Raw genomic sequence first — 70453 nt, 5'->3', positions numbered from 1 at the left:
AGGGCAGCAGCAGAACCCCATTCATTCAGGGGACATGCACGGCACTGTGGGGGGACCAGAGTGCGCATCCCCACAGGGTCCCTGGTTCACAGAGCAGCAGGAGGCTTTCCCTGGTGGGGGACTCCTGCAAGACCTCCACGGTCTCCTCTGAGACCCTGCCTGGCGATGCCCCTGCATCCCCCAGGGGCTGCTGGCAGCCTGGCTGTTAACTGCTGCTGGTGGACATGGGTGGCTCTGAAAGCTGAAGTCACCTTTGTGCCACCAGCAGCAACAGGGTCTAATGCAGGAAGTCAAAGCCCCTCTGGGTTCCTTCTCTGCATTTGACCATACCCAGTGGGGAGCAGGACCTGGTGCCTTGATGAATCAGATTTACCATTGCAGGTGATGTGGGCCTCTTCTCGGAGGTCATCACACGACTGTTGATGCCAGGGAGCAGAGGGACACTGCCAGAAGGAGCTGTTGCTCTTCCCACACTCCACATGATCCAGCCACGCAGTGCCAGAAAGCTTGGCATAGTTTGAGGTGATTTCCTGGTACCCTTCATTCCCACAGCCCAGTTCCTTGCACACCAGCGACACTGTCTCGGTAGTCATCGAGTTGGAGCAAACGCTGCCCCATGTCCCGTTGTAGAAAACCTGCAGGCGCCCGGAGCAGCCGTCGCTGTTCTCCAGCCTCAGGGCCATGAACCCTGGAAGCAGGAAAGGTTGCAAGGATGGTCTTGGACATTAGCCACTGACAGCCTTGTCTCTAACTGGCTCTACCCTCACCCCAGTCTCACTGTCCACTGCTCCCAGCCCCACTCTCAGCACAGACCTGAGCAGACAACTCCCACGTCCTCCTTGTGCCCGCAGTCGTGCTGCCCCCAGGCCTCAGCAGGGCAGTCCCAGAGAGCAGCTTCGACCCCGGAGCAGTTGACGCCATCCAGCCAGATCTGCCCGGAGCCCTCCCCGAACCGAGCGGAGCTGGCTGCCTCCACGGCACCTCCGCAGCCCAGCTGGCGGCAAACGATGGCGGCGTCGGCCAGGTCCCAGGCGTCGTCACAGACGGTGCCCCAGCGCCCCTGGTAGTAGATCTCCACTCTCCCGGCACAGCGCCCGGCCCCGTCTGCCAGCCGGACCCGCCGGCTCCCTGCAGCGGGGAGAAGCCCCAGCCGTCAGGGGCTGGCTGCCCACCTGGCCCCGCACCTTGGGGATGTGCAGCACCACTCACCACGGCACACGGCCCCCACGTCCTCCATGATTCCTGCTGACGGTGCGCTCTCGCACAGGGAGGTGTTGCAGAGGCTCAGGTCAGCCTCGTGCCCTGTGCACCGCACCCCGTGCAGCCCCACGGGGCCCAGACCTCGCTCGGCCCTCACAGGGGTGTAGGCTGCCTCTGCCTCTCCGCACTGCAGCTGCCGGCACACCACGCTGGCCTCCTGCATGTCCCACTGCTCATCCAGGACTCTGCCCCACGTCCCGTGCTGGAAGACCTCCACGCGCCCGTCGCACCGGCTCCCTCCGCCCACCAGCCGCAGGGACATGGGGCGAGCCGGGCCTGGTGAGAGGAGAAATTCAGCCAGGCGCTGCCATGGGGTCCCCAGCTCTGGGTGGCCGTGCCACGCACCAGGGGCAAATGGACTTTGCAGCGATGCCCAGCACTCACCTGAGCAAATGACAGCAGCAGCGTTCTCGTGGGAGCACAGCGAGGCCCCCAGGGCAGTCACCGGGCACTGCCCCAGGTGGGCTTCAGTCCCGTCACAGTGGAACGAGTCTCTCCAGACGGGGCCGGTTCCTCTCCCAAAATGCCCTCCTCCAGGAATGGACTCAGCAAAGCCACAGCCGAGGTGCCGACAGAGAACGTGGGCGTCCGAGAGGTCCCAGCGGGAGGCACAGAGGGTCCCCCACGTCCCCAGCACCTCGACCTCCACCCTGCCCGCACACGCTGTGCTGCCGTTCACCAGCCTGAACCCTGTGTACTCAAGGACAAAGGAGGGTGAGAGAGGCCACATTTGTGCTTTTGCTCCCACAGGAGCAGCAGGAGAGGCCAAAGGGACAATGTGCCTTTCTCCTCCTGCAGCACTCTTTTAGGGCTGCAGACCACCACCTCACCCCACCTGTCCCCCACACAGCATAGCCCAGTGCCCACCCTGCTCTCCTGTCCCCCACCACAGACCCCGTGGGCACCATCCCACCCCATGTCCTTACGTGTGCAGGTGACACGAGTGCCATTGCCGTGGGTGCAGGGCTGGTCCTTGGGGGCCCCCCAGGGGCAGAAGAGGATGGTGGATTCATTCCCCACACACTGCAGCTCTCTGTCCCAGACAGGACCGGCCCCTTCTCCCACGTGAGCTGCCCCATGCACTGACAGGGCTGTGCCACACTGCAGCTCCCTGCAGACCACCTCGGCAGCTTTGGCACCAAAGTGGGAGTCACAGACAGCTTTCCACTGGTCCCTGTCGTAGACCTCCACACTTCCTGAGCAGGGGCTGTCCCCTCCGACCAGCCGGACAAATCCTGGAGCAACCAAGCAGACCTGTGAGTTCCCAGAGCCCTCTGGCACTTCCATGCCCACCTCCCACCTCATCCCTAAGGTGGCCACATGCAGAGCCCCACGGCCAGCCCAGCAGCTCTCAGGGGGTGCCAATGGCACAAACAGGTAAGGGTCCCCCTGCTTGACACACAGAGCCATATTCTGGTGTCCACTTGTTGCTTCCTGACCTCACAGCCAGGTCCTTTACAACTGTCCTGGTCCCAGAGGTAGGGAACAAGTTCAGTCCTTACCTGAACATGTCACTCCAGCGTCCAGCTTGTGATTGCAGCCTGTTTGACCCCATTCTGCGTATGTGCAGTCAGACAGGGCAGACTCGGTGCCATGACATCCAGCAGCAACCATCCAAATGGGGCCAGATCCTGGCCCAAAGTGTGCATAGTGAGGAGCTTCAAGAGGAACCCCATAGCCCAGCTGCCTACAAACCACTGCAGCATCGGACATGTCCCAGTAGTAATGGCACACGGTCCCCCACTGGCCCTGGAGTTTCACCTCCACTCTCCCAGCACAGCGCCTGCCGCCATCCGCCAGCCTCACCTCCGCAGCCCCTTCAAACACCAACACAGGAAGGGTCAGGAGAGCTTCGAGCCCCACACTGCAGGTCTGCGAGTGCTCCCTGCCCAAGCAGACTCACAGTTCCCAGGGTGGGAGTCCTGTCCCTACAGGCTCTCCTAGGTGGTGGTGGGGGTCCGTCCTCTCCCTAGGGGCAGAGCTGGGCCAAGAGTGCACAGCTCTGTCCCTCCTGGGACATTCACTGCCCTACAGCCCTCAGCACCTCCTCCCATCCCACTTGCTCCCTGCCCCTGCCCATGCCCACCCACACACAACCCTCAGCCCTGCACAGGGCTCCAACTCCTCCCCATCCCAGTGTCCCACAAACAGCCCCATGCCCCTGAGCAGCTTCCATTGCCCATTGTCTGTCATAGGCACCTCCCAAACCCACCGTCCGAGTTGATCACTAGGGTACCAACAACCCACGTCCCTTCCCTGTCCCTGATGTCAGACTGGCCTCTGTGCTTGACCAGGACCCCTAAGAAGGACACCAATCTACCCGGTCTTGGTGCAGATGCCCCAGTCCTCTTCTGTTAATGGGGCACAACCTGCCCTCCTGGAGTCAGTGTTTCCCCAAATCCCAGGGGCAGGGAACAGCACACAACCCCTCTGGGGCACCCCAGACAGTGACTGTACCCTGGAGATAACTGAGGACCACTCACTGTCTGGGCATCCTCCAGATGCAGAGGCACAGTGCTGGGGAACAAGGGGTCACAAAAGGGTACCCAAGGACAAGGTGTCTAGAAATGAAGCAAGGCACGGGCTACCAAAAACATGGGAGCTGTGGAAATGGATTACTCTCTCCCACCCAGATAGGCACAGGTTAAAGCAGAGGGCTGAGAGACTGAGAACCTTCTACCCCTCATTTCTGTGGTGCCTGGAAAACATCGCCACTCCCAGAGGGATCCCAATGACCCCAGTGCTGCCCACTAACCCCAGGCTGTTGAAAAAAGCAGCTGACACTTACCTCTGCAAAGCTGCACCCAGAGGAGCAGCCACAGCACCCAAGGGGACAGGAGTCCCTCTGTCCCCATCCTGAGGCTCCTGCCCTCACAGCACGGCCCTGCTGCTGGAGCTCCTCGGACCCACAAGGCAGTAGGGGTGATGAGGGAGCAATATATCTGTGCAGATGCTGTCCCAGCTGCAGGAGGAGCCAATCGAAGCAGCAGGCACCTTTTTAGACGTTATCGGCACTTATCTCCCCTCCGACGCAGCCCAGCTCTCCAATGAACTTCTCCAGCGCTCTTCATGACCATATATGAGGGACGGCTCCGCTGCGGGTCTCACGTCACTGCGGTGGGAGATCATCGTGGGGTAGGGCTGGGTGTGGGGGCAGATGGGTCTGACACCCCTTGCAGCCCGCTGTGGGGACCGGGAGCACGGAGCATCTCCTGAGCTGTAGCGTCCAAGAGCCCAAGGTGCGATTGTCCGGCCGTCCCTGCGCCATGGGATCCACGGGGCTGGGCCTGCAGCGGGGCTGTGTCAGGCTGGGAAGGGCCCAGCCCCTGCCCCTGCTACAGCCCCCGCTGTGCTGGCAGCAGCAGCTGGGAAAGGCCCTTGGGCAGGGCCCGAGCCCCATGCCGGGAGCGCTGGCTGGCCCGTCCCTCCCCAGGGAGCCTCCTGTGGGGTCCTGGCAGCAGCCAGAGCTGGTCCAGGGCCTGCCCTGGCAGCAGAGCTGCAGCCCAGAGCCTCAGGCGTCTCCCTGGCTCTCAGCGTGTCACCCAGGGGCCGTTATTCCCCGCGGCGGGTCGGGAGCTGGAGCCTGCCTGCCACTGCAGGTGCACAAACCGCAGCCCACGTGACATGGCGCCCGGGCAGGAAGGCGGTGGTTTCCTCCTGGCCCCGTGCCCAGGCCTGGCCCTGCGGTGCCTCCCAGCCTCCTCGCAGCACCAAGCCTGGCAGAGTCCAGTAAATCTGTGGACAATGCTCTCAGACATATAGTTTATTTTTTAGATACACATAGTTTTATATTTATACATATATATTTTTAATAAAAATATATATTTATATAAATATAGAAAATATATATTTTTATATTATATTGTATTGTATTATATATTGTACATTATCTGTTATAATGTATATATTATATAAAAAATATATATTATATTACGTTATATTAAATATATTATATTGTATATATTACATATATTATATATTACATATTATTATATTATATTTCTGTATAATATATAAATGTACATACTTAATAAAAATATAAATTTTATAAAAATATATATTTTATAGTTTATATATATATTTATATCTTTTATAGTGTTTTAGATACATCTAGTTTATTTTTTAGTCTGGAAGCTGGAGTTAGATTCACTGATCTTCAGTTCTTTCCATTGCGGGATATTTCATTATTCTGTCCAACCCAGCTCCAGGTGATGCCATAGCATCCTCACCTGCCATGGGCCTGCTCCTGGCCTGTATTCAGACAGCAATGACCTCACCAACACCTACACAAGTTCTTGGCCTGCTCCAGGCCTGCCAGCTCCTCAGGCACCAGTGACCTCACAGGTACCTGGACAATCCATGGGCCTTGCCCTGACCTATCAGCTAATTGATCACCAATGAGCTCCCCACAGACCCACACAAGCCAGGTGCTTATTCCTGGCCTACTGGCTTCTCAGGCACCAGGGTCCTCACAGTGTCTAGCACAGGCCATGTTTGCTCTCAGCCAGTTAGTTACACAGGCACCACTGGCATCCAGATGGCATTCACAGGCCAGGGGCCTGCTCCTGGCCTATCAACTCCTCAGCTGACCATGACCTCATAAGCACATGTTGCCTAATGGAAGGTGTCCCTGCCTGTAGCAGGGGGGTGTGGACTAGACGGTCACTAGGGTTCTTACAACCCAAACCATTCTATCATTCTGTGATTCTCTGATATCCGTGCAGCTGATGCATACTCGCCATGGAGGTAGTCAGGCTCCAGTGACCTCCCAAGAACTTATACAGCCATGCACCTGCTCCTGGCCTATCAGCTACTCAGACAAGAGTGGCATCACAAGTCCATTCCCCAGGCATGGGTCTCCTTCCTGCCTGTCATCTTCTCAGGCACCAGTGACCTCACAAGCTCCTACGAGAGCTGTGGGCCTGCTGCTGGTCTGTCAGCTCCACAGGCACCACTGACCTGAGCACCACATAGACACCTCTTTGCTTTCTGCTCACCTATGAACAAGTGTGATGCAGCAGTAGACAGGTGCCTGGGATTTCTGTTGGATGGCAGGAGTAATAAAGCATGGGGTGCCATCACTGACATGCCATCATAAGCTCCCACAGACCCACACAAGCCATGTGCTTATTCCTGGCCTACAAGCTTCTCAGGCACCAGGGTCCTCACAGTGTCTAGCAAAGGCCATGTTTGCTCTTGGCCTGTCAGCTACTCAGGCACCACTGGCCGTCAGAGGAACATTCACCTGCCATGGGCCTGCTCCTGGCCTATCAGATATTCGTCTGACAGTGATCTCATAAGCACAGATGATCTATTGGAAGATGTCAGTATCCATGCCCTTGACAGGGGGTGGGTGCTCATGTTCAGCTGGCTGTTGACCAACATCCCCAGGTGCTTTTCTGCTGGGCAGCTTTCCAGCCACTCTTCCCCAAGCCTATGCTGCTGCATGGGGTTGTTATGATCCAAGTGCAGGAGCTGGCACTTAATCATTGTTGAATGTCATGTGGTTGGACTCAGTCCATCAATCTAGCCTTTCCAGATCCCTCTGCAAACCTTTGCTACCCACAAGAATATCAACTGTCCCATCTAACTTGTTATCATCTGCAAATGTACTGAGGGTGCACTTATTCCTCTCATTCAGATCATCCATCAGAATAGTAAACAAAACTGGACCCAGTACTGAGGCCTGGGGAGTGCCACTGGTGACCGTCCACCAACTGGACTGATCTCTCTTCACTCAGACTCTTTGAGCATGGCCTTCCAGACAGTTCTTCAAGCAGCAAACTGTACACTTGTCCAAGCCATGAGCGGCCAAATGGGTTGTCATACTGCAGGGCTGCTGCTGCTGAGTCCACATGGAGAAGATGTAGCTCCTTCTTTTATGCTTTTTCTAATGCCCTAAGCATGAATCTGGTGCTTGTGATGAGCTGGTGCTCAGCTCGTGTTCCAGTTACTTGCTAGCATGTATCATCGTCGTTGAGTTTGTACAGCATGGGCATTCTTGCATTCCCTTTTGTCTCTGTTTGCTTGAGTCTGCATTGTCAATGGTAGTTCAGGAAGACTAGAGGAGTGGCTGCTAGGAAAGCACAAGTTTGCATCTGTCATGGTGGGACTTTGGTCAGCATTCACAGTGCAGTGACTCAAGCTGTGACACAGCCAGGAGTTGCACAATTTGAGGGAATCCCAAAGGTAGTTCCTTCCTGAAGGGCGATGCCATCCTGAGTCCTGTCCTTGTCTGTGCAGCACCTGTCAAAGGGTTGAATATCCGTTTCTCCTCAGAAGAAAGGCCCCACTATGAGGGGCTGCCTAGAGCTGGGCTCCTCTCCACAGTTCTGACGCAGTCTTCTCCTGCAGGGGCTCTCCCTGGACTGCAGCCTCCTTCAGGCCACATCCACCTGCTCCCACATGGGGTCTTCCATCTGTTGAGGTGTGGAGATCTGCTCCAACATGGTGCGCCACAGGCTGCAGGGGAACTTCTTCTCCAGCACCTGGAACACCACCTCACCCTCTTTCTTCACTGACCTTGGTGTCTGCAGGGTTGTTTTCTCTCACATTTTCTCAGTCTTCTCTCCCAGCTATTCCTGCATGTCATTTTTACCCCTTTCTTTAAAATGCTCTCACAGATGTACAAACAGCATCACTCATTGGCTGAGGTTGGCCAGCAGCATGTCCCTTTTGGAGCCAGCTGGAAGTGGCTCTTCTCTAACAAGGGGCAGCTTCTGGACTCTCCTCACAGACACCAGCCCTGCAGCCCCCCCGCTACAAAACCCTTTCCATGTAAGCCCAATACAACCTGCCACCTTCAAAGTAAAAACAGAGCCCAGACAAGCAGCAGCAGACCCATGAGCAGGCAATGGCAAGGCACTGCTGCTGCTTTGGGGATGCTAGCAGATGCAAACCCTGGGAGAACTGCTCTGAGGTTTTTTGGCTATTCCCTCCATGGAAGAGATAAGACAAGGAGGGTTTTGATAGGGGGTGAGCTATTCCTCACTTTTGCTTAGTTGGGAAGTTAGAAATCAGCCCAGGTGTTTGCACCAAACACACACACACACACACACACCCCAGAGCACCAGGGACTGCACTACCATGCGCCACCTCTGCACACCCATGCATTTCCCTACAGGACAAAATGGGTGACACACACCTGGCCATTGCAGGACCAAGGGGCCACCACAGAGATACTGTAGCTTGTCTCAGGGCATGTGGTAATCCTGGTCTGGGCTGGAAAGTTCCCCAAAGTGCTCACTGCAGTATTTCCTGCCTGTGGAGTTCAAGTAATAGTCAAACAAGCTGTGTGGAGTGCCCTGACAACCATCTGCACAGCCATGGGCCTCCTGCTGCCTCCTGATATCGTGAGGCACATCTGACTTCAGCAAAGCACCCCCATCCATCACCTCCTTGAGTCCTGTGACCTGTCCAGATCCATGTCACCTCACCTGCCTCCTCCAAGACTAAGTGATTGCTGCAGAACCTCTCATGCCCTGCCCAGCTTCATGAGGCCAGACTGCTTCAGTTAGGTGACTAGATCGTAGGAATGCAGGATTTGAGGATTAGGTGATCAGGTTAGGGTTTAGGGATTAGATGTTGCCTTCCAGGGTTAGTGGTTGGGCAGAGTATTAGAAGGAGGCCTGTGTTTTCTGCTTTTTTGGGTTCTAGTCTGTGTCTAGTGTAGAGACTATTTTATTTGTTGGGATTTTCTTCAGGGCTCTGTTGAGGAATCATGTTAAGGCTGGAATTCAATGCTAGGGACAAACGGCTGAGGAATAGGGTGAGAAATGAGCTATGGTAAGGCCTTGTGGGTTTGGGACTTGGCTAACCCGTGCCAGATGAGGTTTGGGGTTAGGGATAAGAGTAGTGGATTCCTTGCAGAGAGAGGGATAGCATTTAGATGTAGGGGTAGGGCTTATGGCTACTGCTTAGAAATATTGCCAGGGCTTGACATGAATGTTTTCCTAGTAAGTGTTGCAGCAGCAGCAGCCTAACCTGAACCCCTCTCACCTCTTCCAAATCTTTCCTTTCAGTTAGCCAAGCCAATCTTCTCTCCCATAGATTTCCCACCATTATTCTTCCAGATTTCGCCTGGCCTCCCCAAATGTGTCACCGTGTTGGGGGCAGCTTTCTGATGGCCTTTATGACCTCAAAGGCTCTTCCTCCCTGCTGTTGGCCAGCCAGGTGCTGGGACAGAAGTGACCTCACAGCCAGCATCCACAGGGCTACAAGGAGCTGTTGTGCTCAGGAGGCCTCTTCCCAGCCCACCCAGGAGTAGTGGGTGCAGGGGATGCCTTGCACCATCCCTCAGGTACTCTGCCTGCCAACCAGCTCGTGCTTCAGAAGGCCTCCCACATGTCTGGACTCACATTTCCCTGGGAGTTCTTCAGCTCCTTCAGGGCATCCTGAAGGAAATGGCCACCTCAATACGCAAAAAAAAATATCAAGCCATGAGCATACATGTTAGGGAAGTGTTCAAAACTCTCTCTGGTGGGTGAGAAAGTCTTCATGTCTAGATTTGTTTCATTCAGGTGCATTCCCAGGGCACATTGCCATCAAAGGAAAGTGACCTTGAGTCACTGTCCCGCAGGATGCCCCTAGGGAATATCTTATGGAACTTCTGCTCACTGGTAGTCATCTCTCCACACCCACATCCTGTGCACTCTCATATGGACAAGGAAAACATGGACTCCTGATATAATAATTCGATATTCCCCAGAGGAGGAAAAATAAACCACTTGTGTGAGCTGTGGCAAAAGCCCAGTCTGGGAATGGTGTTTGCAAGGAGCTGCTCTGGGACCATTGCCCTGAGGCAGCATTTCCCAGAGTGTCCAGAGAACAATGGTCCAGCGCAGCCTCTGCTCTGCTGGTCCTCCCTTGTCTCTCCCAGGAGGCCAGCTCAGCCCAGCTCCTCAGCAGCTCTCCACACCTCCCTGTCCCCTCCCTAGCCCAGCCCAGCCCAGCAGAGCAGCCCAGGTTGGGCTGGCCCCAAAGCAGCAAATGGAGAAGTGGAGGTCAGTAGCAGTGTCTCTCCTTCTACCGTCTGCAAGAGATTTCCCTCCCCCAGGCAGCCTGCAGCCTCCCACACCAGCCCCACTCCCCAGCACAGCACACCAAAACACTGCTGGCCCTGGGGCTCCTCAGGCAGCACCACTGCACACACACAGCACCCTGCCCTGCTCCCAGCACACCCCATGTCCCACACAGCCTTGCCCCAGCCCACCACGTCTGGGCTGGCCTGAGCAGCCATTCCTGCAGCCCCTGCCCATGCTGCCCACAGCCCCAGAGCTGGCGGTGCTGCTCTGCAGAGCGAGGGGGTTGTGATGCGCGGGGACGTGGGGACACTCTGCAGGGCCGTGCTGGTCAGGCTGGGAAGGCAGAGGCAGCTGGTGGGGGGCACTGCCACTGACTGCCTCCCACACAAGTGGTTCTTTGGCCATGGAGGGTGCGCACAGATAGCCGGCCTTCTTCAGAGTCAGAGACTCATGGAATAGTCTGAACTGGAAGGGACCCACCAGGATCATCTAGTCCAACTCATTTCCAATATCAGGAGAGATTTTGGGGTGATTCACTCGATCCAGTCTATGAAATTTCACTGATTGAATAACTAATAATTTTCCCAACCCCTTTCCCATTGCCTCATGTTGCAGAGCTCTGCGTTGCCTGTGGAACAGAAACAATAATCATATTTCCTTCTGGATTACTGTATCATCAGTAAATGAAAGTAAAAAAAAGGAAAATGAAACAAAACAAAACAAATACATCTTGGTCTGTAGTGAGTTGCATTATCAGTGATATGCAGAAGAAGACAGGCATTTTATTGCTTCTGAAACACATCCAGACAACGCTTTCCACACTGCATCCTTGAGCTCCTGGTTCCTCATGCTGTAAATGAGGGGGTTCATTGCTGGGGGCACCACCAAGTACAGAACTGCCAGCAAAAGATTCAGGAATGAGGAGGACATGGATGGGGGCTTCAGGTAGGAAAATGTGCCAGTGCTGATGTACAAGAAGACCATGACCAGGTGAGGGAGGCATGTGGAAAAGGCTTTGTGCCAGCCCTGCACAGGGTATTGGCAGTGTGAAGCAGAGCACTGAGAACATCACTGGCCCAGGAAGCTGCTGCCATGTTGAAACAAGTTCTGCTATTCATTATTGTCCGATAGTGCAGGGGTTTGCAGATGGCAACGTAGCGGTCATAGGCCATGACGGTGAGAAGATAAAACTCTGCTGGGACAAATGCAACAAACATGAAGACTTGGGTAGCACAACCCAAGTATGGAATGGTCCTGATGTCCCACAGGGAATTGGCCATGGCTTTGGGGACAGTGGTGGTAATAGTACCGAGGTCAAGGAGGGCGAGGTTGAGGAGGAAGAAGTACATGGGGGTGTGGAGGCAGTGGTCGCAGGCTACGGCTGTGAGGATGAGGCCGTTGCCCAGGAGGGCAGCCAGGTAGATGGCCAGGAAGAGCCCAAAGTGCAGGAGCTGCAGCTTGCGTGTGTCTGCGAATGGCAGGAGGAGGAACTCGTTGGGGAAGCTCCTATTGGACATTTGCTGCCTAAGGGTATGGTTGCCTGTCCATTTAAACATTTAAAGAGGAACGTTAGATAGTGTTTTCTGAGCAAAACCTAAACCAAATTTCTCTGATACCTTCTCAGCAAGACACACAGTCTTTTCCCTGTGAAAAATACATGCTACTGCTTGGAAAATACGTTTATTTTTTCATATTTTTTTTCCCTAAGGATACGATAATCATCAGGTTAATCCTCTGTGGGCTTTGGAAGGGTCAGTACTGCCCTACAGTATATAGTAAAGAATATCAGGGACTGATCCATTATAATCCTCCTTACTGTCCTTCATGGCAGCAAAATAGAAGCAAAGACTCCTGAGAGTGCGTTTCATTCAGGTAGTGCAGGCGTTGGTGTTCCCCATCAAAAAATCTCCCTCAAAGATGCCCTGGGGGTGCTGTGGAGCTCTGAGCAGCCTGCACCAGGTAGCAGCCTCTGGGCACCACCAGGACCCTGCCCTGCTCTTACTGGGGGGCTCCTTCCACCCACAGCTTCTCCCTGCAGCACCCTGGGCAGCTCCCTGGGCAGGCTGAGTGCTGAGCCTGGCAGGAGACAGAGGCCCTATCCCGGCACACAGCCCCTGGGGCACAGCAGGGACCCTGCTCTGCACCACAGCCCTGGGCACCCCTGCCTGCACCCCAGCTGCACAGCCTGCAGCCAGCCTTGTGAGAAGGAACCCTCATGTCCTGTCCCTGTGACAGTTTAGTCATGTAATCCTTGCTCTGGAACTTGTTGTTCTTCTCTTATCTTAGGAACTCTTAAGTGTCCTCCTGAAAGATCCCATAGGCTGGGGGATTTGCCAGCAACTCTGGAGATGGCACCAGGAACAAGAGCTGTGCTGCCCTGCAGCCAGAGACTTACCCTGTTCAGGGCTGGGAAGATTTCTCCAACACTGAGCTCTCAGCAGCACCCCTCCACTCTGCCTTTAACATCTCCCTCCCTTCTCTCAGCCGCCCTTGTCCCCTGCAGGCAGTGCCCCCAGCCCTGCTGCGCTGTGCAGAGGAGCTGCTCGTGGGCAGAGCTGTCTCTCTGCAGCGCTGCCCGCTTGCCAGGAGCTCCCCTTGGGCCCAGGAGCCCGGCCCAGCTCTGCAGCACAGGGAGCTCTTGACAAGTCCCTGAGCCTCCAGGGGAATCGACTTTGAAACAGACTGAAGCAGTCACTGATTTTTCTTCTCTTAGCTGGGGATGGACACTTGCTTCCAGTGGTGTCTTTGCCCCTAATTCAAAAGAAGAGTTTGGCTTGAGAATCCTCTTTTCTTGTCCCATTGTGAGACCGGACACCCAGAAAGAGACAGGCAGGCTGCATCCCATCACTTCCAAGCACTTGTTGATACTCAGGGAGATGAAATTTTTCATAGAAACTGAAATCCCTCTGCCTACATAAGCTACACAACCAATTGCTGGCCTGCAGGATCACCATATAATAGAACGCTTTGGGTCTGGAGGGACCTTAAAGACCATGTAGTTCCAACCCCCCTGCCATGGACAAGGGCACCTGCCACTAGACGTGGCTGCTCAAGGTCCCATCCACCCTGGCCTTGAACACTACCAGGGGGGATGAGGCATCCACCACTTCTCTGAGCAACCTGTTCCAGTGACTCAATTTTTTTTTTTTCTTTTTTAAACTGTTGCCCCTTTTCCTACTGCTACACTCCCAGATAAAGAGTCTCTTCCCATCTCCTGTTTATCTCCCCCTGTTCTCTTAAGGAGGGGGAAGGAGAGTGGCTGTGTGTGTGTGTAATGTGTAATGCTGGTAAAAGGCATGTGCTATGAAGACAGCCTGTGGACTGCTGGGTAGTCTGCAGAAAAGAAAGCTGAAGGGCGACCTCGTTGCTCTCAATAACTTCCTTAGGAGGGGAAGTGGAGAGGGGGGTGCTGGTCTCTTCTCCCTGGTAACCAATGGCAGGACATGTGGGAAAGGCACAAAGCTGCATCAGGGGCTGTTCAGACTGGGCATTAGGAAAATATTCTGTACTGTGAGGGTGGTCAGACACCAAAACGGGCTTTCTAGAGACCTGGTTGATGTTCTGTGACTGTCAGTGTTCAAGAGGCATTTGGATCATAGAAACATAGAATTAAAGAACGTCTTGGTGAGGAAGAGACCTTAAAGATCATCCAGTTCCAAGCCCCCTGCCTTGGGCAGGGATGCCACCCACTAGATCAGGTTACCCAGTGCCTCAGCCAGCCTGGTCTCGAACACCTCCAGGCCTAGAGCATCCACAACCTCTCTGGACAGTCTGTTCCTGTGCCTCACCACCCTCTGAGTGAAGAATTTCCTCCTAACCTCTAATCTAAATCTCCTCACTTTTAGTTTAAAACCATTCCCCCTCTGTCATTATCAGACTGAGCAAAGAGCTGCTCTCCATCTTTTTTTTTTTTTTTTTATAAGCTCCCTTTAAGTACTGAAAGGCCACAATGAGGTCAACCCAGAGCCTTCTCTTCTGTAGGCTGTACAGCCCCAGCTCTCTCAGCCTTTCATCTTAGAAGAGATGCTGCAGCCTTCTGATCAATTTCATGGCTTTCTGGACCCACTAACAGATCAACATCCTTCTTGTGCTGGGGGCCCCAAACGTGGACACAGTATTTCAACTGGGGCCTCACAAGAGCAGAATAGAGGGAGACTGTCACCACCCTTGACCTGATGGCCAGTCCTCTTTTGATGCATTGTTGTTAGGCATTGGAATGGGCTGCCCAGGGGAGTGGTTGAGTCACCATCCCTGGAGGTCTTTAAAAGACATTTAGATGTAGAGCTTAGTGATATGGTTTAGTGGAGGACTTGTTAATGTTAGGTCATAGGATGGACTAGGTGATCTTGGAGGTCTCTTTCAACCTAAATGATTCTGAGATTCTGTGATAAAGAGTCTCTCCCCATCTTTCTACCATTTCTCTCCCCCTGTTCTGTTAATGTGGGGGAAGGAGAGAGTGTGTGGTGTTTGGCTACCTCCTGGGGGTAAGCCACAACATATCCAGGGACACAAACCTGACTGACAAGTGATAAAGGAGGCATTGGAGGGGGAGTGCTGGTAAAAGGGCATGTCCTATGAAGACAGCCTGTGGAATGTTGGGGAATCTGCAGAAACTTCCTTAGGAGGGGAAACTGGTCTCCTCTCCCTGGTAGCCCAGGATGCTGCTGGCCTTCTGGGCTGAAAGCGCACACTGTTGGCTCATGTCAAGCTTTTTGTCCACCAGAACCTCCAAGTCCTTCTCTGCAGGGCTGCTCTCAATGAATTCTTCACCCGGTCTGTACTCATGTTCAGGATTGCCCTGGCCCAGGTGCAGCAGAACCTCATTAGGTTCACATGGGCCCAAATCTCAGCTTTGTCCAGGTCCCTTTGGATGTCACCCCTTCCTTCTATTGTATCAACTGCAACACTTAGTTTGGTGTCACCTGCAAACTTGCTGAGGGTGTACTCGATCCCACTGTTTATGTCATTGATAAAGATATTCAACAGTACCAGTCTCAGCACAGACCTCTCCTGAGGTGCACCACTTTTCACTGGCCTCCACTGTGCTCAAGAAAGGGGATATGGTGGGTAATCACCACATAACAGCCAATTGTTTTACCTGCATGACCATGGGGAGGACATGAGAAAACAGGATGGGAAATCTACCTTGACCCTAGAGACACAGGTACAGGAGTTGCAAGGAAAAACAATTGCCAAAGGGGGGTCCTTATGAGAAAACTGCTGCTCCCGTTTCCAGCAGACAGTCCCTGAGACACAGTAACAAATCCTATGACCAGGGCTAGAAGGGCTCTGCTTCCAGCCAGATGGAGGGAAGGGACAATCATGCTTTTTGGACTGTGTGGAGTTGATGACCTGGAACATCAGACACACAGGTGTATAAGACTGTAGTGGGCACTGGTGCAAAGTGTAGTGTGGACATTAAACAGCTGTCTGCCTTGACCCGGTCTCTCATGGGACCCTTCTGTTGTGGGGTTGCTGAGGGCTGAAGAACAGCAGGTGCTGATGGCTACCCCAGTGGTGCACCTGAGGCAGTATCACACTAACTGAGACTCCCCGATTCCCATCCATGAGCTGGTTCATCAAGTGGAGAGCCAAGGGGTGAACAGCAAGACTCGCTCACCCTTTAATAGTCCCATTGGCCAGTGGACTATCGTGACCTGAAGGAAGTCATGCCACTGCTGAGTGCTGCAGTGCTGGACATGGTAGAACTTCAATATGAACTAGAGTCAAAGGCAGCCAAGCGGTATGCCACAACTAATATCACTGATGTGTTTTTCTCCATCCCTTTGGTAGCAGTGTGCAGACCACAGCTTGCTTTCCCTTGAAGGGCTGTCCAGTCCACCTGCAATTGACTGTTCCAGGGGTGGAAACACAGCCCTACCATTCGCCATGGACTGATCCAGACTGCACTGAGCAGGGGGAAGCTCCCGAATACCTGCACTATATTGATGACAACATAGTGTGGGGTGACTGAGCAGCAGAAGATTTTGAGAAAACAAAGAGAATAATCCACATCCTTCTGAAAACCAGTTTCGCCTTAAAACAAAATACAATCAAAGGACCTGTACAGGAGATCCCATTTATTATACCTTTAGCGTACTTTTCCAAAAGCTATGCAGGGAAGATGGGCTCCTATCTGTTTCTCAGCATCCTGGGTTTGACCTCTACAGCAGGACAGTTGACATTAGTAACCTTTGTTTTCATGGATCAGATCTCTTCCACTTCAATATTCAGGTTCTCTCGTTTCTTAGTACGTTTTCCTCTTAATCTATTTTTTGGCTGTAGAAGATCTCACCTGTGTTGGCAATAATGTGTACTTCAGTCAGTTTTCTCCTGCCCTTTTGTCTTTCTGCTCCTTTCAGCCTTGCTGCACCTATGTCATATACAGAGATGGTTTTGTGCCCAGCAGGCACACACTCTGGCAGCCTGAGAGAGCTGAAGCTGCTGCAGCTCCATGTCCTGGGTTCAACCTGAGCAAGGCAGAGTGTGTACTCCTGGGAGGCACACACACAAGCCTCTCCAGCTGAGCAGGACAGAGACCCGTTAGTGGAAAATGTAAAGTGGTTGTTTGTGTGCGTGCATGTTTGTGTGTGTGTGCAAGGTGGATCCCTCCAGCAGCTTGGCTCAGACACTCAGCCTCCCCAGGACATGTCCCTGGCTCCCATTCTCTCCACTTGAGGGCATCTGAACAGGCCCTCTGACACCCTGGTTCTAGTCCAGTTGCTGCACTCAGCCCCAGGTACACACACCATGTGTCCCTACAGCCCTTGGCAGCAACCCCCTTTGTATATTGTGATGCAGAGAGCTGCTGCCAGTGACTCATCTTCATGGGTTTCCTGCCTGGACACCAGGGTGGTGGTCCACCCAAGGCAGTCTTAGAAGGAGCTGGGACAAGATCTTGGTTCCGCAGGAGCCTGTGACTTGGGTTCCCACCTGCCATCGTGCTTTGTGCTCTTCTGGGCTCATGGAGATGGGCTGTTGTTGAGCTGGGGGCTCTCCTGTGCTGGGCCTGGGAGCAGCCAGGGCAGGGCATGAACTGAATTACTCATCCTGCCACCGCTTCCCTGGGCCTTCCTTTTGCGTGCAGATGCACTTCTTATCAAACAGCCTAACACAATCCAGAAGGATCATAAACCTCCAGAGGCATCTACTTGTGGAGGTCACATACATATGGAGGTGGTATTACATAAGATATGACAGCAGAGAACTTATATTGCTCTTCAGAAATGCATCACGATTAGGGGAAAAGCTGTGCTGTTGCACGGGCCATGGCTTCCTTCAGGGCCAGCATCACGGCCTTGTTTCTAAGACTGTAGATGAATGGGTTTAAGAATGGGTACAGGACAGTGTTCAGCAAAGCTACAATGCTGTTGGTCTCCAAAGAAACATGTCCTGAGGGATGTGCGTAGAGAGCAATGCAGCTTCCATAGGCAATGGCCAAGGTGGTGAGATGGGAAGAACATGTAGCAAAAGCTTTTTTCCTCCCAGAGGCCGCTGGCATTTGTAGAATACAGAAAAAGATGCTTGTGTAAGATGCCAGAGTTAAACACAAGGAAGACAGCACGATAAACAATAAGAAAACGGAGTCTGTTTTCCAAAGCAGGCTGTTGTCAGAGCAGGAAAGTTGGAATAAGGGGGTGTTGTCACAAAAAAAATGCTCAATCTTGTTCAAACCACAGAAAGTGAGCTTTGAGAGCAGCACCAGGCGGTAACTCAAGAACATGAAGCCCGTGACCCAAACAGCAGCAACCAGGTGGATGCAGAGCTGATGCTTCATGATGGCAGCATAGCGCAAAGGCTGGCAGATGGCAACGTAACGGTCAAAGGACATGACAACAAGGAGAGCAAACTCTGCAGCACCCAGGGCAAAATAGAAAGAGGACTGGGCAAAGCAGCCACCTACTGAGATTGTTCTCCTGCCAGAGCTCAGAATCACCAACAGTTTGGTGCTTGTGGAGGACGTAAACCAGATTTCCAGGAATGCCAGATTGCCAATGAAAAAGTACATGGGGGTTTGCAGGCGGTTATCCACACACACCAGGAAAATGATGGCTGCGTTCCCCATCACCGTTGTCAGGTACATGAGTAGGAGGAGCAGGCAGAGAAATAGCTGTAGCCTTTGATCAAGCCCTGAGAAGCCTGAGAGGATGAATTCAGAAATGACAGTTCCATTGCCTGTTCCCATGCCCAATTTCCATTTATCCTGCTGAGGCAGGAACATGGCAAAACCAAGTAAAATAATTTCATGGTCTGGACAGAAGGCTATCTCCTTCCTTCTCTCTTTCCTTGCTTGCAGGCTTCCTGTACAACACACACACAGATTCCTTTGGACATTCCTCACACCCTGGCTTTTCTGTTTCACATATCTGGTAGAGTCCTCAGAGAAGTTCTCGTCTTCTTTCCACCTTTGTCCATCAGCCACAAATGATTCTTGCTACAAAAACACAAGGCTGAGAATGGATTGTTACTCTATTGTACTCCATTCCTGGGAAATTCCACTCAGAACAATTGCAAACATCCATCTTACCAATGTTTCAAAAGGAAATCTCATCTCCTGTACAAATATTTTCTATTATGTAGATTCTAAACAATCAGTTCAAAAATATACATTGAAGGTTATTTTCTCTCCTCTTCAGTACTTGCCTTTTTGGACTAGCAACATCTGGGGATCCCTTGCTTAATTTCCAAATAAGAAAATTTCAAGTACATCTTTTGTAATGCCCTGATTACTTCTATGTCATCTTCCCTTGTTTCTTTAGGAAAGAGGGAAAATGGGGACCAAGTGTAGCTTGCATTTTTTAGTACTCTTAATTAAGGCCAAAATTCATTATGGTCCCACCAGGCCAGTGGAAATGGATCTGTCACACAATCTCATCTGACCTCTTTCTGTGCCAAAATGCAATTGTTTCCAAACAGTTGCTCTTCTCTCCTACTATCAAATGTCCTCACCTAAATGCCTTACTTTTCTGAGAGCTGGAAAAGTCTTGTCATCTTCAAAAGCTTAAGGACAGTCCTTGCTGTACAAAGAGGAAGCACCTAAAACCAAAGAAACAAACAAACAAAAACGCCAAATACTACTGTGCGGGTTTATATTTCAGTTGTCTAAAAGTCACATCCTTCAGGCTGAGCAATTTAACTTACTCCCATACTGTCAACGGTGAGAGACAGAAGAGCATCTGGAAGAGATCCCTCACCTTTATTTCTCATGGCAGCTCTAGGCTGGGATGACCCAGCCACGAGGGCTTTCTCTTGTCTCCATTGACTGTTGTGGGAGCCTCGGGAGAACAAGTTCTCACAGGCACCAGGAGTGAAGTAGATGAAACTCATTACTCAAGTCTCAAGTCTCTGATTATTTTTATTTTAGTAAATTATTCTCTTCTGTAAATCAAACTACTCCTCTAACAGGAAAATAAAGAAAACTAAAACAAAAAACACAGGAGAAATTTATTTAATAAAGATGGAAATTTTCCCCTTCACCTTTCCCTATGTGTTTAGACATAGAAAGGATCAGAGCAGATGACTACAAAAAGAGAACACCTCCAAATCTAAAGGTGGAGGAGGAGATGATGGGTTAGAAGCCGTGAAGTGGTTTCTCTGTGGGCTGTGTTGTCCCCTCAGAACATGTCCCAGGGCAGAATGGGTCCACTTAGGCAGTAAAATGGGAAGCTCAGAAACAGGGAGTACTCCATGTTTGCATGGACATTTCAGCCTGGGACTTGGGCTGCTCTTAGACCCCAAGTGCCCCGCCTTGCTCTTTGCCTCTAGACTGGCAAAGGGAAATCTCTGCACTGGCTTCATCTGGAAAATTTGTTGAGATTAACCCATTAGCTGTAATTGTTTTAGCAAAAGCTCAAGCCCAGTCACCAACAGCAATATGTTGTGGTTTAGCCCTGACAATCAGCTAAGCACTGAGGGGATCTGATCAAAGACCATTTCCCATGCAATGAGGTAAAATAAGAATGGGAGGCAGTGATAGGAAACAAGTCTGGTCAGTCACATCAATCACAGAATCACAAAAACAGAAAGATTTGGCGTTGAAAGGACCTTAAAGATCATCTATTTCCAATTGCCCTGCTATAGGCAGGGACAACTTCCACTAGACCAGGTTGCTCAAAGCCCCATCCAACCTGGCCTTGATGAATTCCAGGGGTAGGGCACCCACAGCTCCTCTGATCAATCAGTTCTAGTGCCTCACCACCCTCAGAGAAAATAATTTCTTCTGAATATCCAATCTAAATCTACCCTCTTTTAGTTTAAAAGCTACCTCTGCTCTGACTGGAAGTGCAGGCTGGGGAGACCCACTGGGCACAGCTGTTTGTGCTGCTGCTGCTAAGGACAAGAGATATGCATCCCGATCTGTCTCAGGAGCCTCACACTGAAATGTAGGTGCACGGGGTTCACATCCAAGCCTGATACATGAACTCCTTATCCTGGTGGTGATACTCAGGGATGAGGAGCACTCTTTTGTCAGCACTCTGGGAGGCAGTGCACAGCAGCTGTCCCAGTCCCTGTCTTTTCTACCTCCTACAGCCACTGTCAATGAGGGACAGTCACCTTAAAGGCCTATGTCATGCTCTTCTGATCCATGCAGAGGTTTCAGATAGCCAAAGGCACCAGAAATGTCCCCAGAAACCATTGTCCAGGCTATCCCATCCATTTTTATTCACAGACTCTCATCTGCATGGTACCTCTCCTCCAACTGGACTCCACCCATCCCAGATAATTGCATTGCCATAGAAGGTCTCGGTGGGCTGCATCAGCTCACTGCTTTGGAAACTTGTTTGTCCATGTTTCATCTGGGCCATTGTCCATGGTGGGGATGGAGAGAAGCTCCTTTCCTCTTCTTGCCTCCCACCTGGCTGCTTCATCTGGATGAAACTTCGGCTGATGAGCTGCAGGCCAGAGAAAAGTCTTGTGTCTCCAGAGAAAGATTCTCATCAGCCAAAGAGTTCATCCAGCAAAGATCTGCATGGGTTGTGTTTGTTGAAATTTGGGAAACAGAGTACTAAAATTGTGCTCTCCAGTGGGCTAAAGCAGCCCCCCTGTGTTTCAATTCTCCTCTCTCCATGGAGGAAGGATTTTGCCAGCTGGCACTGGGCAAACTATTATATATTTTAAGTGTGCTCCTTGATGTTATAGCAAGAAATAGATATATAATTAAAAGCATTACATACGTTTATATATCTAAAAGATTTCCTTGGTTTTATTACATTCTTTAAAGTTCGTCATCAGATAAGGGAAGAGCTACCGATGCCATCTACATGGACTTGTGTAAGGCTTTTGATATGGTCTCCTACAACATACTCCATTAAACTGGAGGAATACGGGTTTGATGGACTGACTGTTAGAGGGAGGAAAGAATTGAATAAATGGCCTCATCCAAAGAGTTATATTCAATGTTTTAAGAACCAAGCGGAAACCAGTAAGGAGTGGTATCACTTAAGGGTTCATGCAGGGCCCTACTATTAATACCATCATTACCAACATGGAGAATGAAATTGAGTACACCCTCAACAAGTTTTCAGTTGACACCAGGCTGAGTGGTGCAGCTGACATGTAAGTGGGAAGCAATGCCATCCACAGGGACCTAGACACACTTGACAAGTTTACTCATGAGAAAATCCTGAAATTCAGCAAGGCCAAGTGCAAGGTGCTACACCTAGGTAATGGAAAGCCCCACTCTCCATATAAATTTGGGGATGAATAGATTGTGAGACTGCCTGCTGAGAGGGACTCGTAATGGTGTACTCCAAAAGACAAAGATCTGGCTATCAGCTGGCAGTGTGCATTTGCAGCCCAGAAAGCGAACATCATCCATTGCATGAGAAGAAGAGAGACCAGCAGGTCGAGGAAGGTGATTCCTTTATTTGTCTCTTTCCTAGAGAGTCCCCACCAGCAGTGCTGCATCCAGTTCTAGGATCCCCAATGCAGAAAAAAGACATAGAGCTGTTAGGGTGGCTAAAGAGGAAGGCCATGAAAATGATCAGAGAGCTGGAAGATTTCCCGTGCAAAGAAAAGCTGAGAGAGTTGAGGTTGTTTAACCTAGAGAAGGTGCCAGGGAGGCCTTATTGCTGCCTTATTGCTGCCTTTTCATACAATCACAGAATGGCTTGGTTTGGAAGGGGTCTCATCTAGTTCCAATCCCCCTGCAATAGGAAAGGATGCTACCCACTAGATCAGGTTGTCCAGGGCCTCATCTAACCTCGTCTTGAACACCTCTACGAACAAGGCATCCACAAGCTCTCTGGGCAACCTGTTCCAGTGCCTCACCACCCTCTGAGTGGAGAATTTCCTCCTAACCTCTAATCTAAATTTCCCCTCTTTTAGTTTGAAGCCATTCCCCTTTGTCCTGTCATTATCCAATTGAGCAAAGTGTTGTTCCCCATCTTTTTTATAAGTCCCTTTCAAGTACAGAAAGCTGCAATGAGTTCCCCCCAGAGCCTTATGAGGGTCCGTAGTGACAAGACAAAGCATCATGCTTTTGAGCTGTAAAAGCTGATTTAGATTGGATATAAGGAGATACTTTTACAGTGAGAGTAGTTAGACATTAGAACATTTCCCAGAGAAGCTGTGGATTCCCCATCACAGGAAGTGTTCAAAGTCAGGTTGGAAGGGCCTTTGAACAACGTGATGTAGTGACAGATGCCCCTGCCCATGACAGAAGAATTGGATTGGATGATCTTAGAGTCCTGTTCCAGCACAAATCTTTCCAAGATTCTTTCATTCTTTAATTCTATTATTCCATGATCTAGTCATCGCTTGGAGTTTCAGGGAGTCCAAAGTTTCCGTTTCTGTATGTAGACTAGAAGTATATTTATGAAACTCCTAAACTTTATTTTTACATTATCTTTCATGTCTACAGACTAGGGAAAACAAAAAACAAACAAACAAAAAAAATGGTTATAAGTTGTGGGAGATGAGCTTCATTGGGTACATCATGGAACTAGCAAACACTTAAGAGAGTGTGCTTTATTGATTATTAAGCTTTAGCATACTTTATTTTAGTTTGCTTGCAATTAAGAATCATCCTTCTCTACCTGTGTGCAGCCTGTTCTCTAAGGAAAGCAGGAGGGAGTTGGGACAAAGGAGCTACAACGTGCAACTGCAGACTTGAGTGGAGAAGTCTGATGTCAGGAGAAGTGATGCAAGTCCTAGGGGATCAATGAGAGAAATGGTGCGAGACTGGGAGGAGAGGAGCAAGGTTGTCTGTACAATGTCAAACTTCTCCTACCTGTCCGGACCTCTTTCAGAGACTCTGTGTCTTAAGAAAGGCTTTCTGTGTCTTAATAAGCCCCAAGGTGTAGTTGCAGACAAGTTTATCAACATCAGCTCCTGAGAGGAGACTGATGAAATCTCTCAGAAAGCCAAAGTCAGAAGCCAAACCCAAAGTCCTTCAAAGCATTGATTGGTCCTGCTGAGGGCCATTACTGACAAAGCCCCATGGACTCCTTAGGGCAGGTAATTGGAGGCCATGATTACAGGTAGGCCAAGGCTCTGTGCAGGTGGCTGTGAGGCTGAGAAAATGCTGGCTTTCTTTCATCAAGCAGAAAGGCCAAGCTTTGCTTGAAGCTCTGGGCAGAGAGGTTCTGTCCTTCATGTGGGGCTCTGGGCTCTTCCTCAGGCAGTGGCATGTGGGTTATGCAGTGCCAAGTGAAAGACAGTGGTGTGACATCCCCTGGCCTCTGTCCTGAGTTGCAAAGAGATGAGGCCCCAGTTGTATCATCTCGTTAAAAAACAATGTCTCCTCCTAGGCCTTGGTGGCAGGGAGACCTGCCATAGCCCAGGGAACAAGACCTTGGCTTTCTTGGCTATGTCTAGCCTTGCTAGTGCCCTTGTCCATTGCCACCACTGGCTGTCCTGTGTTGTCCCACACCTTTCCATTTTACCATGCAAGCTACAAACATCCATCTTGCTTTCCTACCTGGCACTCACATGGGAATTGCTGTGCCTTTATTGATGTCTATATCCTCTCCAGCTGTGCCCTGAAACACAAACCCATGGACTGATTATAGATTCCTTCCAGGTGTCCTCTGACACAATATTGCACACCCCTTCCACTCGCTTATCTTCCCTCTCACATCCACCCCCCATCACCGAAGCTTCACTTTGAGTCAGGTTTCCTCTCACATGCTGTTTCCCATGAGCAAGGAAAGTTCCAACATCTCAGAAACCACCTTCACACAGGCATCCACACCCATCAGCCTTTCTGGGGCCTGCCAGCTGACTAGACAGAAGGAACATCACCATGATCTTCCAGGCCATGCGTCCTTCCTGCTGGCCTTTCAGCTCCTCAGAAAGACACAACTAAGCCACATGCCTGCTGCTCCCCAGTCAGGCACTCAGGCACAAGAGACTTGACAACCCACAGTCAACGCCACTATTTCATGGGCCTTTCAGGTACTTGGGCAGAGGGCATCACACAAGCACCATGCCAGCCAGGTGCCTTCTGCTGGCCTGTGAGAGATGCTGGTAAATATGAGCCTAAAAGCCCATCTGCCAGCCAGGAGTCAAGGGCTGACCTGGCAGCTACTTCAGAAAAATGGGATCTCCCACTCCCATGCACCTTCTCATGGCCTTTCAGCTTCTCTGGTGGACAGGATAGACCTATGTGCAAGGTCTATTAGGTACAAGGGCAGGAGTGACTTTGAAATAGATTTACACTCTTTGCATGTCAGTGGCTCCCCAGTTCCTTATGACAGCTAACATGACACCCCCATAGAGCAGCCATGTGCCTGGAGGTGGCCTATCAGGTCCTGAGGCAGAAGTGCCCCGACACCCACCTGCACAGCCATGGGCCTCCTGCTGCCTTCTGAGGTCCTGAGGCACAGCTGACCTCAGCAGAGCATCCCCACCCATCTCCTCCTTGAGTCCTATGACCTGACCAGATCCATGTCACCTCACCTGCCTCGTCCAAGACCAAGTGATTGCTGCAGGACATCCTAAGCCCTTCCCAGCCTCATGGGGCCAAAACCCACCACTTACATGATAGGAGTGTAGGAATGAGAGATTTGAGGATTAGTTGTTCAAGTTCGAGTTTAGGGATTAGATCTTGCCTTCCAGGTTTAGGCACTGGGTAGAGTCTTAGAGAGAGAGTTGGGTGTTCTGCTTTGGGTACCCAGCCAGGGTTTAGGGTAGCATCTAAATTTTTGGTTAGGAATGTATTAAATGCTTTTTTATGGCATGGGGGTTGTTGTTAAGGCTGGCAATTTAATGCTAGGGATTAAGGTATATGGATTAGCGAGAGCGATAGGTTAAAAATAATAGAAACAGGTGATGTGGATGGGGCTGGACTTCAAAGTAGGATTTGAGGCTGGAGATTAGAGAAGTGGATTCCTTCAATCCACTTTTCAGGTTCCTGGTTAGAAATATAGCCAGGACATAACATGAATATTTTCCCGGTGAGTGTTGCAGAAGCATCAGCCTTACCTGAACCCTTCTCACCTCTTCAAAATCTTTCCTTCTGTTAGCCAAGACTCTCTTCTCTTCCCCAGGTCACCCATGTTTATTCTTCTGGCTTTCCCCTGACCTCCCCAAATGTGTCACCCTGTCAGGTGACCTCGCAGCCAGCATCCACAGGGCCACAAGGAGCTGTTGTGCTCTGGAGGCATCCTCTTTCCCCCCTCTCCCCCCCACCCCCCACCCCCCATCTCCAATTAGCACCAGGTGCAGGGGATGCCCTGCACAATCCCTCAGGTACTCTGCCTGCCAACCAGCTCCTGCTTCAGAAGGCCTCCCACATGTCCAGACTCATTCTTCCTCATGCACCCTTTAGCAGCTCCAGGGCATCCTGAAGAAAATGGCCACTCTGGTGTGGAAAAATTATTAAAGAACTGAATATATATTTTCGGAACAAGTTGAGAACTCTACAGAGAAGTTGTTGCTGTGAAAGTCATAATGCCTAGCATTCCTTTATTCAGGTGTTTTCCCAGGGGACCATACCGCCATGACAAGTCCATCTCTTTGCAATATCCATGACAGCAGCTTTGGGAGAAGAGCTGAGCCTTCAGGCACTGCCCTCAGCACATCCCCTTTTATGCTGGAGATGCTGGTACAGAGCCAGCTGTGTTAGAGAAGTGCCCCTGGCCTGTCCCTGCCTGTGGACACAGGACTGCCCCACAGCAGCACGGTGAGCAAGTGACAAGAGCAATCAGTCCTCACAGCAACACAAGGGCTCTGAAGGAGAGCGTGGGAGGTGAAAGAGGGTGACTTAGGAAAGACCAGGCTGTTTGTCTCCCTGGCAGTGCTGCTGTGCCAGGAATCTTTTTCCCTCCACCTCTGCACACAGACAAGTCCCCCTGCAGCTCCACCACAGGTCTCCAAGAAAGGATCCCAGGCAAACTCGTCACTGCAGGAGCCATCCTTTTATATGTCCTTTAAATGAACCTTGTTTACACCAAGTCTCAGAGTCACATGAAACATTAGATAGAGAAATCGAAGGGGAAGAAACAGGATTTTTTCATAGACAAAATATATCACAATTTAAGTAAAGCAAAAAGAAAATGAAAATACACACGAAATACGCCTTCGCCTTTAATAAGTTATTTTATGAGTGATATGCAGAAGACAGGCAGTTTACTGCTTCTGAAAAACATCCCATCATCACTTTCCACACTGCATCCTTCAGCTCCTGGTTCCTCATGCTGTAGATGAGGGGGTTCACTGTTGGAGGCATCACCGAGTACAGAACTGCCAGCAAAAGATTCAGGGATGAGGAGGACATGGAGGGGGGCTTCAGGTAGGAAAATATTGCAGTGGTGATGAACAGGGAGACAACGGCCAGGTGAGGGAGGCACGTGGAAAAGGCTTTGTGCCGGCCCTGCTCCGAGGGGATCCTCAGCACTGCCCTGAAGATCTGCACGTAAGAAAGCACAAGGAAAACAAAACATGCAAATAATAAACAGGCACTAACCACAACAAGACCAACTTCTCTGAGGAAGGTATCTGAGCAGGAGAGCTTGAGGATCTGGGGAATTTCACAGAAGAACTGGTCCAGGACATTGCCTTGGCAGAGGGGAAGTGAAAAGGTACTGGCAGTGTGCAGCACAGCATAGGGAAAAGTACTGCCCCAGGCAGCTGCTGCCATGTTGACACAAGTTCTGCTGTCCATTATTGTCCCATAGTGCAGGGGTTTGCAGATGGCAATGTAGCGGTCATAGGCCATGATGATGAGAAGAAAAAACTCTGCTGTGAGAAAGACAACAAACATGAAGACCTGGGTAGCACAACCTGCATAGGAAATGGCCCTGGTGTCCCAGAGAAAATTGGCCATGGCTTTGGGGACAGTGGTGGTAATACTGCCCAGGTCGAGGAGGGCGAGGTTGAGGAGGAAGAAGTACATGGGGGTGTGGAGGTGGTGGTCGCAGGCTACGGCTGTGAGGATGAGGCCGTTGCCCAGGAGGGCAGCCAGGTAGATGCCCAGGAAGAGCCCGAAGTGCAGGAGCTGCAGCTCGCGCATGTCTGCGAATGGCAGGAGGAGGAACTCGTTGGGGAAGCTGCTGTTGGACATTTGCTGCCTCTGGGTATGCTTGGCTGTCCATGGAAGAATTTAAAGAGACAAGTTAGATAGTGTTTTCTGAGTAAAACCTAAACCAGATTTCACTGAAACATCCTCAACAAGACACACTGTCTCTTCCAGGGAAGAATACATGCTCCTGCCTGGAGCTCTTGTCTTGGTTTCCTAAGAGTGCCACAGAGACGAGATTAATCGACCTCATTCTCTGGAAAGGTCAGTACTGCCCTTTATGTACATGGTAAAGGTCAACAGGACTGATCCATTTTCCTTGTTCTTCCTGTCCTCCATGGTAGCAAAATGGAAGCAGGTACTCCAGAGAGTGCTTTTCATTCAGGTACTGTAGGCGTTGGTCTTCCCTCTCAAGAGGGTCTTCTTCAAGTTGGTCTTCTCCCTCAATGTTGTCCTCAGGGTGCTGTGGAGCTGTGAGCAGCCTGCCCCAGGCACCAGCCTCTGGGCATCACCAGGACCCTGCCCTGCCCTGACTGGGGGGCTCCTTCCACCCACAGCTTCTCCCCACAGCACCCAGGGCAGCTCCCCAGGCTTTCTGAGTGTTGAGCCTGGCAGGCAGCAGAGGCCCTGCCCCAGCACACAGCCCCTGGGGCACAGCAGGGACCCTGCTCTGCACCACAGCCCTGGCCACCCCTGCCTGCACCCTGGCTGCACAGCCTACAGCCAGACCCACAAGAAGAAACCCTCATGTCCTGTCCCTCTGACAGCTTTGGCGGGTAATCCCTGCTCTGGAGGTTTTTACTCCCCTCTTATACAAAGAAACTCTGAGGGTTCTTCTGAAAAATCCCCATAGGCTGCAGGATTTGTCAGCAAATATGGAGATGGCAACAGGAACAACAGCTATGCTGCCCTGCAGCCAGAGACTTACCCTGTTCAGGGCTGGGAAGATTTCTCCCGCAGTGAGCTCTCAGCAGCCCCCCTCCACACTGCCTTTAACATCTCCCTCCCTTCTCTCAGCCGCCCTTGTCCCCTGCAGGCAGTGCCCCCAGCCCTGCTGCGCTGTGCAGAGGAGCTGCTCGTGGGCAGAGCTGTCTCTCTGCAGTGCTGTCCGCTTGCCAGGAGCTCCCCTTGGGCCCAGGAGCCCTGTCCAGCTCAGCAGCACAGGGAGCTCTTGACAAGTCCCTGGGCCTCCAGGGGAATCAACTTTGAAACAGACTGAAGTAATCATTTATGTTTCTTCACTCCACTGGAGAGGGACCACTGCCCTTCCTCATTTCAGAAGAGGTATGATGTCCAAGGATCACCTTTCCATGTCCTGGTTTCAGGCAGAACACACACCCAAGGATCTCCCTCCCCCTGCTGAGGGAAGGGTTTCAGCTGAGTCAAACCAGGCATCTCATACTTTATTTGTAGTCCAGAGGCTAGAAGGGGGCTTAGCTGTCTCTCCCATGCTTCACAGAAGCCCACAGGAGTTGGGATTCCTCTTGCTTTGGTTCAGGTGGGCACAAATCAGGCAGCTGTATGTCAGCTGCTTGTCTCAGCTCCCAGCACATTGAATGGACGCAGAGGCCAGGAGGGAGCTGTTCAGATGCAGACACCAGGTGACATTGGAGATGCCAGACTGACATTTGAGTGAAATTTGACATGCCGAATTCCTCTGGGCCATAAACAGAGACTTTATTGATGCATGTCCAATATAATATAACTGTAGCCATTGTTCAATAGCAAAGAAATAAAAGGCAAGCTATGACCTGGTTGCCATCACCGAAACATGGTGGGACCACTCCCATGACTGGAGTGCTGCAATGACTGGCTGTAGGCTCTTCAGAAGAGACAGGCAGCACAGAACAGGTGGTGGTGTGGCTGTCTATATTAGAGAGTGTATTGATGTTGTAGAACTCGAGTCTGGGAATGATAATGTTGAGTCCTTATGGGTTTGGGTCATTGGGAAGGCCAAGAAGGAATGCCTTATCTTATCGATAGACCACCACACCAGGATGAAGAGACAAATGAGGCGTTCTACAAGCAGCTGGCAGAAGTTGCACAATTGCCAGAACTTGTTCTCGTGGGGCACCTCAACTTCCCAGGTATCTGCTGGAAATACAGTACAGCCCAGAAGAAGCAGTCTAGGAGGTTCCTGGAGAGCGTGGAAGATAGCTTCCTGACAAAGCTGGTTAGTGAACCTACCGGGACGGTGCCCAGCTAGACTTTCTGTTCACAAACAGGGAAGGACTGGTGGGAGATGTGGTGGTCGGGAGCTGTCTTGGGCAGAGTGACCCTGAAATGGTAGAGTTCTCTATTCTTGGAGAAGTCAGGAGGGGGATCAGTAAAACTGCTGTCTTGGACTTCTGGAGGGCAGACTTTGAGCTGTTCAGGACACTGGTTGGCACCTTGGGAGGCAGTTCTGAAGGACAGAGTAGTCCAGCAAGGCTGGGCACTCTTGAAGAAGGAAACCTTAATGGCTCAGTCTGTCAAACCTTAATGGAGCAGTCTGTCTCCACGTTCCCAAAGACAACCCGGCGTGGATATACACATAACCACAAAAAGGAGTACTAAGGAGAATCTCCATCCTTGACTGGATGCGAGGGGAAACTTAGTGTCCAGAGATGAGGAGAAGGCTGAGGTGCTTAATGTCTTCTTTGCCTCAGTTTTTAGGAGAAAGAGCAGTTGTTCTCTGGCTACCCAGCCCCCTGAGCTGGTGGAAGGGGATGGGGAGCAGGATGTGGCCCTCATAATCCAAGAGGAAATGTTTGGCGACCTTCTAAAGCACTTAGATGTATGCAAATCAGTGGGGATGGATGGAAACCACCAAAGGGTACTGAGAGGACTGGCAGAAGAGCTGACGAAGCCATTTTCTGTCATTTATCCGCAGTCCTGGCTATCAGGGGAGGTCCCAGTCGACTGGCAGCTAGCAAATGTGATGCCAATCTACAAGAAGGGCCTGAGGGTGGACCTGGGAAATGATAGGCCTGTTAGTTTGACTGCAGTACCAGGGAAGCTTATTGAACAGGTTATCTGGAGTGTCATCACGCGTTGGGTTAGAAACTGGCTGGGTAGCTGGGCCCAAAGTGTTGTGAATGGAGGACTCCACTAGTGACCAGCAGTTGGAGGCCGGTCATAAGTGGAGTCCCCAAGGGCTCAGTATTAGGGCCAGTTCTTTTTAATATCTTTATCGATGACCTGGATGAAGGGATCGAGTGCACCCTCAGTAAGCTTGCAGACGACACCAAGTTAGGTGCGTGTGTCGATCTGCTCGAGGGCAGGAAGGCTCTGCAGGAGGATCTGCATAGGCTGGAGCGATGGGCTGAGGCCAACTGTATGAAGTTCAACAAGGCCAAGTGCCGGGTCCTGCAGCTGGGGTGCAACAACCCCAAGCAGTGCTACAGGCTGGGAGATGAGTGGTTGGAAAGCTGCCTGGCAGAGAAGGACCTGGGAGTATTGGTTGATAGCCAGCTGAATATGAGCCAGCAGTGTGCTCAGGTGGCCAAGAAGGCCAACAGCATCCTGGCTTGTATCAGAAACATTGTGGCCAGCAGGTCTAGGGAGGTGATTGTCCCCCTGTACTCAGCTCTGGTGAGGCTGTCCCTCGAGTACTGTGTTCAGTTTTGGGCCCCTCACTACAAGAAGGACATCGAGGTGCTGGAGCATGTCCAGAGAAGGGCAATGAAGCTGTTGAGGGGTCTGGAGAACAAGTCTTACGAGGAGTGGCTGGGGGAGCTGTTATTGTTCAGCCTGGAAAAGAGAAGGCTCAGGGGAGATCTTATTGCACTCTACAGATATCTTAAAGGAGGATGTAGTGAGGTGGGGGTTGGTCTGTTCTCCCACATGCCTGGTGACAGGATGAGGGGCAATGGGCGAAATTTGTGCCAGGGGAGTTTTAGGTTGGATTTTAGGAAGAACTTCTTTACTGAAAGTGTTGTTAGGCATTGGAATGGGCTGCCCAGGGAAGTGGTTGAGTCACCATCCCTGGAGGTATTTAAAAGACGTTCAGATACAGAGCTTAGTGATACAGTTTAGTGTAGGACTTGTTAGTGTTAGGACATAGGTTGGACTAGGTGATCTTGGAGGTGTCTTCCAACCTAGAGGATTCTGTGAGTCTGTGGTAATGTCAGTTATTACAGGAATGGTCAATATTCTGTTTGTGTGTGTATGTTTATTTCAACTTTTTTTTTTTTTTTAATTTGGCTCATTTTGCACATTAAAATTGTATTATTCATCCCATTTCCATTTCAGTATCTACTTGTTGAGCATATTTCAAAGTCTCTGCACTCAACGAGCCAGGCTCTCTGTGAATATAAACAAAAGAAAGGAGCCTGCACTGCCTTCTTTGTCTGATGTCCTTCCTCTGAGACATGGCCTGGATCTGCAGGGGCAGTGCCCGTGTGCAGGGGTGCTGAGGAAAAGAGCCCCATCCCAGTAGCACGGCCAGGGAGCACCAGCACCTGGTGCCTGCAGAGCTGCTCTCTTGCCACTGCCGCCCTCTCCTGCTGAGCCCTGCTGGTGGGGTCAGGCCCGGCTGCTCCTGTAGCTTGGTGCCAGTGCTGCTGTGGGGCTGTGCTGGGACTGCAGGCAGGGACAGGCAGTGGGCATGGCAGTGGCACAGCTGGCCTCCACTTGCTGCAGGGCTTCCCTCCTAAGAGGGGATCTCCTCCGGGCACTGCCTGAAGGCTGAGGCCTTCCTGCAAAGTTGCTGTCAAGAACAAGTCCAAGGAAGAGACTCCAAAGAGGCTCTGTGCTTTCCTGCTTTCCAGATGGGCTCAGTGTGGTGAGAACAGAGTCCCAGCATGGAGTTTAGGGATCTGGGGCTGGTTCACAAGTTCCCTGTTAGTTGCTAGTGGCCATACACTCGGGCTTCACAGAACATGAAGGCGCTGATCGCAGAGGAATATGTTGTCCTTATTTTTATCTATCTATCTATCTATTTATTTATTTATTTATTTTTTCCTGGAGGGATCCAGGAGCTTCCAGGAGAGCCCAGGTGATTTGCAGGGGCAATATAAGCCTGGGAGACAACCGCAGAGCATGAGCCTGTCCAAGGTGGACTGACCAGAGCTCAAGTGCTCAATCTGGTGTGAGCAGGCAGAGGAGAGCTCTGCAGCCCCAGGGCACGCAGCAGCCCCAGCAAAGGAGTCTGGCGAGTGATTCCTTGCAGCCGTGGGGCAATGGCAGTGACCCCATAAGCTGGGTCTGCCTCCCAGCCTGACCAGCACGGCCCTGCAGAGTGCCCCTGTGGCCCGGGCACCACAGCCCCCTCGCTCTGCAGAGCAGCACTGCCAGCTGGGGCTGGGGCTGGGGCTGGGAGAGCGCTTCCCTTGAATGTCTTCTAGGCCAGCTTCAGGCACATGGCTTCTGGATGTGAGCGTGATCTTCACTGTGCACAAGGAGCTGAGAGACCACAAACAGGCACGGGGCTGGAACATTGCCTGCAAGGTCCCTCCTGCCCTAGCAGCTCACAGGAGTGACACAGAACTGGCTGCTGTGCGTCAGAGAGGCGTCAGAGAGGGAGTCCAGCAGCAGTGCCATGGGCTTGAAGGATCACAACCAGCTCACTTCTACCTGGGCAGATTCTGGCCCAAGAAGGGGGTGTTTTGTAGATATGGTATTAGGAGGGCAGTGGTGCCTCAGAAGCTCTAAGTCCAGGAGGAAGCGAATGGCTGTTAAAAAGCCTGTGAGTTGACTTCTTTCTGAAGTAGCTGACAGGTCATCCCTTGACTTCTGGCTGGGATCTGTGCCTTTAGGCTCACATCTGCTGGTCTCCATGACAGGCCAGCAGATGCACCTGCTTTGCACATAGTTTGTGAGATCCTCTCTCCCTAAGTACCTGGTAGGCCCCATTGAGGAAGAGGTCTTGAAGAGGTGTTGTCATGTCAGAGGTTTCAGCTTTTGCCTCATTCATCCTTCAGGGCTGCTTTCAGTTTTCTACACAGAGGGGGCCACTGCCTCCCAGATGCCCGGGGGAACACAAAGCCTTCATGAGGCCATGGAAAAAGTTACCCTGAGTCCACAGGAGCCATTCTGGAACCAAAACATGTAGGCAGGAAGCGCACTTTTGTGGTGTTGCAGAGCTGCTGGGCACATTGTGCAGGGTGCTCCGACAGCCTTTGTGTCCTTCTCCATGCTGGCTTAGGAGCTGCTTCTTTCTCAGGAACAGAGGAGCCAACAGAGGTGAGACACATACTCTGAGTTCATGAAAGCCATCAGAAAGCTGCCCCTAAGAAGATGAGTGATATCGGGAGGGCAGGAGGAGCCTGGCCAGGAGAGATGTGAGATTTAAGGGAGGAAAGAGGAGCTTGGAGAGCAGAAGCTAACGATTTTGGAGAGGTAAGAACATTCAGGTAATGTTGATCCCACCATAAAGCTGACTTAAAGCAGCCACATGGGGCCCTTACCCTATTTTAACCTGTTACGTTAATACCTAAATCTAAATGCCACTCCACACCCTGACAGGAATCCACTGCTCTAACTTTTGACCACAATATCCCTTGAAGCCAAAATTAGTCCACAACACCTCTCCGTTACGTTTACTCTCTTGCTCAACCTGATCCCTGCCCTTAACACTAGCATTGAAATGCTCTATTTAACCCTAGTCTTCCAGCAGACCTAAACAAAAACTCAAACAAAGAGCTTGACCATACCCTAACCACAGACCTGACACCCCAAGCAGAACACCAAAACCTCCCACGAAACATCTACTTAATCTCTCACCCAGAAAGGTTCGCATAGTCCCTAATGCCATACACGAACAACTATCATCCAAAGCCTGTCTTCCTGTGCATTAACCTTCTCACCTTTAACCCTTTTCCTGACCCTTAACTTTAGGTTCCTGTTCCCTTGGGGGAGGGCAGGAACCGTGAGATTGCGGTGCAGTCACATGGCATTCAAAGATGAATGTGAAGGGCCATGGAGCTGAGCAGCTTGCAGGTCACAAGGAGGAGATGGGTGGGAATGCTCTGATGAGCTCAGCTCTACCTCAGGATCTCCTGCCCCAGCAGGACGAATGCGACTGTGGAAGGGACTGTGAGGTCACCTCTGTCTCTGCAGTTGATAGGGCAGGAGCAGGAACGTGTCACTGAAAGGGACTGTGAGGTCACTTCTGTCTGAAGTAGCTGACAGGTCACACTTCTACCTAGGATCTGTACTTTTCAGCTGAAATCTGCCAGTGGCCCTGCTAGGCCAGCAGAAGGCACCTGGTTGGCATGCTGACTGTGGGATCCCCTCTGCCTACATGCCCAGGAGGACCCATACAGAAAGAAGGCCTGAATATGGGTTGTCCTGTCCCTTCTGCTTGAGTACATGACCGGACAGCAGCTGGCGCAAGGCTTGGTTGTGTCTACACAAGAAGCTGCAAGACCAGAAGCAGGACCATGGTTTAGAAGATGCTGGTGAGGTGACTTCTGTCTGGTTGGCTGACAGGCCACTAGAAGGCCGATGGGTTGGGATGCCTATTTCAGGAGTGGTTTCCACCCTGATGGAGCTCTCTTTGGTAGTAGGAAAGAGCAGGAGAGAAAAAACTGCCAGAAAGTGCACCTTGGAAGGTTGGCGCTGGCCATGAAGAGGAAGAAATGTCCCTCAAAGGGTTTTGCTGTGGTACTAGAGATCACTCAAAGAGTGTCTATGATCAGACCATGGCTTTGTGTTTCAAGGAACAGCTGGTGAGGGTTGACGAGACATTGGTGAAGCGACGGAAATGCCGGGATGAGAGCAAGGTGGTGAACAGAGATGGGTGTCTGCAGCCTTCAAGGAAATAGGGCAAAGTGTGGGGCAGCATAGGGAAGTCTGGAGAGGACAAAGAGGTGGGTGCTGGCAAGAAGAGAAGGCCCCAACAGCCCTGACATTTTTGTCCCCTTGGATAGAGCTTCTGAGGAGATGAGATATAGTCATTGCAAGGGGGCTCATTGCTTTCCTGAGACCCTGTGCAGAGGCAGGGAGGTGTCATGTCATTGTTCTTCTTGTGGCAGCTCACTGCCCACCGGCTCCCACAGACCCCCAGGAAGAGCCCTGAGCCAGACGTGGGGGTGCAGGATCTTCCCTCCCAGTGGCTGGAGTCAGGACCTGGCCCTTTTACTTCACCACAACAAACCCAGAGTTTTCTCAGCACAGTGCTTTGCCTATCTGTAAGCATGGCCTCCAATTATCTGCCCTAACAAGTCCCTGAGGAGAATCTCTTGGTAACGGCCCTCAGTGGGGCCCATTAATACTCCAAGTCACTTCAACTTTTCCTTCTGACTTTACTTTCTCAAGCAATTGCATCATTCTCCTCTCAGTACCTGAGGTTCACAGGCTGAGCACCAAAATCCACCATGGAATTCATTAAAATGCAGAAACACCTAAGGAAACATGTCTTCCATAGTTTTATTCAGGTCTTCAGGACTTGGACAGCTAATTGGAGAGCTTTCATGGTGTAGTTAAGGAGGAGGATTTCAAAAAGCACCTAATAAAAATCTTTTCTCGTTTTAAAAGCTGAATTTTGTTGCATTTCAGCTTTGAGCATCTTTCTTCAATTAATATTAATCCAGGGCTTCTCCTATGGAGATGTCCATAGGGAGGAAAAGCAGACTCTTGAGGTCTGACAGTGCATGGACAACCTTGCTCCTCACCACCCCAACCCTGACATTTCTCTCATTGGCCACCTGGCACTCGCATCACTTTTCCTTACACCAGACTTCTGCACTGAAGTCTGCAGCTGGATGTTACAGCCCCTTTGCACCAGCTCCCACCTGCTTTCCTCAGAGACCTGGCTGCACACAGGCACAGAAGGGTTTTCCTTATTTTAAAACAAACAACAGGAAAACATGCAGCAATTTTCCAAACAGCAAACAAGGTCCTCATCTTGAATGTCTCCAGTGAGGTTTACCTTCCCAAAAGGATGACTGTAAATTTAGTATTTTATACTGATTGATAGGAAATTATAAGTATTAAGATAAGTATTATTCCGTATGATCCTAATTCAAGGAGAAATGATGAGGAGCTTGCTACAGAAACAATTAGGCAGACTGCTAAATGATGGGCAAGCTTGAACTCAATGAAGCTCAAAGCAGCAACTGGGTCAGTGAGAGCGGTCTGAATGATCAGAGTAAGGGGAGGGCAACGCAGGAGAACCATGGGAAGTGCATAGGTCCAGACAGGCAGCTGGAAAGAGGACATTCAACAGGGATTGTTTATTCAAGATGAGTGGAAGTACCTGGAAGATGAGGGAGTACACCATGATGGACAAAGCGATGACAATGCAAGTACAGGTGACCATCAGTATTTCTACTCCTGTGATGAATATAGATCCTGAAAATTCACCTGAAGAAGGATGTAGATCACTGGTGAAGAACTGTCTTTTTGTGCCATCACCAATGCGGATTACAAAAACACTTCCACACATAACGGTAATACGTCCCACCCCATCTTTGTCATCCTGTGGGGCAGGGGAGAAGGAGCTGACAGCCAAGGGACACATTTGGGTGTGGAAGGTGGGGCCCAGCAGAGACAAGAAGTCAAGGCAGTGGGGTGGCAGAGGCCAGGAGAAGCAGCCCAAGGGGTGGTGCTGCTTGTGAGCACACATTTGTGCCAGCAGCCTGAGTGGGCAGCAGCAGTCCGGAGGCGAGGGGAGGCCAGGAAGCACATGCCAAGAGCACTCCTGCCAGCAGAGACAAGGCTGGGGCTGAGGGCAAGGGGAGAGGCAGGCCCAGGGCAGGGGGCTGCAAAGGCGCTGCTGAGCTCCCTGCCCCTGCAGCAGCCTCACTGGCCCTCAGCAGATGTGCTGATCAGCACGCACTGGGAGGTCCTGGCGTGCATCAGAGAGCAGAAAGGAGGGTGCTAGAGAGGACTGGGGTGAGGTGGGTGGCAGAGCCCCATGCAGGGGCTGGCTGGGGGTCCCCTCTGCTGCAGCCACAGAGCATGGCAGGAGGAGGGCAGGCAGGGCTCGTGGCCACGGGGCAGAGCCTGGCCCTGGACACTCCATGACCGCCTTGCAGGTCCTGGCAGGCTGCGGTGAGGGGACGAATGCCCTGGGCCCCCTTCCTGCTCTGCCCAGGCCAGCAAGGGCCCAGAGCGGCCTCCTCTCCCCTGCCCCTGCAGCTCTGCGCTCCCTTCCCCAGCCCTGGCTCTGCAGCACCAAGCCCTGCTGGGAGCCCTCCCCTGCATGTTCCCACCGCTCCCTGACGCTGCTGTTGCCCTCTGCCAGGCACTGCCCAGCCCAGCCCAACCCCTGCCCACCTCTCCCCACCTCCCGGACCTCTCCCCAACACAGCCCAGCCCAGCCCAGCAGCCCAGGCTGGGCTGGCCCCAGAGCAGTGCCCACCGCAGGCTGCTGCAGGGCTCTGGGCATGGCCACCACAGCCCCAGCCCCTCGCAAGGCACCGCAGCTGCTGGGACAAAGGTGGCTCTGGGCCTCCCCAGCAGCCCCCAGACTGGGGCTAGCCATACCACAGGAAATGGAGGTCAGTGAAGCTGCAGACTGCCCCACCGAGTAGTGAGAGGCAGCCCCAAAGGCCACCTTCTTCTAATGTGGCAGCTGGGCTCTTGGCCCTGAGCCCCTCCTCCATGCTGGAGTTGCTCCCCCTGCTGCAGAGGAGATGGGAAGAGACAGGCCCTGAGACCAGTGAATCTCTCATGGCTTCTTTATTGACTTTCTCTGCACAGGAAGATTGGTTCTTAAAGTACCACAGACGACTGGGTCAAAACAAAAATCAACAGGTAGAAGGATAAGAAGAAACTTCTTTAAATAAAAATAATACTGTCACATGTTTGAAAAAGTAATAATAAAGACAATTTCAAAATATTTTCCTAACATTTTGTGAGAAGCCCTGTTACTACTGTTAACATGATGGGCATATTACTGATGCTGAAGAAGCATGTATGCAAACAGTTTCCTTACTGCATTCTTCAGTTCCTGGTTCCTCATGCTATAGATGAGGGGGTTCACTGCTGGAGGCATCACCGAGTACAGAAATGACACCAGCAGGTCCATGGATGGGGAGGAGATAGAGGGTGGCTTCAGGTAGGCAAACAAGCCAGTGCTCACAAAGAGGGAGACCACGGCCAGGTGAGGGAGGCACATGGAAAAGGCTTTGTGCCGGCCCTGCTCAGAGGGCATCCTCAGCATGGCCTTGAAGATTTGCACATAGGACACCACAATGAAAACAAAACAACCAAATGTTAAAGAAAGACTAAAGACGAGTAGTCCAACTTCCCTGAGGTAGGCATGTGAACAAGTGAGCTTGAGGATCTGGGGGATTTCACAGAAGAACTGGTCCACTGCATTGCCTTGGCAGAGGGGCAGGGAAAATGTATTGGCCATGTGCAGGACAGCATCAAGAAAGCCACTGCCCCAGGCAGCTGCTGCCATCTGGGCACAAGCTCTGCTGCCCAGGAGGCTCCCGTAGTGCAGGGGTTTGCAGATGGCAACGTAGCGGTCGTAGGCCATGACAGTGAGGAGGGAATACTCTGCTCCAAGCAAGAAGAATAAAAAGAAGACCTGGGCAGCACATCCTTCATAGGAGATGGCCCTGTTGTCCCAGAGGGAATTGGCCATGGCTTTGGGGACAGTGGTGGTAATAGTGCCCAGGTCGAGGAGGGTGAGGTTGAGGAGGAAGAAGTACATGGGGGTGTGGAGGTGGTGGTCACAGGCTACGGCTGTGAGGATGAGGCCGTTGCCCAGGAAGGCAGCCATATAGATGCCCAGGAAGAGCCCGAAGTGCAGGAGCTGCAGCTCACGGGTGTCTGCGAATGGCAGGAGGAGGAACTCGCTCACTGAGCTGATGTTGGGCATGGGGTCCTTCCCAGCGAGGAAAAAACATTAATAAAGTCAACATACCTGGGAAAAAAAAAAGAAAAAAAAAAAAAAAAAGCTTTAATAAACAAGAAGACATACCTGAGAAAAATTTTCCATTTCTCTATAACTCCCCTGAAAAAAATTTTCCCCTTTCAGGCAGATTTTTAGCAGGTTGCTTTCATGTGCTCTGCTTGATGCTGCCTGAGGGTGTCCCTGGGAGCAGGGATTCTGCTGTGGGCAATGCAGGAATCAGTCTTGCCCCACAGCCAGAGGTAAAGAGGAACATAGGGTAATCTCAGATTCAATCACCTGATAATAAAGAACTTTTCCATATTGTTACTCATAATTCACCCAACTGCACGGCAGGGCTGTGAGGATTTATTTTTTTGTTTTCTGTCTAGCTGCCCACCCCATCCTGAGGACTTTTTCTAAGGCATAAATCCTGGGCATTTCAAGTGAATCCTTGTGGATCCTCAGACAAAAGGGGATGGAGCCTTCAATGCAGCATCCCTCAGAGAGAACAGGCAAAGCTGGTCTCATTTGACCTGTGCTGGCAACACTTTGTGGTGCAGGACAATTGCACTCAGAGGTTCATAGAGGCACAGAATCATAGAATATCCTGACATGGAAAGGACCCACAAGGATAACCAAATCTCAGCCCTGAATCGGTACATGAACACCCAAAAACTGGTCCATATGCCTGAGGGGGTTGTCCAAATGTTTGTTGAATTCTGGCAGCCTCAGTGCTGTGACCACTTCCCTGTGGTGCCTGTTCCAGTGCCTACAAAACCATGACAGTGCTGGGAGTAAAGGAATCCAGGTTCAAAGGGCACATCTCCAGACCCCGCACCTTGTCCCTGTACCCCCCTACCAGCCAAGCACACCGAGGGCTCACTCCATGTGCATCTGAAAGCCCCATCCCCTGCCAGCCTGGAAACAAGAACAGCAGCAGCACGGCCAGGTGGAGAAGCCAGGAGGAATGCCAGCGTGCTGCTGCCACAGAAGGCAAGGCCAAAATGGGACAGACACTCAGCAGACCCTCCTCTGCTGCAGCTCTGCCTGCAGAGGAGGCAGCTCCTGCTGGGGACACCGGGGGCTTGAGGGCAGAGGCTCTGCTGGTGGGAGAGGAGATCAAGGGGTGTCCCAGGGAAGATGCCTGCCCTGCAGGGGATGGCAGGGAGGTGCCTGAGCCCTCCCTTGCACAGCATTTCTGGCAGTAGCTCCCTCTCACCACCTGCTTATGTCCCTGCTGCATGCCCATGTCCCTGCTGGGAGCTGGTTCTGTGTCCCCATTTCTTCTCTCTGTCCATACTCACAGACCCCATCCCTTCCTCCCCTCCACTGCAGGGATCTGAAAGCTACAGAATGCAGCCATACCCTTCAAGTAGCCCCTGCCTTGGTGTTCCTTTTGAACAAATCAGATCATAAATTCCATTCTCTGAAGCATCTTCCACTCTGTGCTGGAGTAACAGAGAGAACTATCCAGAAGATGATATCAGGCATCAGATATGCCAGCTGTAGGAGACCTCGCTGCAACTGCATGTGCATTGCCCTCATGCCAGAGACTCACGGTGCCAACAGCCTGTAGATCTGTCCTGCCACAAGCTGCCCTCTGTTGTTGCGCTCCTCACTGCCACCAAGCCCTCTCTCCTTCTCTCCTCTCCCTGTGCCACCTGCGGTCAGAGCCCCCAGCCCTGCTGCGCTGTGCAGGGGAGCTGCTCGTGGGCAGAGCTGTCTCTCTGCAGCGCTGCCCGCTTGCCAGGAGCTCCCATTGGGCCCAGGAGCCCGGCCCAGCTCAGCAGCACAGCACCTCACCATAACATCACTCGTTGGGCTCCCTCAAGGTGTCCCCAAGGCCTCAGGGCTGACAGATCCTGAAGGCAGCAGGGTCTCTCCTGGGGTGTGGTGTTTGAAGCAGACTGAAGTCATCACCGACTGCTCCTCGCTGAACACGGGAGAGACGCATTTTAGAAGTGTGATTTGTGCTGTTAGAGTCTGGTTGTCAAGCGTGTTGTGCTTTAACCTGGCAGACACCTCAGCACCACACAGCTCACCCTCACCCCCCAAAAGCTCACGTGTTGAGATAAGGACAGTTTGATAGGACAGAAAAAGAAGAGAGAATAATGATGATAATAATAATAATATGTAAAAAGCAAGGATGCACAACACAATTGCTCACCACCGTGCTGAACGTTGCCCAGCCCATGGCTTTACACTGGCCCCCTTGACCATGGCCAGCCTGCATCAGGATCCAGTGTGCCAGTCTCTTATTTCTTATTCAGTGCAAAATCATATTTCAGAAGGATTTGGTACATGTTCTTCCCTTTCTCAAGAACAGCCTCTGCTTTCTAACCCCACATAATGATGCCATCAACGTACTGCTGGTGTTCAGGAGCTTCCCCTGCTCCAGGGCGGTCTGAATCAGTCCATGGCAAATGGTAGGGCTGTGTTTCCACCCCTGAGGCAGTTGATTCCAGGTGGACTGGACTCCCCTCCAGATTAAAGCAAACTGTGGCCTGCATGCTGCTGGCAAAGGAATGGAGAAAAATGCTTTAGGGATATCAATTGTGGCATAACAGTAGGCTGCCTTTGACTCCAGTTTGTATCGATGGGGGAGGGGGAGATCATCAGGGATGCTGGGGATAAGGTACGGGATGACATGCCATCCCACTCACACCAGCTGAACACCAGAGCCAGCAAAGGATGCCCAGAGCCTAGAGAGGGAACAGAGCTTAACAGGTGAGCTACCGTAGGCCCACATGGATGAGTTAAAGTTGCCCCATCCAGAAAGGCAGACACATTGGGAGCCCAACTCAAATGCCTCTATGTAAATGCACGCAGCATGGGGAATAACCAAGGGGAGCTGGAGGTGTGTGTGCGGTTGCAGGGTTATGATCTCGTTGCAATGACTGAGACATGGTGGGACATCTCCCATGACCAGAATGTGGCCATGGACGGCTTTGTGATTCTAGTGAGGACAGGCCAGGAAGGCGAGGTGGTGGAGTTGCTCTTTATGTCAGTGAGCAACTGGAATGTATGCAGCTCTGCTTAGGGGGGGACGAAGTGCAAGTCGAGAGCCTATGGGTGAGGATCAAAGGACAGGCCAACAGGGGTGGCAGTGTGGTGGGTGTTTACTACAGGCCACCGGATCAGGAAGAGGAAGTGGATGAGGCCTTCTGCAGGCAGCTACAAGTTACCTCATGTTCTCAGGCCCTGCTTCTTATGGGGGACTGGGTTAGAGGGGATTGAGTTAGAGGTTATTTAGGCAAGGTAGACACCCAGAAATCTATGGGTCCCAATGGGATGCACCTGAGAGTGCTGAGGGAACTGGCAGGCATTATTGCTAAGCCACTCTCTATCATCTTCAAAATATCTTGGAAAACAGGAGAGGTGCCTGAGAACTGGAAGAAAGCCAACATTACTCCAGTCTTCAAGGAGGGCAAGAAGGAAGACCCAGGCAACTACAGGCCAGTCATCCTCACCTCCGCCCCTGGAAAGGTGATGGAGCAGCTCATCCTTGAGGCCATCTCTAAGCACATGGAGGAAAAGAAGGTGATCAGAAGCAGTCACCATGGATTCATCAAGGGGAAGTTGTGTTTAACCCACCTGGTAGCCTTCTATGATGAGATGACTAAATGGATGGATGGATGGATGGATGGATGGATGGATGGATGAGGGGTGGTGGATGTTGTCTACCTTGACTTCAGCAGGGCTTTTGACACTGCCTCCCATAACATCCTCCTAGGCAAGCTCCAGAATTGTGGGATCCATGAGTGCACAGTGGGGTGGATCAAGAACTGGCTGGATGGCAGAGCTCTGTGTTGTGCTCAACGGTGTTGAGTCTAGTTGGAGGTCTGTGGCTCGTGGTGTCTCCCAGGGGTCAGTACTGGGTCCAGTGCCATTCAACTTATTCATCAGTGATCTAGATGAAGGGACAGAGTGCACCCTAAGCAAGTTTGTGGATAATACAAAACTTGTCAAGGTGCCTGACACATCAGAGGCCTGTGCGGCCACTCAGAAAGACCTGGACAGGCTGGAGAGTTGGGCAGAGAGGAACCTCATGAGGTTCAAGAAGGGCAAGTGCAGGGTCCTGCACCTGGGGAGGAACAACCCCGGGCACCAGTACAGGTTGGGGGCTTACCTGCTGGAGTGCAGCTCTGCAGAGGGGGACCTGGGAGTCGTGGTGGAAAAGTTAACCATGAGCCAGCAATGTGCCCTTGTGGCCAAGAAGGCCAATGAGATCCTAGCCTGCATCAGGAGTGTGGACAGCAGTTCAAAAGAGGTGATCCTCCCCTTCTGCTCAGCCCTGGTGAGGCCACACGTGGAGTACTGTGTCCAGTTCTGGGCTCCCCAGTACAAGAGGGACATAGAACTTCTAGAGAGGGTCCAGCGTAAAGCCACAAAGATGATTAAGGTATTGGAGCAACTGTCCTGTGAGGAAAGACTAAGCAAGCTGGGTCTGTTTAGCCTAGAGAAGAGGAGACTGAGAGGGGATCTTATCAACCTTTATAAATACTTGAGGGGACAATGTGAAGTGGATGGGGCCAAACTCTTTTCAGTGGTGGTGAGTGATAGGACAAGGGGTAATGGGTAGGAATTGAATGACAGGAGATTTCATTGCCAAATGAGGAAGAACTTCTTTACAGTTTGGGTGACAGAGCACTGGAACAGACTGCCCGGAGAGGCTGTGGAGTCTCCTTCTTTGGAGATATTCAAAATCCACCTGGATGCGATCCTGTGTAACATGCTCTAGGTGAGCCTGCATGAGTAGGGGGGTTGGACTAGATGATCTCTGGAGGGCCCTTCCAACCACAACCATTCTGTGATTCTGTGAAATAAATAAAAAGATGTTGTGTTGTTGTTCTTCTCGGTGTGTAAGTAGTCCTCATTTTCAGAATTTTGTAGCTTGTCTAGAAGATTTATGTTTTTTTTCATTGGTCTGGGACATGTCCTAGCAAGATGAGGACATGTTCCCTCTATGCAAATATAAAATTATACAGATATTTCCAAAAATGCATGTCCTCCCAATAACTTAAGTGGAGAAATTATATCCCCCAAACATGTTCATATTGTCATATTTCACATCTACATTTCATATCTAAACGGAACTGGGAGCAATAAAGTCTTTAGAAGTTGAATAGATCCTGCCTTTACTTCTTTGCCATTGGGCTACAGCTGCTAGCAGTTTCCTCATATCATCTCTGTTTATGACCCAGAGAAATCTGACACCACAAATGTCACTCAAATGTCACTCTGGCACTTCCAATGTCACCAGGGGTCTGCATCTGAACATCTCCCTCCTGCCTTCCACCTCCATTAAATGTGCTGGGAGCTGAGACACGCAGCAGACATGTCTGGTTTGTGCCCATGTGAACCAAGACAAGAGGAATCCCAACTCCTGTGGGCTTCTGTGAGGCATGGGAGAGACAGGTACGACCCCTTCTAGCCTGTGGACTGCAAACAAAGAATGAGATGCCTTGGTTGACTTAGATGAAAAACTTCCCTCATCAGGGGGAAGGCAGATCCCTCCCTGTCCTTGCCTGGCTGTTCTGCCTAAAACCAGTACATGGGAAGGTGATACTTGGACCTCACACTTTTTCTGATATGAGGAATGACGGTGCTGGAAATGAGTTTTCTTCACCGGCAGAGGGAAGGAACATCAGTGATTGCTTCAGTCTGTTTCAAAGTCGATTCCCCTGGAGGCCCAGGGACTTGTCAAGAGCTCCCTGTGCTGCTGAGCTGGGCCGGGCTCCTGGGCCCAAGGGGAGCTCCTGGCAAGCGGGCAGTGCTGCAGAGAGACAGCTCTGCCCACGAGCAGCTCCTCTGCACAGCGCAGCAGGGCTGGGGGCACTGCGTGCAGGGGACAAGGGTGGCTGAGAGAAGGGAGGGAGATGTTAAAGGCAGTGTGGAGGGGGGCTGCTGAGAGCTGACTGCGGGAGAAATCTTCCCAGCCCTGAACAGGGTAAGTCTCTGGCTGCGGGGCAACGCAGCTGTTGTTCCTGGTGCCATCTCCAGATTTGCTGGCAAATCTCACAGCCTCTGGGAGCTTTCAGGAGGTCACTTTGAGTGTCTGAGATAAGAGAAGATTGACTAATTATATAGCAGGTTTTATTACCCAATGCTGTCAGAGGGACAGGACATGAGGGTTCCTTCTCACAGGCTGACTGCAGGCTGTGCAGCCGGGGTTCAGGCAGGGGTGCCCAGGGCTGTGGTGCAGAGCAGGGTCCCTGCTGTGCCCCAGGGGCTGTGTGCCAGGGCAGGGCCTCTGCCGCCTGCCAGGCTCAGCACTCAGCCTGCCTGGGGAGCTGCCCAGGGCAGTGCGGGGAGAAGCTGTGGATGGAAGGACCAGAAGGCCAAGGCAGAGCATGGTCCTGTTGCTGACAGGGGGCTGCTACATGGGCCAGGATGCTCACATCACCACTGCAACCCCAGGGCATTTCTGGGGGAGATTCTTGAAAGGGAAGTCCAACTCCTGCACTACCTGAAGGGAAAGCACACTCTGGGGTCTCTTCTTTCACTTTCCTGCCCTGAAGGTCTCTCAGGACAGGTGAGAGCTGTTCCTTAGCCACCAAACACAGGGAGATGTCCCTTTAAGTCTCCAGGCAGAGGAAGTGTCTGCAGAGTAGAGCTGAGCACACAGCAAGTGGGACAGGGTCTGTGAGCAATGGCAGGGAGGAGATGTGGGGACAGGGAAGCTGCTGCCTGAAATGCCAAGGGAGGGGGGGTTCAGGCACTCCCTGCCAGGCCTGCAGTGCAGGCACCTTCTCTGCAGCAACCCCCTGCTCTCCTCTGCCACCCAGCACAGCCTCTGCCTTCAGGGGCTTTAGGGCATGAGCCACCTCCTCCTCAGCCGGACCTCCAGAAGAGGAGAGGAGCCTCTGTCCTGCAGTGTGATACACAACGAGGAGGCTAAGAGTACCTGCCCTGCAGTGTCACTACCATAGCTGAAATGCAAGCTCAGAGAGTGGTTATTTCTGTGAGAAAAGGAGTGGGTTTTGCTCAGAGAAGTTTCTCTAACTTTTCTCTCTCTTTTTCTCAATGGACCGGTCCCAGAGACAGCAAATGTCCAACAGCAGCTTCCCCAATGAGTTCCTCCTCCTGCCATTCGCAGACACCCGCGAGCTGCAGCTCCTGCACTTCGGGCTCTTCCTGGGCATCTACCTGGCTGCCCTCCTGGGCAACGGCCTCATCCTCACAGCCGTAGCCTGTGACCACCACCTCCACACCCCCATGTACTTCTTCCTCCTCAACCTCGCCCTCCTCGACCTGGGCACTATTACCACCACTGTCCCCAAAGCCATGGCCAATTCCCTGTGGGATACCACGACCATTTCGTATGCAGGCTGTGCTACCCAAGCCTTTCTGTTAGTCTTTTTCATCTCAGCAGAATTTTATATTCTCACCATCATGGCTTATGACCGCTACGTTGCCATCTGCAAACCCCTGCACTACGGGACGATAATGGACAGCAGAACTTGTGTCAACGTGGCAGCACCTGCCTGGGGCAGTACTTTTCTCTATGCTGTGCTGCACACTGCCAATACCTTTTCCCTCCCCCTCTGTGCCAAGGCAATGCCCTGGACCAGTTCTTCTGTGAAATTCCCCAGATCCTCAAGCTCTCCTGCTCAGATGCCTACCTCAGAGAAGTTGGGCTTCTTGTGGTTAGTGCTGTTTTAGCATCTGGGTGTTTTGTTTTCCTTGTGCTGTCCTATGTGCAGATCTTCAGGGCTGTGTTGAGGATTGCCTCAGAGCAGGGCCAGCACAAAGCCTTTTCCACATGCCTCCCTCACCTGGCCGTGGTCTCCCTGATGGTAAGCACTGCCTTTTTTGCCTACCTGAAGCCCCCCTCCATGTCCTTCTCGTCCCTGAATCTTTTGCTGGCAGTTCTGTACTCGGTGGTGCCTCCAGCAGTGAACCCCCTCATCTATAGCATGAGGAACCAGGAGCTGAAGGATTCAGTTTGGAACCTCATGACTGTTTTTCAGAAGTGATAAACTGTCTATCTTCCTTCTCATACCACTCATAATATAACTCATTACAGGTGAGATGTATTTTTTATTTTTTTCTCATTTTGCTTTGCATTTCTTCTGGTAATATTGTACAAAAAGAAATGATTTGTTCATCTTCTTCCATGTAAACACCCACCTGTCTTGGGTGACTCTGAGACTCAGTGAAAACAACTTGTATTTAAAGTTTGTTTCAGATATATTTAAATAAAAGAAAGGACCCTGCAGTGACTTGCTTGTCTGAGATCCTCCCTCAGAGACCTGTGGTGGAGCTAAAGGGGCACTTAGCTGTGTGATGAGGTGGGGGGAAAAGAGTCCTGGCAGAGCAGCAATGCCAGGGAGCCCCAAGGCTTGGTCTTTCCCGAGCTGCTCTCTTTCACCTCTCACGCTCTCCTTCAGAGCCCTTGTGTTGCTGTGAGGACTGATTGCTCTTGTTGCTTGCTCACCATGCTGCTGTGTGGCAGTCCTGTGTCCACAGGCAGGGACAGGCCAGGGGCACTTCTCTAACACAGCTGGCTCCGTACCAGCATCTGCAGCATAAAAGGGGATCTGCTGAGGGCAGTGCCTGAAGGCTCAGCTCTTCTCCCATAGATACTCTCATGGATACTGCAAAGGAGTAGACTCGAAGGAGGCTCCTTGATTTCCTTGTTTCTTATCCATGAGTCTCTGACTCTGCAGAAGGCCGGCTATCTGTGCGCACCCTCCATGGCCAAAGAACCACTTGTGTGGGAGGCAGTCAGTGGCAGTGCCCCCCACCAGATGGCTCTGCCTTCCCAGCCTGACCAGCACGGCCCTGCAGAGTGCCCCCACAGCCCCGCTAACCACAGCCCCCTCGCTCTGCAGAGCAGCACCGCCAGCTCGGGGGCTGTGGGCAGTATGGGCAGGGGCTGCAGGAATGGCTGCTCAGGCCAGCCCAGACGTGGTGGGCTGGGGCAAGGCTGTGTGGGACATGGGGTGTCCCAGGAGCAGAGCAGGGCGCTGTGTGTGTGCGGTGGTGCTGCCTGAGGAGCCCCATTGCCAGCAGTGTGGTGCTGTGCTGGGGAGTGGGGCTGGCTTGGGGGGCTGCATGCTCTCTGAGAAGGTGGATCGGTAGGGTTTATCTCCTACAGATGGCAGCAGCAGGGACACTGCCACTGACCTCCCCTTCTTTGTTTCCTGTTTGTGTGCCATCGCAGCCTGGGCTGTTCTGCTGGGCTGGGCTGGGTTGGAGAGAGGACCGGGAGTTGCGGAGAGCAGGGGAGGGGCTGGGCTCATCTGGCCTCCTGGGAGAGACAGGGAGGACCAGCAGAGCAGGGGCTGGGCTCGGCCCTTCTCTGGACACCCTGGGAGATCCTGCTCTAGGGTAATGGTCACAGAGCAGCCCCTCACAACCACTGCTCCCAGCACTGGGCTCTCCTCCCAGTTCACACAGGTTTTTTTGTTCCTCCCGCTATTGAGACTAAATGACTACACCTGAAGTCCATGTTTGCCTTGTCCATCTGAGACTGCCCATGGTGTGAGTGTGGTGAGATGAACCTGAATGAGCCCAAGTGCCATAGGCTGTTTCCACAGGGTGCCATCACGGGCAGTGGGACAGACAGAGTCTCAAGATCACTTCTTTTTGGAGGTATGGTCTGCTGGGAAACCAGCTGAATAAAGCAATGCTAGTTATCACGACTTTCACACTAACTCCTTCTCAACAGAGAAGTTGCAGAGTTCTCAACATTGCAGAGTTCTCAACATTGGCCTAAAATATATATTCAGTTCTTAATTCAATTTCCCACACAGAGGTGGCCATTCCCTCCAGGATGCCCTAGAGGAACTAAAGGCTGCATGAGGAAACATGAGTCTGGATGTGCGGAAGACCTTCTGAAGCATGAGCTGGTTGGCAGGCAGAGTACCTGAGGGATTGTGCAGGGCATCCCCTGCACCCACTGCTCCTGGGTGGGCTGGGAAGAGGCCTCCAGAGCACAACAGCTCCTTATGGTCCTGTGGATGCTGGCTGTGAGGTCACTTCTGTCCCAGAGCCTGGCTGGCCAACAGCAGGGAGACAGAGCCTCTGAGGTCATAAAGGCCATCAGAAAGCTGCCCCCAACAGGGTGACACATTACGGGAGGCCAGGGGGAAGCTGGAAGAATAACGGTGGGAGATCTGGGAGAGAGAAGAGGGACTTGGCTAACAGAAAGGAAAGATTTTGAAGAGTTAGGAGGGGCTCGGGTAAGGCTGATGCTTCTGCAAAACTCACTAGGAAAACATTCATGTCATGTCCTGGCAATTTTTCTAACCAGGAACCTGAAAACCTGATGATAACCTAATGCCATCTCTCACCCTGAAAGGAATCCGCAAGTCTAATCCAGTCTAATTTACAACCTCAAATCTTACCTTTAACTTAAGCCCCCAAACACATCACCGGTTACCACTAGTCTTAACCAATTCCTCTAGTTAATCCCTAGCCCTTAATCGCTAACATTAAACTGCTAGCCTTAACACCAACCCTTGTCCCATAACAAACCGCATAATAAAACCCTAATCAAATATCTACCCCATGCCTTAAACACTGTCTGGGTACTCAAAACAGAACACCAAACCCTCCCTCTAAGACTCTGCCCAATCCCTAAACATGGAAGGAAGATATAATCCCTAAACACTAACTACTTAATCCACACATCCCTCATTACTGCTCTGTTATCACAAAACTGAAGCAGTTTCACCCCATGAGGCTGGGCAGGCTTGAGAGGTCCTGCAGCAATCACTTGGTCTTGGAGGAGGAAGGTGAGGTGACATGGATCTGATCAGGTCACAGGACTCAAGGAGGAGATGGGTGGGGATGCTCTGCTGCGGTCAGCTGTGCCTCAGGACCTCAGGAGGCAACAGGAGTCCCATGGCTGTGCAGGTGGGTGTCAGGGCACTTCTGCCTGAGAGCCTGGTGTGCCACCTTCAGGCACGTGTCTGGTCTAAGAGGGTGTCATTTTAGCTGTCATAAGGAACTGAGGAGCCACTCACATGCAGCTAGTGTAAATCTTTATTTCAAAGTCATTCCTGACCTAGCACCTAACAGAGCTTGCACATAGGTCTGTCCAATCCTTTGAGAAACTGAAAGGCCATCAGGAGATCTATGGCCTTGGAGGATGACAATGACCTTGCTTTTATCTTGCTGGGCCCCAAGCAGGGTGCCAGTTTTGGATGTTCTTACAGGGTGTCGATTTTGCCTTAGAAACTCTGAATCCAGTAGGAAGCAATTGGCTTTGGTGGGGACTGTGAGGTCACTTCTGCCTCTGCAGTTGATAGGCCAGCAGCAGGAACATGGCTGGGCAAGGCACTGGGAGGTCCCATCTTTCTGAGGTAGCTGCCAGGCCAACCCTTCCCTCCTGGCTGTTAGATGGTCTTTAAGTGCCTCCTGGTCTTTAAGTGCCTATCTGCCTCAAAGAGAAATTCTTGGTGGTGAGGGTTGGGCATGACAGGAGAGATATGGTAGTGGAAAGGTTGTGCTATAGTGTCAGAGGTCACCTGGAGGGAATATGTTTGTAGAGGAAATATGGGTTTGTGTTTCAGGGCACAGCCTGAGAACTGAATGCAAAGAAATTCCAATATGAGAGCCAGGTGAGAAAGCAAGATGGCTGTTTGTAGCCTACAGGGAAACAGGTGTGGGATAGCATAGGACAGCCAGCAGTGGCGATGGACAAGGGCACTGGCAAGGCGAGACTTAGCCAAGAAAGCCAAGGTCTTGTCCCCTTGGCTATGGCAGGTGTCTCTGCCACCAAGGCCTAGGAGGAGATGTTGTTCTGTAACATGACAATACAGCTGGTTCCTCATCTCCTCTTTGCACCTCTTGAGGGAGGACAGGAAGTGTCACACCACTGTCTTTCACTTGGCACTGCCTACCTCACATCCCACTGCCCAAGGTAGAGGCTGGAGCCCCACATGAGGACAGGAGATCTCTGCCCAGGGCTGGCAGCAGGCCTTGGCCTTTCTGCTTGATGAAACAAACCCAGGATTTTCTCAGACTCAGAGTCACTGCACAATTCCTTGGCCTACCTGTAATCATGGCCTCCAATTACCTGCTCTAAGGAGTCCATGGGGCTTTGTCAGAAATGGCCCTCAGCAGGACCAATCAGTGCTTTGACAGACTTTGGGGTTTGGCTTCTGTCTCGGGTTTTCTGAGAGATTTCATCAGTCTCCTCTCAGAAGCTGAAGGTGTTAAACTTGTCAGCAACTACACCTTGGGGCTTATTAAGACACAGAAAGGCCTAAGAGTCTCTTAAGGAGGTCTGGACAGGTAGGAGAACTTTCACCCTGTACAGACAATCTTGCTCCTCACCTCCCTACCTCGCACCATTTCTCTCATTGATCCCCTAGGACTAGCATCACTTCTCCTGACATCAGACTTCTCCATTGATATCTGCAGTTGCACCTTGTAGCTCCTTTGTCCCAACTCCCTCCTGCTTTCCTTAGAGAACAGGCTGCACACAAGTAGAGAAGGACGATTCTTAATTGCAAGCAAACTAAAATAAAGTATGACAGGATTTAATACTTAATAAAGCAGACTCCTTAAGTTTATGGTAGGTCCATGCCATGTCCAATGAAGCTCATCTCCCAAAAGGTATAATCATATTATTTTCTTTCAGTCTTTAGACGTGAAAGATTATGTAAAAATACAGTTTAGAAGTTTCCTAGAGATAGTTAGTCTACATATAGCAACGGGAATCTTTGGACTCCCTGAAGTTCCAAGCAATGACTATATTATGGAATAATTGAATCAAAGAATGAAAGAATCTTGGAATGATTTGGGCTGGAACAGGACTCTAAGGTCATCCAATCCAATCCCTCTGTCATGGGCACAGGCATCTGTCACTACATCAGGTTGTTCAAAGCCCCTTCCAACCTGACTTTGAACACTTCTAGTGATGGGGAATCCACAACTTCTCTGGGAAACATTCTAATGTCTCACTACTCTCACTGTAAAAGTATCTCCTTATATCCAATCTAAATCAACTCCTGCAGTTCAAAAGCATGACACCTTGTCTTGTCGCTACAGACCCTCATAAGGCTCTGGGGGGAACTCATTGCAACTTTCAGTACTTGAAGGGGACTTATAAAAAAGATGGGGAGCAACTCTTTGGTCAATTGGATAATGACATGACAAAGGGGAATGGTTTCAAACTAAAAGAGGGGGAATTTAGATTAGAGGTTAGGAGGAAATTCTCCCCTCAAAGGGTGGTGAGGCACTGGAACAGGTTGCCCAGACAGGTTGTGGGTGCCCTGTTCCTGGAGGTGTTCAAGACGAGGTTAGATGAGGCCCTGGGCAACCTGATCTAGTGGGTAGCATCTTTTCCTACTGCAGGGGGGTTGGAACAAGATGAGACCTCTTCCAAACCAAGCCATTCTGTGATTCTATGAAAAGGCAGCAATAAGGCAGCAATAAGGCCTCCCTGGCACCTCCTCTAGGTTGAACAACCCCAACTCTCTCAGCTTTTCTTTGCATGGGAAATCTTCCAACTCTCTGATCATTTTCATGGCAATACTCTGCAGCCACCTTAACAGCTCTATGTCTTTTTTTTTGCATTGGGGATCCCAGAACTGGATGCAGTACTGCTGGTTGGGACTCTCTAGGAAAGAGACAAATAAAGGAATCACCTCCCTCGACCTGCTGGTCTCTCTTCTTCTCATGCAATGGATGATGTCCGCTTTCTGGGCTGCAAGTGCACACTGCCAGATGATAGCCAGATCTTTGTCTTTTGGAGTACACCAGTACAAGTCCCTCTCAGCAGGCAGTCTCACAATCTATTCATCCCCAAATTTATATGGAGAGTGGGGCTTTCCATTACCTAGGTGTAGCACCTTGCACTTGGCCTTGCTGAATTTCAGGAGTTTCTCATGAATAAACTTGTCAAGTGTGTCTAGGTCCCTGTGGATGGCATTCCTTCCCACTTGCATGTCAGCTGCACCACTCAGCCTGGTGTCAACTGAAAACTTGTTGAGGGTGTACTCAATCTCACTCTCCATGTTGGTAATGACAGTATTAATAGTAGGTCCCTGCATGAACCCTTAAGTGATACCACTCCTTACTGGTTTCCACTTGGTTCTTAAAACATTGACTATAACTCTTTGGATGAGGCCATTTATTCAATTCTTTTCTCCCTCTAACAGTCAGTCCATCAAACCCGTATTGCTCCAGTTTAATGGAGTATGTTGTTGGATCTCCTGGTTCATCTGTGCAAGGTTCTGGAATTTTTACCTGACTTTCTCTCTCTTAGAATGGACTGGTCTTGGGCTTGGAGCAGGTGACCCTGGAATATTAACAAGCTTTATTGGACTGCTCTTCTCTCCAGGGCCTTATCCCACAGTGTTCTTCCAAGCAGATCGTTGAATAGGCCAAAGACTGCTCTCCTGAAGACCAGAGTTGTGAGCTTGCTTTTTCTGAGCTACACTGTCCTCCCACAGGATCAGTTCCACCATCTTCTGGTCACTGCAGGGAACATTGTTGACTCTTCCTGAACGTACCATGAACCACAACCCCCAGATCCCTTTCTGCAGGGTTATGCTCCATCCACATGTCCTCCAGTCTATACGTACATCCAGAAATATACTGTTCCAGGTGCAGAATCTGGCATTAGTTCTTTTTAATTTTTATATGGTAGGCAACTGACCAGCGTTCAAATCTATCAAGATGCCTCTGTAAGGCCCCTATACCGCCAAAAGAATTGAAGGAGCCTCCTTATTTAGTAGATGTAGGGCACTCCACTCATGTGCCTATGCTCTCAAACACCTATTTTTTTCTCTCCTCCATCCTTTACTTATCCCTTGATGTATCTGTCAAGGAACAGACCAACCATTTCCAGAGCGTGCCTGTCAGCAGTACATTGTGATTCTTGGAGAGCAGTGTAACCTCCACCAATGGCCCTCAGGGGCTGCAGAGACAGACTGAAAGCATTTCTTGCCGGGGCTGCCCATCCCAGTTCTCTTTCTATTTGTCCTTGCAGACTGCAAGGTTTGCTCACTCTGTTGGCAGCCCTTTTCATGTTTAAGTTCCCATCTTCTGCTTACTCCGGAATGTCTCTGCTCTGAAGAAAAGATTTGGCATACACAAGATATTGGGCACTTGTTACCAGGCTTCCCTAAGGAAAAGTCTGTCTGGCATGTTTTGCCAGTGACAATAATTGCTGAATGATCTTCCTGTCCTTATCATAACCCTTGAGCCTTTTTTCATTGTATTTTCTCCCCCTTTCCCTTTGAGGAGGGGGATTGAGAGACCAGTTGTGGTGGGGCTCAGCTGCCCAGCTGAGTGCAACCACCACATATAGGGGAAAAAAAAAGAAAATAGGTCAAAGGGCTGGAAGGTATGCCCTGTGAGGAGAGCCTGAGGACACTTGTGTTGTCTAGTCTGGAGAAAAGTAGGCTGAGAGGTGACCTCATTACTGTGGACAACAAGTTCCTGAGAAGGGGAATTGGTGTTGGAGGTGACGATCTTTTCTCCCAGGTGTCAGGATGTGTGGGAACAGCACAAGGCTGCACAAGGGAGATTCACACTGGACACCGGGAAACACTTCTTTACTGTGAGGTTGGTCAAACACTGGAAGAGACTTCCTAGAGACCTGGTTGATGCCCCAGGCCTGTCAGTGTTCAAGAGGCATTTGGACAATGCTGTCACACAGTCTCTAACTTTTGGTCAGCCTTCAAGAGGTCAGGCAGTTGAACTGGATGAACTACTGAACTATTGAACTTTTCTTTTCTTTTCTTTTCTTTTCTTTTCTTTTCTTTTCTTTTCTTTTCTTTTCTTTTCTTTTCTTTTCTTTTCTTTTCTTTTCTTTTCTTTTCTTTTCTTTTCTTTTCTTTTCTTTTCTTTCTTTTTTCTTTTCTTTTCTTTTCTTTTCTTTTCTTTTCTTTTCTTTTCTTTTCTTTTCTTTTCTTTTCTTTTCTTTTCTTTTTTTCTTTCTTTTCTTTTCTTTTCTTTCCTTTCCTTTCCTTTCTTTCCTTTCCTTTCCTTTCCTTTCCTTTCCTTTCCTTTCCTTTCTTTCCTTTCCTTTCCTTTCCTTTCCTTTCCTTTCCTTTCCTTTCCTTTCCTTTCCTTTCCTTTCCTTTCCTTTCCTTTCTTTCCTTTCCTTTCTTTTCTTTTCTTTTCTTTTCTTTTCTTTTCTTTTCTTTTCTTTTCTTTTCTTTTCTTTTCTTTTCTTTTCTTTTCTTTTCTTTTCTTTTCTTTCTTTTCTTTTCTTTTCTTTTCTTTTCTTTTCTTTTCTTTTCTTTTCTCTTCTCTTCTCTTCTCTTCTCTTCTCTTCTCTTCTCTTCTCTTCTCTTCTTTTCTTTTCTTTTCTTTTCTTTTCTTTTCTCTTCTTTTCTCTTCTCTTCTCTTCTCTTCTTTTCTTTTCTCTTCTTTTCTTTTCTCTTCTTTTCTTTTCTTTTCTTTTCTTTCTTTTCTTTTCTTTTCTTTTCTTTTCTTTTCTTTTCTTTTCTTTTCTTTTCTTTTCTTTTCTTTTCTTTTCTTTTCTTTTCTTTTCTTTTCTTTTCTTTTCTTTTCTTTTCTTTTCTTTTCTTTTCTTTTCTTTTCTTTTCTTTTCTTTTCTTTTCTTTTCTTTTCTTTTCTTTTCTTTTCTTTTCTTTTCTTTTCTTTTCTTTTCTTTTCTTTTCTTTTCTTTTCTTTTCTTTTCTTTTCTTTTCTTTTCTTTTCTTTTCTTTTCTTTTCTTTTCTTTTCTTTTCTTTTCTTTTCTTTTCTTTTCTTTTCTTTTCTTTTCTTTTCTTTTCTTTTCTTTTCTCTTCTTTTCTTTTCTTTTCTCTTCTCTTCTCTTCTCTTCTCTTCTCTTCTCTTCTCTTCTCTTCTCTTCTCTTCTCTCTTCTCTATTCTCTTCTATTCTCTTCTATTCTCTTCTATTCTCTTCTATTCTCTTTCTCTTCTCTTCTCTTCTCTTCTCTCTCTTCTCTTCTCTATTCTCTTCTATTCTCTTCTATCTTCTCTTCTATTCTCTTCTATTCTCTTCTATTCTACTCTTTAAACTGTGCCATCCCTAGACTGAGTATATGCAGCACAGTTGTCCAACTCAGGGGCAGGACTTGGGATTTGTCTTTGTTGGATATCATGGAGTTTTGATTGGCCTATCCCTCCAACATGTTTCCTATTGCAAAAGAGAGTACTGTCGGAGATGGTGTTGAAAACCTTCCTGGAATCCTGGTACATGAGACCCACTGCTCTCCTTTTACCCACAGATGTGGTCATTTCATCCTAAGAAGTAACGAAATTGATCAGGTATGATCCACCCTGGGTACGCTCACCTTCTCATTCGAACCCTCAGAAATAGGATCCGAGAGGATACGCTCTGGAACATGCTCCTCAGCCTAAGAAAGTTTCCTAAGAACCTCAGCTCTCCTTATGGTACATGACTCAATTTTGTCTGCTGCTCAGAAAATTACTAATGGGCAGTAAAAAGATTCAGTGGTCCTAAATGTAGGCATCTGCTCTCATTTCCATTTCCCCATGAAAATCTCCCTACACTTAAAAATGATGTCTCCAGATGTTTTCTGACTCTGAGAATTAATTCATCAGAGTGTGAAGATAGCTAGATATGTCCTTGACCAGCTCTGGCACCTCCAAGATCACCAGGGGTCTTCATCTGAACAGCTCCCTCCTGGTCTCTGTCTCCATTAAATGTTCTAAGAGCTGAGACAAGCAGCTTATGTGCAGATGCCTGGCTTGTGCCTACCTGAAATAAGGCAAGAGGAATCCCAACTCCTGTGGGCTTGTATGAGGCATAGGAGGGTGCTGAGCCCCCTTGTAGCCTCTGGACTGCCTCTTGGTTGACTCAGCTGAAACCCTTTCCTCAGCAGAGGGAAGGGTGATCCCTCTCAGCCCTAGCCTGAGTGTCCTGCCTAAATCCAGGACATTGAAAAGTGATTCTTGGACTTCAAACTTTTTTTCTGATATGAAGAACAACAGTGCTGGAAATGGACGGAAGGAACATCAGTGACTGCTTCGACCTGTTTCAAAGTCGATTCCCCTGGAGGCCCAGGGACTTGTCAAGAACTCCCTGTGCTGCTGAGCTGGACAGGGCTCCTGGGCCCAAGGGGAGCTCCTGGCAAGTGGGCAGCGCTGCAGAGAGACAGATCTGCCCAGGAGCAGCTCCTCTGCACAGCGCAGCAGGGCTGGGGGCACTGCCTGCAGGGGACAAGGGCAGCTGAGAGAAGGGAGGGAGATGTTAAAGGCAGTGTGGAGGAGGGATGCTGAGAGCTCACTGCAGGAGAAATTTTCCCAGCCCTGAACAGGGTAAGTCTTCGGCTGCAGGGCAACGCAGCTGTTGTTCCTGGTGCCATCTCCGGAATTGCTGGCAAATCCCACAGCCTGTGGGAGCTTTCAGACGGACTATCAGAGTTGCTCTACTGTACAGGGGAATGACAAGCTCCAGAGCAGGGATTATCTGCCACAAATATCAGAGGGACAGGACATGATTTTTCCTGCTTGCAGAGCTGGCTGCAGGCTGTGCAGCCAGGGTGCAGGCAGGGGTGCCCTTGTCACTCTTTTTCTCCTAGACCAGCTCCAAAAGTTCAGAGGCATTGAATGTCCAACAGCAGCTTCCCCAACGAGTTCCTCCTCCTGCCATTCGCAGACACACGCGAGCTGCAGCTCCTGCACTTCGGGCTCTTCCTGGGCATCTACCTGGCTGCCCTCCTGGGCAACGGCCTCATCCTCACAGCCGTAGCCTGCGACCACCGCCTCCACACCCCCATGTACTTCTTCCTCCTCAACCTCACCCTCCTCGACCTGGGCTCCATCTCAACCATTGTCCCCAAAGCCATGGCCATTGCTTTGTGGGAGGACACAAGGACCATCTCCTACTCAGGATGTGCTGCCCAGGTCTTTTTTCTCTTCTTCTTGCTTGGAGCAGAATATTCTCTTCTCACTGTCATGGCTTATGACCGCTATGTGGCTATCTGCAAGCCCCTGCACTACAGGACCTTTCTGAGCAGTAGAGCTTGTATGAAAACAGCAGCAGCTGCCTGGGGCGGTAGTTTTTTCTATTCCATGCTACACACTGCCAATACCTTTTCCCTCCTCCTCTGCCAAGGCAATGCCCTGGACCAGTTCTTCTGTGAAATCCCCCAGATTCTCAGGCTCTCCTGCTCAGATGCCTACCTCAGGGAACTTTGGGTAATTGCGGTTAGTCTTTGTTTAGCTTTTGGGTGTTTTGTTTTCATTGTCCTGTCCTATGTGCAGACCTTTAGGGCTGTGCTGAAGATGACCTCTGAGCAGGGCCGGCACAAAGCCTTTTCCATGTGCCTCCCTCACCTGGCTGTGGTCTCCCTGTTCATCACCACTGGCACAGTTGCCTACCTGAGGCCCCCCTCCATCTCCTCCTCATCCCTGGATCTGGTGGTGGCAATTCTGTATTCCGTGGTGCCTCCAACACTGAACCCCCTCATCTACAGCATGAGGAACCAGGAGCTGAAGGATTCCTTGAAGAAACTCATTCTGTTGGCAGTACTTCAGCAGGACTAAGCCACCCATATTTATTCACTTTATTGTTGTTGTTGTTGGTTGGTTGGTTGTTTTCTCAGGCAACTCTTGTGCTTTGGACATTTTTCTCTGACTACCCTGTTTGAACATGAATGTCTGGATTTGTCTCTCTCCTCCAGAGGTACAAGCCCAGTCCCTCTGTCCCAGAAGCCATCTTTAAATGTACTTATGTCAGAGCTGTACTCCTTTTTCACCTCTCTGGAATAAAAGGGGATGTCTTCAGTGCTGTGTCTGAACTTTGAGATCTTTTTCCTTCTTCTGGAGTCATGAATACTCTCAAGAAATTGCACCCTAAAAGGGCCTGCTGTTAAGCTTGTGTTCTCCATGTGTGGATGAGATCATCGGGTGATTTGCTAGAGAATGTGGGCTGGACTCAGCCCTCACTTGTGGGTGCCCAGAGCCACTGGAGATGGGAATGGTCAGGACATACCTGCTTGGGACTGCCCAGCATGTGACAGGGCTCGTGTCAGATGCTGATGTTCCACTGCCTCCTGCCCAGGAGAGCACAGAAGAGCACAGGAATTAGGGCCTAGGATCTGATCCAACATGGGGAGAACACGGCCCATGGTGTGCTCACACTCCATGTTGCACCCTGTCCCCAGCGTGTTTGCACTCCCCAGTGTGAACACCCTCAGTGTGCACACTCACCCCATGAGGTGCACACACCGTAGGTATGAGTCCAGGCTCAACAAGAGGCTCTGCTCCATGGGCTCCAGGACTCAAACTAGCATGGTGTCCCACAGAAAAATTCTCAGTAAAGCTGTTGGTCATTACAGAATCACCCATGAGGACTGGAAGAGTCCAGTCCAAGCCCTTCCCTTTCAAGCATCATTAGCTGGAGCAGGATTTCCAGGACTGCATCTACACATTTTCTGAGTATCTCCAAGGAAGGAGACTCTGAAACCTCTGTGAGTGGCCAGTTTCAGTGATCTGTACTGGTGCTTGGGGTTATTCCTCTCTAGGTGCAGGACCCTGCACTTGCCCTTGTTGACCTTCATGAGGTTCCTCTCGGCCCAACCCTCCTGCCTCTTGAGGTCCCTCTGAATGGCAGCACAGACCTCTGGGGTATCACCTGCTCCTCCCAGCTTGATGTCGTCAGCAGACTTGCTGAGGGTGCCCTCCGTTCCATTGTCCACATCTCTGATAAAATTATATAAAATCAATAAATTGAACAACACTGGACCCAGTACTGACCCCTGAGGAACACTACAGGCCACCAGCTAGATTCTGCACCACTGAGCATAACACTCTGTCCTGGTTTCGGTTGGGATAATTTTCCTCCTCGTAGCTGGTAGGGTGCTACATTTTGGGTTGGGATGAGAAGAGCGCTGATAACATGCTGATGTTTTAATTGTTGCAGAGCAGTGCTTACACTAAGCCAAAGACTTTTCAGCTTCTCGCTCTGTCCTGCCAGCGAGCAGGCTGGGGGTGCAGCAGGAGCTGGGAGGGGACAGACCCAGGACAGCTGACCCAAAGTGGCCAAAGGGGTATTCCATACCATCTGACGTCATGCTAAACAATATACAGGGGTGGCTGGCCGGGGTGGGGGGGGCAGCTGCCCAGGGATAGGCTGGGCATCGGTCAGCAGATGGTGAGCAATTGTATTGTGCATCACTTGTTTGTACACATTATTATTATTGTTGTTGTTGTTGTTGTTGTTGTTATTATTATTATTATTTTCCTTTCTTTCCTGTCCTAATAAACTGCCTTTACCTCAACCCACAGGTTTTCATTTCTTTCTAATTCTCTCTCCCCATCCCAGAGAGGGAGGGAGGGCTGTGAGCGAACGGCTGTGTGGTGCTTAGCTGCTGGCCGGGTTAAACCATAACAGCTACATAAAATACAGCGAGATGACACATCAACAGCATTCCAGGAAGTTTGGCCTTGCCTCACATCATGGACACCAAATCAGAGAATTTGGACTCAAAGGTCAATATGTAAGTTGCTACTCTACTTCTGCCCTCATTTCAAAACCTTTTAGGTAGCAGCAGAAGAACAGTTTTGACCAGATAAGTAAGGAGAATCACAGAAGAACGATGGGATAACTCCTGGATGTCAACACCTGGAGAAGTTCGGCCTACTCCAGGAAGGTGTCACCCAAGAATTTGAATGGAAAAATCACAGAGAGAGACTCCGGACTCAGAAAACTAGATTGGTTAAAAGGGCCGGTATGGATTGGAACTATGTCAGGGTGGAGTTATCATAAAAAATCATTAAAAAAAAAATCATAAAAATACAGACCCAAATGTAACGGGGGTACCTCCCGGGAGGCACCCACCTCGAGCTGTACATCGTATGAATTGCTAATAAATGAGAACGAAGGAGAGTCAATCTGATCTACTGAAAAGGCAATTCCAGGGTCGAACCAAAAAATATTGGAGGTGGCAGCAGCACAATTCCTTCAATACAGGTGGCAGCAGCGTGATTCGTTCAACTGCTGCCCTTGTCTCACTCCCAGAAGGACATCGAGGTGCTGGAACATGTCCAAAGAAAGGCAACGAAGCTGGTGAAGGGTCTGGAGATCAAGTCTGATGAGGAGGCTGAGAGAGCTGGGGTTGTTTAGCTTGGAGAAAAGAATCATAGAGTCATAGAATCATAGAATCATAGAATCATAGAATCATAGAATATCCCGAGCTGGAAGGGACCCATAAGGATCATCAAGTCCAACTCCTGGCACCGCACAGGTCTGCCCAAAAGTTTAGACCGTGTGACTAAGTGCACGGTCCAATCGCTTCTTAAATTCAGACAGGCTTGGTGCAGTGACTACTTCACTGGGGAGCCTGTTCCAGTGTGAAACTGCCCTCTCGGTGAAGAACCTCTTCCTGATGTCCAGCCTAAACTTCCCCTGCCTCAGCTTCATACCATTCCCATGGGTCCTGTCACTGGTGATAACAGAGAATAGGTCATCTGCCTCTCCACTCCCCCTCACGAGGAAGTTGCAGACTGCAATGAGCTCTCCCCTCAGCCTCCTCTTCTCCAGGCTGAACAGGCCCAGTGACCTCAGCCGCTCCTCATACGTCTTCCCCTCTAGGCCCTTCACCATCTTCGTCGCCCTCCTCTGGACACTCTCCAACAGTTTAATGTCCTTTTTGTACTGTGGTGCCCAGAACTGCACACAGTACTCGAGGTGAGGCCGCACCAGCGCAGAGTAGAGCGGGACAATCACTTCCCTTGACCGACTAGCAATGCTGTGCTTGATGCACCCCAGGATACGGTTGGCCCTCCTGGCTGCCAGGGCACACTGCTGGCTCATATTCAACTTGCTGTCAACCACAACCCCCAGATCCCTCTCTGCAGGGCTGCTCTCCAGCGTCTCATCACCCAGTGTGTACGCATAGCCAGGGTTGTCCCCTCCCAGGTGCAGGACCAGGCACTTTTGTTAAACTTCATGTGGTTGGTGATCTGGGCCCAGCTCTCCAATCTGTCCAGATGTCTCTGCAAGGCCTTTCCACCCTCATCCGATTCCACAACTCCTCCAAGTTTGGTGTCGTCGGCAAATTTGCTCAGAACACCTTCTAGTCCTACGTCCAAATCATTTATAAAGACATTGAAGAGGACTGGCCCTAAAATGGAGCCTTGAGGGACCCCATTAGTGACCATCCGCCAGCCAGATGTGGCCCCATTTACCACAACCCTTTGAGCCCTGCCCGTCAGCCAATTGCTCACCCATCGTATGATGTTTTTGCTTAGCCATATGCTGGACATTTTGTCCAGTAGGATCCTAAAAAGTTTTAAGTTGTTTCTGCCCGGTTTCGAACCGGGGACCTTTCGCGTGTGAGGCGAACGTGATAACCACTACACTACAGAAACTGCCCTGTCAATCTTTCCTTCCCTGTCTCTCAAGACCATCTTGTACTTTACAACTGCCTTAAAGGAGGTTTCAGTGAGGTGGGGATTGGGTTCTTCTCCCAAGCACCAAGTGATAAGACAAGAGGAAATGGCCTCAACTTGCACCGGGGAGGTTTAGATTGGTTATTAGGAGAAATTGCTTCACTGAAAGGGTGGTGCAGCATTGGAATGGGCTGCCCAGGGAATCAGTTGAGTCACCATCCCTGGAGGTCTTTAAGAAACGTGTAGACGTAGAGCTTAGTGACAAGGTTTAGTGCTAGGTTAAGGGTTGGACCACATGATCTTAGAGGTCTTTTCCAGCCTCAGTGATTCAATGATTCCGTGGTTCAGCTGCACAGAGTTGTGCTGCAGAGCTGGTCATGATGCAATATGGTATGGAAAATCCCTTTGGACAGTGGGGGTCAGCTGTCCTGCTTCTGTCCCCAGATCCGAAGCACAGCATCACACCAGCTACTGGGAAGGAAAATAACTCTATCCCAGCCAAAACCAGGAAATTATCCACCCCTTATTCCATAACATCTATGTCACGCTCAGGTCTCACTCTTCCCGATACAGTTACTCATTCTCTTCCTCATAAGTTACTCATCCGTTGATATGCACACACAGATATCATTCCCTTAATCTATGGGTTGTCCCATGGATGATTCTGGACAGTAGATGTCCCATAGATGATTCTGGGTGATTCATAGATGATTCATAGATGATTTTCATGCTGAAACCAGCTCTGGTTCCATCACCGCTGCACATGTCCATTTCTGTCCAACATTATTTTTTAATTAACCTGGGTGACTCTTACCGTCATGCCACTGATGTGACATAGAGCAATCATAGGAGTGATGACATTCAGTATTATACAGTAATTAACATCAGCCCATTACCTCATGGGCTATCCCCGCCCAACATTAAATCCCCTTGAGGTACGCATCGGACCGCCCCATTCCTCTGCATCACCCACCCAAATGGGCTTGCCTTTGCCTGAGGCAGCAACATCCCAGACTCTCTTCCCCAGCATGTTTTTTACGTGCACTACGGGGACTTTATCCCCTTCTACAGCACGTAATGGGTTTGATTGGGCAGGTCCAGCTCGGTTGGCAGATCCCCTAGTGTTGACAAACCAGGTGGCCTTTGCCAGATGTGTATCCCAATTTTTGAACGTCCCAGCACCTTCAAGGTAGTCTTTAACAACCCAATGCATCCCTCGATTTTCCCTGGGGTTACGATATACCCACTCAATACCATGCTCTTTGACCCGAGTGTCTATAAGGTTGTTTGGGAAATGAGCCCCGTCATCTGACTCAATTCTTTCTGGGGTGCCATGGCACCTTAAGACTTGCTTTATGAGGCCCAGGATAGAATTCCCGGGGGTGAAATGGGGCACAGGACATGCTTCCAGCCACCCGGTGGTTGCTTCCACCACTGTAGGCACGTGGTGGGTTTGTGGGAAGGGGATAAAACAAAACCTCCAGGCCTCCCCTGTTATTGTTAATATCTCCCTGGGGATATTAATGGGGTCTCAGTGGGGAAATTGGGGTTCTGGGTGGGAACTGGGGGCTCTGGGGATACTTGGGGGGAGGGGGGGAGATGGGGGTCCTGGAAAAGTAACAGGGAGCTTTGGGGTTCCCTGGGGATACTGGGGGGTTCTGGGGTAATGGGAGGAAATTGGGGGATGGATCTTGGGGTGGTCCCAGGGGGTTCTGGGGATATTGGGAGGGGTCTGAGAGGGGAAATGGGCATTCTGGTGTGGAAAAGTGGGAGTTCTGGGGGGAAAATGGAGGGCTTGGAGGATAGTGGGGGTAGATTTTGGGGGAAATGGAGGGTCCCAGGGATACTGGGGTGGGAAATGAGGTCCTGATGAGGTCCAGGGAGATGCTTGGGGTGGGGGGAGGCGGTCTGGGGATATGGGGAAGGGAGAGGTCTGAGGAGGGGAAATGGGGGATTGGGGGAAATGGAAGGCTCTGGGGAGGCCCTGAGGGACTCCTGGGGGTGCTCTGGGGGATATTGAGGGAGTCTGAAGGGAATATGGGATCTGGGGGGTAAATGAGGGTACTGAAGGGGATTATAGAAGATTCTTGGGGGGACTGAGGATAATGAGATGTTTCCAGAGGGTAAATGGGTCATTCTGAGGGGTCCTGGAAATATTAGGAGGGTCTGGAGGAGCCTGAGGTTTCCTGGGTGCTCCCTCTTCATCCCATCCTTTGCTCAAAATCTTTGATTTTCCCCCCATTTTGCAGCCAGGCTCTGCCATGGTGGCGAGGAGCCCTTGGGGACATTGGGGACCCCCCCACATGCTTCCTGAATGTGCCTTACCCCCCCCCCCAAATGTCCTCCCCACAATTCACACACACACATGTGGCCATACCAAGGGAAAAGCAGAGCAGGGGGATCTTTGCTTTATTGTCCTCCCCCCCCCTTACAATATAGGCTTCAGCGCCCCAGGGCAGTGGCACCTTGGGGGAACTGCCCCCCAAGACCTGTTTTAGGGGAGAAAAAAAGCACTTCTTGGGTCCTTTGAGATGAGAACACATGCTTCGGGTTGAGAAAAGCCAGTTTGGGGTCTTTTCAGCGGGAAACCTGGCAGTTTGTGGTGAGAAAAGCAGGTTTGGGGTCATTCTGGAGGGGAACAATCAGTTTGGGTTGAGGAAAGCTGTTCTTGGGTCTGTTCGGAGATGAACCTGTCACTTTGTGGGGAGAAATGCGATTTTTGGGATCCCTAACTCTAAAACCTAAACCTAAAACCTATCCCTAACCCTAATCCTAACTCTAAATCTAAACCTAGACCTAACCCTAACCATAGCCCTAACCCTAACCCTAACCCTAACCCTAACCCTAACCCTAAACCTAACCCTAACCCTAAACCTAACCTGAACCCTAACCCTAACCCTAACACTAACCTTCTAACCCTAACCCTAAACCCTAATCCTAACCCTAACCCTAACCCTAACACTAACCCTAACCCTAACCCTAACCCTAACCCTAACCCTAACCCTAGCCCTAACCCTAGCCCTAGCCCTAGCCATGACCGTGACCCTGACCCTGACCCTGACCCTAACCCCTAACCCCTAACCCTAACCCTTACCCTAACCCTAACCCCCTAACCCTCTAACTCTAACGCCCTAACCTGAACCCTAAACCTCTAACCCAAACCCCCTAACCCTAACCCTAACCCTAACCCTAACCCTAACCCTAACCCTAACCCTAACCTTAATCCAATATGGCCTCCCGGAAGTCCAGTGCCCGAGAACTACATCTCCCGGCATGCTCTGGGAAGGCAACATGGCCTCCCAGAAACCCAGTGCCCAAGAACTACATTTCCCAGCACTCCACGGAAAATTGAGCCTCGCACCTTGTCGTAGGACGCCATGTTTTGCTCTGTTGCATTCCCCGTTCTGTCTTGTGTTTATGGAGGTTTTCCCCCCGTTTTGGGGGTTTCCCCTCAATTTCGGGTTTTCACCTCTCCATTTCAGGGTTCTTCCCCACAATTTTGGGCCTCCTTCCCCTAATTTGGTGCTTCGTCCCCCCAGTTTTGGGGTTCCCCCTCCATTTTGGGGATTCCCCCCCCCAATTCCAAGCCCCCCACAATTTTGGGGTCCCCCACCATCTTTTTTTTGGCCTGCCACCCTAATATTAAGGTTCTTTTCCCCAATGTTGGGGTTCTCACCACATTTTTGAGGTTCCTTCCCTTAATTCGGGGCTTCGCCCCCCGAGATCTGGGGCTTTAACCCCAATTTTGGAGTACCCCACCCGCCTTTATTGGGTTTCCCCCTAATATTAAGAGTTCTTCTGCCCAATTTTGGGGGATCCCACAATTTTGAGGTTCCTTCCCCTAACTTGGGGCTTCAACCCCTCTATTTTGGGGGGGCTCCCACCCTCTTATTTTGGCCTTCCGCCCTAATAGTAGGCCTAACCCCTAAGAACCCTGACCCCTAACCCTACGGCACCCACAGATCTAACCCTAACCCCTACCCCTAAAAACCCTACCCCTAAAAACCCTTACAGCCCTAACCCGATAAAATTTACCACACTAAACCCCTGAAGACCTACGCCTAAAACCCCTAACCCTAAAAATTAAGACCCTCTAAACCCTAACCCAAAAAATTAAGACTCTCAAGGCCCTAACCCTGGAGACCCTAACCTTAAAAAAAGAATTAAGACCTTAAAACCCTAACCCTAAATACCTGACCATAAATAAAACCCTAAGACCCTAACCCTAAAAACCCTATCAACACTAAAACCCCAAAAAACTCTAAAACCCTAACACACTAACCCCCAAACCCTAACCGTTATAACTCCAACCCTAACGACCTTAAAATCCTAACCCTAAACCCTGGAAACCCTAACCCTGAAACCCAACCCTAGTGCCTTAGCCCTGAAACCTTAAAACCCTAACACCTTGTTAGAAGCACTCTGTAACCAATAACATAGGCTCAGGTAAGGATCTCAGCGAGGTAGCATTTTTATTCACGATTGCAATGGCAGGCGTCCCACAAGCCACCTACTAGTTCCATAACACCGCTTATATAATTTTTTTTTTCCCTCTCAGTGACCAGGACCCTCCCCAGTTTCCCCATTGACTGGGTAATCCAGGTTCACAATCTATTCGGTGCTTCACAGAAAATACACAGCTGCTGGCCTGTTACAAGTCAATTTTCTTTTTTTCTTGACTGTTTTCCTCTTTGAGGTGGTAATGTTTCTTACACCGCAATTTCCACCCAATTGCTCTAAGGATTCTGGTTGTCTGCATTTTACAAGGTTGTCTGGTAAGCTTTCTTATCACTGCAAGCATATCTCAATACCACCTTCCTTCCCTCTAAACGATGTAACTCTGTGCAAAAACATTTTTATTCCCACAACCTTGATCCCCTTACCCTAAAATCCTTATTCCCTTTAACCCTAACAAATCTAACCACAACCCTAACCCTTCATATCAACCCCCCAACGCTAATGACACTGACTAATAATCCAAACCCCAAACTGCCCCTGACCCCAGACAACCAACAAAGAAACAGACGCAAAGCTGAAAAATACAAAAAAGGCAAAACCCTGGATACAGACCCCAAATCACAAACACGCGACCAAAATGCTACAGAAAAGCCCCAGACGCAGGCCCCAAGCACTACAGCTAGGCCCCAGAAGCTCAAGACACATCCCAAAGCCAAAATGCAAGCCCCAAACGCTACAGAAAAGCCCCCAAACACCAGACGCAGGCTGCAGAAGTCTACTAGCAGGCCCCAATGCACCCCCAGACGCAGGCCCCAACCACATCCGGATGCAGACCCCAACTGTCCACAAGCAGCTCCCAACCCCCCCCCCATGAACTGGACCCCACCCCACCCACCCAGATGCAGGCCCCAGGCCCCAGCCCCAGCTCCCACGCCCCAGACTCAGGCCCCAAAGGTGTACAACCAGCTCCCGACTGCCCCCCTCAAAGGGAGGTCCCAAAGCCTGCCAGAGGACCCTAGAGTGTACAAGCAGCTCCCAACCCACCCGGCACAGGCCCCAACCCCCCCCCCAGACACAGGCCCCAAAGGTGTACAAGCAACTCCCCACCCTCCCCAGAGGCAAGCCCCAAAGGTGTACAAACAGCCCCAACCCCCCAAGACCCAGACCCCTACAGTGTAGAAGCAGCTCCCAACCCCCCTCTCCCCCCAAGGCAGGCCCTAACAGTGTAAAAGCAGCTCCCAACCCCCCCAGACACAGGCCCCAAAGGTGTACAAGCAGAGTGGCATCCCAACTGCAGGGAGGAGAAATGCCCCAGTGCCATCTGTCTGTCCCTGTCCTGCCTCCCTTGGCAGGAACACTGGGACAGCTCACCATATTTCCCCATCTGTCCTTGCCGTCTTTGTCCCAGCTAAACCCTGTGGGGTCTGGGCCCTGCAGTGTGTGGGGCTGGCAATGAGCTGGCCCTCCCTGCAGGACACCCCATCTTCAGGACATCTCTCTCTTTCCCCGGGTCGTCCTGCTGGGCTGCAGGCTGCCGTCCACAAGGGCACAGCTCCCCCGAGGCAGCTTTGCTATCTAGGAGCCCGATGCAGAAGACAGCTCACTGCTAAGGTGATGGAAATGCTGCTGGATGGTGTCTGTGGGCAACTGCAATGAGCCCTCTGTGTCTTTGGCTGGGAGGGGAGAGCTGAGGTCCTCCTCAGGTACACCGACATGGGGCGGGGAGTTGTTGATTCGCACTTTCAGACTGGACTCCTCTGCTCTCAGCAGTGTCCAGGTTCTCCTCAGGGGAACATCTGGGTGTAATCATGCTCCCATCCTCAAAGAGCTGCCAGCACAGGGCACCTGAGCCTGGGACTGATGGACAGACTGGCTGTCCACCCTCGGCACTAAGAGACAGTCCCTTTGCCTCTCAGGACCCACAAGATTTCACTTTGATCACAGCAGATAGATTTATTTATTTATTTATTTATTTATTATTTATCTATTTATTTATTTATTTATTTTTCCATAAAAGGACTCCTCATGTGTGGTGGGGGCCACTAGAATAAGTTCAACAAAACAAAATTCTCACAGCTCTGCTCTGCAGCCAGGTTAACCAGGAGCAGCAATGTTGAAACAAGCTTCATTATAACAAGTGGATTAATCGAGGATCACCCTGTGTTGCTGTTTACCAGCTGCTGTAGGGCACGACTTGCTCTTTTGGAATCCAGAGCAGAGTCCTTGCTGTACTGTCAGTCTCAGCTTTATACAAACCAGAGCTCAAGGAAAAGGGAGCTGCACAAAGGTTTTCCTGAAAGAACACAGGTGTTGTGGTGGGTTTCTGTGAGAAATGGAGTAGGTTTGCTCAGAGAAATCTACCCTGTATTTCTCCACTTTGGACAGGCCTTTGTTCCCAGAAGAAGCAAATGTCCAACAGCAGCTTCCCCAACGAGTTCCTCCTCCTGCCATTTGCAGACACGCGCGGGCTGCAGCTCCTGCACTTTGGGCTCTTCCTGGCCATCTACCTGGCTGCCCTCCTGGGCAACGGCCTCATCCTCACCGCCATAGCCTGCGACCACTGCCTCCACACCCCCATGTACTTCTTCCTCCTCAACCTCGCCCTCCTCGACCTGGGCTCCATCTCAACCATTGTCCCCAAAGCCATGGCCAACTCCTTGTGGGACACCAGGGCCATCTCCTACTCAGGATGTGCTGCCCAGGTCTTTTTTCTCTTCTTCTTGCTTGGAGCAGAATATTCCCTCCTCCCTGTCATGGCTTATGACCGCTATGTTGCTATCTGCAAGCCCCTGCACTACGGGACCTTTCTGAGCAGTAGAGCTTGTATGAAAATAGCAGCAGCTGCCTGGGGCGGTAGTTTTTTCTATTCCATGCTACGCACTGCCAATACATTTTCCATACCACTGTGCCAAGGCAATGCCCTGGACCAGTTCTTCTGTGAAATCCCCCAGATTCTCAGGCTCTCCTGCTCAGATGCCTACCTCAGGGAACTTTGGGTAATTGTGGTTAGTCTTTGTTTAGCTTTTGGGTGTTTTGTTTTCATTGTCCTGTCCTATGTGCAGACCTTTAGGGCTGTGCTGAAGATGACCTCTGAGCAGGGCCGGCACAAAGCCTTTTCCATGTGCCTCCCTCACCTGGCCGTGGTCTCCCTGTTCATCACCACTGGCACAGTTGCC

The 70453-nt window shown here is 50.7% G+C and overlaps 4 protein-coding genes and 1 pseudogene across 5 annotated transcripts in view; 3 read left to right on the top strand and 2 right to left on the bottom strand.

Moving 5' to 3' along the window:
* Positions 1 to 17465: 17465 nt before the first annotated feature.
* Positions 17466 to 18682, bottom strand: LOC310887836 (olfactory receptor 6E1-like). The gene has a single exon (XM_083814014.1). The coding sequence runs from the start codon at positions 18502 to 18504 to the stop codon at positions 17521 to 17523; it is 984 nt and encodes a 327-aa protein (XP_083670140.1). The 5' UTR covers positions 18505 to 18682; the 3' UTR covers positions 17466 to 17520.
* An 8144-nt stretch (positions 18683 to 26826) lies between these two features.
* Positions 26827 to 39502, bottom strand: LOC310887720 (uncharacterized protein; the record flags this gene model as incomplete). Its single annotated transcript, XM_083813895.1, has 3 exons — positions 26827 to 27812; positions 38198 to 38295; positions 38571 to 39502. The coding sequence occupies 3 exons, from the start codon at positions 39500 to 39502 to the stop codon at positions 26827 to 26829; spliced, it is 2016 nt and encodes a 671-aa protein (XP_083670021.1).
* Positions 39503 to 46567: 7065 nt separating this feature from the next.
* Positions 46568 to 47496, top strand: LOC310887719 (olfactory receptor 14A16-like; annotated as a pseudogene). Its single transcript has one exon. The product of its transcript is annotated as an olfactory receptor 14A16-like (transcript).
* A 10174-nt stretch (positions 47497 to 57670) lies between these two features.
* LOC310887718 (olfactory receptor 14A16-like) lies at positions 57671 to 58970 on the top strand (the record flags this gene model as incomplete). The annotated part of the gene is made up of 1 exon (XM_083813894.1): positions 57671 to 58970. The coding sequence occupies exon 1, from the start codon at positions 58032 to 58034 to the stop codon at positions 58968 to 58970; it is 939 nt and encodes a 312-aa protein (XP_083670020.1). The 5' UTR covers positions 57671 to 58031.
* Positions 58971 to 69566: 10596 nt separating this feature from the next.
* Positions 69567 to 70453, top strand: part of LOC310887717 (olfactory receptor 14C36-like) — a gene marked incomplete at its 3' end in the record, with an annotated part of 1055 nt that continues 168 nt past the window's right edge. Inside the window, exon 1 of the mRNA XM_083813893.1 lies at positions 69567 to 70453. This exon is cut by the window's right edge and continues 168 nt beyond it. Coding sequence (XP_083670019.1) covers positions 69686 to 70453 — 768 coding nt within the window. The 5' untranslated portion in view covers positions 69567 to 69685.

The sequence above is a fragment of the Anser anser genome (assembly GCF_964211835.1).
Source record: "Anser anser genome assembly, chromosome: 29".
Lineage (NCBI taxonomy): Eukaryota > Metazoa > Chordata > Aves > Anseriformes > Anatidae > Anser > Anser anser.
This window is presented reverse-complemented; position numbering and strand designations above follow the sequence as displayed.

What these genes read in the sequence shown, in the direction of transcription:
- LOC310887836 (XM_083814014.1), bottom strand. Translation starts at nt 18,504, where the DNA reads ATGTTCCTGCCTCAGCAGGATAAATGGAAATTGGGCATGGGAACAGGC.